This window comes from Phragmites australis, chromosome 6 (genome assembly GCF_958298935.1).
Source record: "Phragmites australis chromosome 6, lpPhrAust1.1, whole genome shotgun sequence".
Taxonomy (NCBI): Eukaryota; Viridiplantae; Streptophyta; class Magnoliopsida; order Poales; family Poaceae; genus Phragmites; species Phragmites australis.
This window is the reverse complement of record NC_084926.1, coordinates 42,255,781-42,312,117: the sequence shown is the minus strand read 5'-3', so window position 1 is coordinate 42,312,117 and position 56,337 is coordinate 42,255,781. Positions and strand designations below refer to the sequence as shown.

Here is a 56,337-nt window from a genome sequence, read left to right as displayed (position 1 = left end):
CCTCCTCCTCTTCCATCGACTCTCTCGACAGCCGCCGTCGCTGCCTCCTCCTCCGCTGCCCCCTCTGCTGCCCCATTCGGTCACCACCTCTTTCGTCGCCCCTCCCGATCGCCGCCGGCGTCGCCTCCTCCATCACCCTTCTCGGCTGCCACTGCCTCCTCCTCTTCTGCCACCCCTCCCAGTGGCTTCCGCCGCTGTTGCCTCCTCCTCCGTCACCCCTCACTGCCGCCGCCGCCACCTCACCCTCTGTTGCCCCTCCCGATCGTTGAGGGTGAGTTTTCGGGTGTGAGTAACCCGTCGGGTACCCGTTACCCGCATGGGTACGGGTACGGGTAAATATCGTACCCGTGTGTGGTTATGGGTATTGTAGCGGGCGTAATTTTTTCACACGGGTACAGGTACGGGGTGGTACAACCCGACGGGTCTAGACCCATTGCCATCCCTAGTGGTGGGCGATGCGTGCGCAAGGTGTCGGTCGTCGCTCCTTGGGCAGTTTGCGACGGGTCTTCGGTGAAGGTACTTAGGGGTGGAGAGTCATGAGCGAAAGCTCAGTCCAACTTTCAGCTGGTGTCAACGTCGATGATGCCTGCAAGCGCCATTTCCTCCCTGGAGGCGATATTCTAGCGACTCTCCTGCCCTAAGGGCATATTTGGGTTAAAACCTTGCCCTGGTTTCTGGTTGGGCGTCGACGGCATTGGCATCGCTACCTTCCTGAAGACATCGTCTTCGGAAAGCCTCCTGCACTCATTGGCGGCTCCCGGTTCTTCTATTTGGGATGTACCGAGCCGTTGGGGCCTCCGGCTTCTTTTGTAGGTTGGCAACTATGTCTCCGTCTGACGTGACAGCATTTCCAATATCAGTTGTTTCCTGAGGCGCACTCCTGCGAAGCAACGCGCTCACTGACTGTCTAAGGGTTTGGTTCAGTGTAGGAGCAGGGCTCCGCCAAATAAGGTATTACTGGCGTGATAGCAGGGCTCTACTAGCTTGTTGCTCAGGTTGTTGGTTTGGTGCGCGAGTTGAGTTAGGTTGGGTCAACTATTCGTTTGCGCCGTGTGTTGTGGGCATCGTTGTGTTATTCGGGGTCGTTCTTTGCCAGCTTCTTCTATAGGTTTCACCTCTACGTCGTCGCTTCGCGGTGGCTCTTCATTCAGTTTGGCGCTTCACGATAGAGTTTTGGTCACATACGCGCTCCTCCAAAACAGCATGCTGTCGATTTGTGTGACAACGAGGTGCGACGTGGGAACAGTGCTCCGTCGACCGAGTAGTGAGGGCGACAGTTGTTTGGTTAGTTGCACGCGAGTTGAGTTGGATTGTTCCTGTTTGTTGTCGGATTTGTTCTTTTGGTGTAAGTGTCGTATATGAAGTTATGATCGAATTGTTGTCCCGAGTTACGAGGTTTTCAGACTAGTTTTTCTTATAAACTAGATAATTCTCTTCTTCTATTAAAAAAATTGGCAATACGCTTTACCGTCCTCTTGAGTTCAGGGTGGCAGCCATCGGGAATACGGATTCGGCGTGTGGTACGATGCAGCAGCTGCTCCCCCGCCATGGTCCACCAGGTGGGCGCACGGTGTCTCCTCCATCTCACCAAGCGGCTTGGCCAGCTTGGCAGCCACCAGCCGCGGCGGCAGTTCTTCTCCTCTGCCGGTGTCCACCGCCATGACGGCGTCGGTGGTGGCGCCGTAGAAGCGGCCGGCGAAAGACATCGTGGGCATGAGGCGAGGTCCTTCCTCAGCAGTGTCGGTCTTGACCAGCTCCCAGCGCTCGTCGCCGGGCTTGGCGAAGACTAGCATCCCAAATTTGTTGCGGGAGAAGTAGAGCAAGACCGTGCGGTCGTCCGCAAGGCCAGGGCTGCACGGTGTGTGAGGTCTTGGGCTTGGATGGTGTCTCGTGATTTATTCCAGGGAGAGATCGGTAGCTTCTACCTGCAGGCCTGTCTGGAATTATTTTACCTGGGCCGGACTATTGCCTCTCGGCTGTTCGCGCTCGCTTTGTTGGCCCTGAACAATACAACTTCTCTGCACACCCTCTTAAACTAAAGACTATTTTTTTTCGCGAGAAGGGAGTGGGATTACATTAAAATTTAGCACCATACATCCCTTTTGCAGACAACCCTTACAAACAAAGAAATTACAAAAAAGGACAATGAGGTCCTCCTTGCAAACTTCTTTGTCTTCCTTCTCTGCCTCCCGCCATTGCCTGCCCCGCAAGAGAACCCAAGACAGCAACCAACGTCGAAGCCTCTCCCTCCACCCGAAGCCGATGAAGCAGCCCAAACTTTGGATCGCCGCAAGAGCCAACATCCTAGACCCTCTTGGACGTATCTTTCACTATGAACGAGCATCAGCAACCACCTCACTAACGTCAGATGAGGAAACATATCACTAGCATCCCCGCCACCGGACTCGCCGAAGACGGAGACCCAGAACACAAAACCAGCACCGTCGAACCAAAATCCGACGACCCAGAAGCATACAGAAGCAAAGGGGATCTTAAGAATCTCACCCATCTGCAACAACCAAACAATAGCATACCTCCCAACACCACCGCCAGAGATGTCAACGAGGGCGACGACCACGCCGGAGACAGGTTGGAGAAAGAAAATTGGTGAAAAACCTCCACTGCCGACATCAAAACCCTAACGTACACCTAGCAGACCTAAAACTACAGCTAAACAACACCTAAACTATCCTACCAGGAGCTCCGAGCGTCGATCCGCCGATTCCCCTCCAACTCTGGTGCTGGAGGCCAGCGGGGAGGGGAAACGGCGAGATCAACATCAGAATGCACTGATCACCTTTTAGTCGCCTGAGAGCATTGTAGGAGGGGAACGAAGAGTCGTTCATTTAAACTAAAGACTATTTAGTATGATGGTGTTGTTTGTTTGGTTGAAATATCGCTTTGTCCTCCTCCTCTCATTATGTTTCTCTTGTATTTCCATGTGGATGTGCTTGAGTGAACTTTCGGTCAAGTTCAGAGTTGAATTGAACGGCCAGTAAGTGGAGAGAGATCACTGACTCGGTTTTTTTGAGCGAACGGCACAAGACAGTGCCAATTTCCTTAAATAAAGCAGGAGTGATTTATGATTGATTTTGATTCGAAAAGGAACAGAATCGAGAATCTATGTACATGCATTTTTGCCATGTCACAGGTGAGCAGCGCGCGCCTGCCACCTGCACTCTCGCACATGGAAGCCACCACCACCATGGTGCACACTGCACGCAGACTATTTCTCTTTGGATCAGTCCCACCTCCACACACTGGCGAGAGATGCGATGCACCGCACCGGTCAATCACGCATGGGGCTCTCGGCGGGAAAAAAATAATCTGGGAGACCTGGCCTCATGTTGTTTTTTTATGGCTGGGCCTCTCATTCATTCTATGACGCACGCTATTTTCTTTCCTTACTTGATTTTTCATCCATGATTTTCTCTAACCCATACATGAGTTATATGATAACTTACATTACGTAAAAAAAACAGGTAAAGAAGACATAATTTAGTGATAGATATGTCTACAACTTATCACTTATATAGCCTCGGGTTAAGATCAGATCATCAATGACCAGTCATAAATAAGTTATATGATAACTTAAGCCACATGTCACACTGTCAGTTGGGGCTAATCCTCAAATAAGAGCCGGTTTGTTTGAGCTTCTGCTTTTTAGTTTTTCTGAAAAGCTGTATTTTTGGTTTGTCTGAAAAACTATTTTTGAAATAGACTGTTGGCTTCTACAATAAATTTTTGATTTCTCAACACATAGCTTCTCAGAAAAGCGTCTTTCAGCAAGCTTCTCAGCTTTAGTTTATTTTTCTCAGAAACAGACTTCTGACTTATTCATAAACCACTTCTCTAAAATTCCGTTTATCCTGACTTCTAACTTCTGTCAGCAGCAAAATTAAAAACAGAAACAGAAAACAAACAGGAGCTAAATGGGACCAGACCTTAGGCCATGCACAACACAATGAGCTGGCTAGGCGCCAGACGTTTGGAGTAGAGAGCAACATAATCTTACTACACAATCACTATTTCAATTAGCAAATCAACTGTTTATGCATCTACAAAATAATTATTTCTATTGTAGAATGTGGCTCTTGTATAGATGCTCGATGATGTAGCAATTATTCTCTCCGCTGTAAGCATTCATTCACTTATAGGATTTATCTTCCGCTCCGAGGCGCCACTTGCATGCATGCATGCATGATGCTGGGTAGCGAGACAGAAGCGAAGAGGCTGCCCCCCAACCGATGTCTGTCACTGTGGATGTCTCCCATGGAAGCGGCACCACCAAAAAGATCATGGAGCATGCATCTACAGTCACAGGAAATGTGTTCTTGCATCTCAAGCTGTTTGGTTCCTAAAATTAAGGTGTAGTAGCTACGGACAAACTGACAATGTTCTGTCTGCCTTACACAGGAAAAAATTTTTCGAGTAGCTTTTATATAAGCTTCGGAATGCAAATCAATGATCATTGTCTAGGAATGACGAAGCCCTTGAAAAAAAAATAACTAGGAATGCAAGCATCTGTGCATATATAAGGCTCACCGAATCGAGACTAACTCAGTCGATATGTACAGCCCAACTAGACGAATTCGTATCATATTTTTCTTGAAAATGCACGGCCATACTGAAGCTTGACGATGAAGCACGCCGTGGATGGAGCATAGCGCCACATGGTCCGGAAGCGATGAAGGTCTGGCAACACCCTAAACCAGAACCGATCAGTCACAACTCACAAGCCCTTGAATGTGGGTCTCTTTGTCTTCGTAGCCAGACACTAATCAGTTGCTGTGGTACTGCAGAATCTCTGAAAGCCTTAGACTATCTTAACCATATTTTCTTTATTTTACTTTCTTCCCTTCTCCATTCTTTTTTCCGTTCTCATTCCTTTTATTTTTTTTCATCTCCAACAACTTCACTTCGAAGGGATTCGTGAAGGAAAAGAAGAGAGAATACCGTCCTGAAGAGAATAAACTTGAGAATCTCTTCGTAACGAGAACTGTGAAGGAAAACCGTTGTAACACTGAAGTGAACGAAAATCCCTTCGTAAAATAATTTTAGACCATGACGGGAATTAATTGAGGATGATCTTACTCACTACGTACCCTCTAATCACGCATATCTCTCTCTATGTATCTATCTATAAACACATACATATTTTTTAATAGAGAAATAAAATTTATTTCAATCTCTGCACAAAGTTATACACGTAGCCTTCGATAATCCCAAAAAATTATAAATGATCTCAACGTTAGCTGATAGAAATCAAACATATAGTCTATTATTAAACCACTAACCATATCTGACAAAAATATCTATCACTGTTATTTCTAATCTTCGGCATGCGTCCTTTATAAGAGATCGCTCGCCCTACTTCTGCATTAACGACCAGCATCGAAAACTGCGTGAAAGTCTTGGCATCGAAAACTTAGCTTTGATCTTTCTTGTACAATCTCAAACCTAGTACGTGAAGGTCTTGGCATGGGATACTGTGGTTGTGAAAGAACACAAAACCATACTGAATAATATATTCAGGTTTCACGCCCGTTCAGATCTGAATTTCAAGTGTTTATGGATTCGAGATTAATGTCCACAGACACGAGGTACTAGTAGATGCTAAGGTGTGTGCAGTGCATGCATTATTGGTGTCTTTTATTTCCCTAACGAGATTTTATACAGCCGTACCATATAAGTATATGAAAGGGAAGTAAAATGAGCGAAATTATATTTATTGAAAAAAATTATTTGATTAATTGTATCTGTTTGGATAGATTGAACTGATTTTTTATTTTGTTGATTGAATCTGAGTATGTATAAACGGATGTAAAAGTTAAAACTGTGATCGGTTACTTATATAAAGATAATTTTATAACATTGGCGAGTAGATTTGTCTGTATGAGCGGATGAAGTCAGAGTGCAGGAATTGGATTTTACTCTCGAGTTAGAATAGGACTATATATTTATATCCATCAGACTAGATTAAAAGAGTAAATATAGTACCTAGATCCGTTTTCTCCTAATATTTTACTGTTTGTGTATGGATCCAAGATTTGCGCACCTTGCAGAGCCCAATGTACCTGGACGGCGATCATTTCTGAGATGCCTGTACACAGCGTGCGTGACACACAGGCCAGAGCGCCGGAGCCCAGAAGGCGCCACCGCCCAGTCGTACGGCGGCGAGGGGCTCCAGGAAGACCAAATAACATAGCAGCCCTCGACATGACGAGACAGGAAGGCACTCATACAGATGCCCTCCAGTGCCACCACTATAAATACTGTTCGTATCAGCATCTTCCTAGCTGTTCTCGTCGATCCGTCTCTTGAGTGCTGTGATGCTGTCTCGTCTGAAAGCTTTTAAAAGCTTGCATGGTTCAGGAATCTGGAAAGGTCAGCACTACCAAAAGGTTCCTTGATTTGTACTTAGTTCTTGCATAATATAGGGCATCGAAAGAGGATCAATTGGATGCAAGGAATTCTTTTGCGATACAGAAAATGCTACTACTACATTGGTTGCACAGAGATGGAGGCAGGGTATATCGTATACTATCATGCATTGCTTCGGGGTTCAGATGCAGAACTGCATTTACACATTGATGTTGCAGTCGGCCTAGGCATATATACATCAATCCTGTTGAACTGCTCTTGGATGTACCATGTATGCAGCCATTGCCCATTGGCGCCTGCTGCACATCGACTTGCAGTCGCCATTGGCGCCTGCTGCATTCTGGTTCTCTGGCCGGCTGCTGCCGGCGGTGCTGCTGCCTGGAGAAGGAAGACCATGGTCAAAGGCCATCCATGCACGCACTATGGCCGGGCAGAGCAGCTGGCATGCGGCGTCCATCCAGTTGCCGCCCGCAGCTTTCTTTCAGGCCGAAAGTTTCAGAGCTTCAGTTTCCTAGGGACACAACACATCATGTCGAAACGTACGGATGCATCATGCATGCCACCGATGGATGCGAGAGCTCAACAGCTCGCGTTATGGAGCGAACTCTGTACAACTGCCAGTCTCTGCCACTGATCAGCTCGCGTAGGTTAACAAACTCGTTATTACCATTACGTAGTACTACATCAGTTTTAGTTTATGTATTATCAATAAATATGAAAAATTTAGATATCTATAAAGTTTTCGTAGAAAAATGCAAAAGTAAAATTATTTTAGGTATAACTTATACCAGCTGTACTGCTGTGCGATAGACTTTTGAAGGGACAGTTCGAGACCTGGTCGTGAGACCGAAGACGATGACGATGGTATGTGAGAAATCGTGGAGATGGAGGAGAACACCAGATCGATCCATACCTATCATTTACATCAGGAAGAAAATTAAGCATGCATCTATGCAGCTTTAATTAGTTCGTGCATCTGAATGTATGCATGCTTTTTACAAGTTTTAGTGCGCTGATCAGATGATCTGATCGACATGCATGCCGCTCCATCTGGTTCAGTTGTTCTTGACGCTGGGCCATGGGCTCACAGATAACTCATTAAGGACATGTTTGGTTGTTCAAATTTCCATCATCTTAGATTGATTGATACATATAATTTTATAAAAAAATGTTTAGTTGTCTGTATTCACTATTTCAAGTTAGTTCGGTGGATACAAATATATGGTATCGTGCTAGCCCGAAATCTAGCTTCGTGGCTCGGATGAAAAGGCTCTGTATCCACTAATGCAAACAAATTTACTTGTCAGTATCATAAAATCATTTTTATACGAGTAACTAATTATAATCTAAACTCTTGCATCTGTTTATATGATCTCAAATTCAGTCAATTAAACAGAAATTTAGCTCAATCTATATAGACAAATACAATCCATTAAACATCTTATTATTTAACACCATTTAAACTAACTCCCCTTAACTTATTTGTACGATATGACTCTGCGAAATGTCATATGGAGAACTATCATGCACGCTTGCCGTTCGTAGGCCCACTCACAGAAGACCACGTGAGCACACACAGGTGCAGTGCATGTCGTCGTATCCGACGGCTCGGATCCACCGGGGCAGATTTCTTGCATAAAATATATTTTTTATCTCTTTAGAGTTTAGAGAGAGAAATATATATTTTTATCGTTTTAGATGACAAAACATGTTTTTAGAGAAAGACCCCTGACTTATATTAATAATAATGCAAGCAAGCACATAAGTATCTAACTATTACATTGAAAATCCTGGATGAACAATTTGCTACCATAAGTCCTTTAGACAATGAATGTGTTGAACTTCTTGATCTTCCTCACCGAAGATCTGAGATCTTGCAACAACAATATGATCGTCAACAATCACGGATGCAGGAAAGTGGACTTCCAATTATCTTCACGGTAGCAATGTCGTTCATTGAAAGAAAACCATGATAAATTTATTTAGAACCATCTCAACTAAAAATCAATCTTCAGCATAGCCGTCATTATTGTTATCCAGTGAGTTGGTCTGATATAACCCATTACGGAAAAACAAATTCCAACAAAAAAGAATAACGAAGAAACTAAAAAAATCTAAAATTACTCCAAAAAAAGTTAGATCCTCTACCCACCAAATGGTAGCTAGAACTCCGGAGAAGAGTGAGGAGGGACCGACGGTGAACCTTTGAACGGGCCTACTCTTTTGTTGTTTTCACGTCTCCCTCCATGTGGCAGCTAGAGTTTGCATAACCTTTTTTTTTCCTCGGCTCTCAGATGACAAAAATATGTAGTTTCATTGGGACGAGTTTGTGTCCACTGTTATTCTCGCAGCCCAAGCAATGCCCAATGGGCCTTAATGGGCTTCCACTCAACGAAAGAACTCCTCTACACAGCCGATGGGAGCAAGTACGCTAGAATTTCAATGGAATTCGTCTGTTCAAATCTTTTGCTGGGGGTTAGAAGAAGATTTAAACGATGAATCCTGTAGCAATTCTAGTGTAGCTGTGCATATTCAAGTAAAAATTCACGGAACCCTTGCACGTTCCAAACAAGCCCCGCGTGGTGTCACTAAAATTATTACTCTCGAGAGGCAAACAGTTTGGATGGACTGTGGTAAGTAGGCACGCAGATACTTAGCCAAGATGCAGGAGTTGTTTGGTTTTTGTTCTAACATGCCAAGTAAAATTTGGTTAAAGATTAAATCAGGATAATATCAAATTTTGATTGTCAAAATGATATTTGGTTTGACGTGAAGCTAAAATTTGTCTGGCTAAAAAATTTGGCGAATAATTTGGCCGCTCGAGATTTGCAAAAAAACGCTATAGATAAATTTTGTGTGGCCAAATTTGTAAACTTGTAAGGAACTAATAGAGGGAAACTAGAATAAGATGAGCACAATAATATGAAAAAAAAATTTATTGGAGCAGAGATTTGCACTATTTTATACGGATTACAAAGATTTTTACTAACAAAACTCTTACCTAATACATAGACTAAGCACTCATCTTACTCTCTATTAAAACCCTAACACAAGACTCTCATATAGGTGGCACAAAGGGTTTAAATGGCTATTCAAACTCTTCCATAGTCTTACCCCTCTATTTATAGACTAGAAAATTTGATCCCTAAGTTTTTTAGTTTTTCTCCAAAATATCATTATCTTGTAGTACACTCCTACCTACTATCGATGGTATTTTGATCTATTTTTTTCTTGATTAATCGGACGGCCGTGACGCCTTCACAACTTAGCTTCGCCTCGATGCAAGTTTCGTGATGGTGCCACGTACTTCTCCAGTCCTCTAACAGTTTTGATGTCAAACCGCGAAACCGTTTGCACGCTTCTCAAAGCATGACTCACCGCCTTACTTACATCTTAAGCAAGCGTTTCAATGTTGATGCGTGTACTCCGTCATGCGATCCTGACCGCTGGCAAGTCTCTCCCACTCCCGATCATTCGGGCTGCCTTGTCACTTACACCGGCATCCCCTTCGCTTGACTTTATCAACACGCCGTCTCCATTCGTCTTCAATGCTTTGCTCCAGTCCTCCATGTGTTCAGCTAGGATCAACCTTTACTCCGTCCGATCTTCTTAATCGTCTGTTACCAAACACTCCGTTTGACCCCGATCATCCCGTCGTCAACCGCCAAGTTGTATACATCACTTGTACAACACGAGACAAGCAAACACATATCTTTAACTCCATTCCAATTAGTCAATAATAAATACGCTCAAATGGAATCCTAAATCAATTCAAATCACATCAAAGCACATACAAAACCAAAGATCATCAAAACCAAATAAATGACAATATCAATTACTCATCACAAATAAAATAAATAACATTTCAACTTAGTTTCTCGTTAACCTTCAGTTAACTTTTTACCGTCACCGGTTTAACTGAAATTAACTCAGTAAGAAGTTTCAAAATATCAACTCGTTTTTCTTTGTTGCTCTCTCTCTCTCTCATTAATGCACCCTAACTGATCAAGTAATCAAGCACGACAGCTAATCAGTACCGCCTTCTCTCTCTAGCTAGAAACGAGATGAACAACAGGAGACGATTGATGAGCAAACTCATAGTACAGGTGCCTAAAGCCATTTGTCAGTGCTGTTTATCAGTTATGGCTATAAATACAAACATATTTCCATGTCCAATCCTAGGATCATTTTCATTGGTTTCAACTGCCTCATCGTTTCCATAAGCATGGGTAATTTGAGCTCTGGTATATGTGTAAGAGCGGGCTACACTACCCTTGTGTGAATTTTCTCAAACACATGTGAATAATTCAGAAGCCATCATTCAGCTGACTGGTGTTCATGAAGTGGTAGTACTTTGCAGAACTCAGAAACCTTTTGTATCTGCCACCTTTTGGTTGATTTTCAGTACTGCAGGGAAATTAACCAGCAGAGAATCGGGCTTCCATTTTTAATTGGCACATATCTGAATTTGGGTAGGAGTGAGAGGTAAAGATTATTAGATGAGTATGTTGAAATGTATGCCATCACTCTAGGCAGTAGGCAAATTCCAAAGACAAGCAGCTAGACATCACTTGTACTGCTCTATTTGGCTAGATCGCTCCTCTATCTACCTGCTTGGCCATCTTATTTTTCCCATCACATGGACTAGGATTAGCAAGGCAGTTCTGTATCTGATCATCCTTGCCACCTACTCTCGAGCCCCCAAGCCTATCGAAATTCAGAACTTCAGTTCCTCTGTAAATAGCACGTACAGTACAGGCCAGGGATTTCAATTTTTTTCGTTTTATATTTTTTCGTTCACCAGTGAAAAGACTGAAATTCACAAAATTTCACCAATTTTTTTTGTCATTTTTTATTCTCTGCTCTGTGAGTCTTATATATCAGTGATTTTTTTTAGAATTAGATATATTTCATTCCCTCTGAAATTCTGAAAATTCGTAAAATTTCAACAAATTTTTAATCCCTAATACATGCTTATGTTCCTGCTTACTGGTTACTCAGAGCTTCTTTTTCTGGCAAGTCCACGATGCTAAGGTCATGTTTGAAAAAGTAGGATTTCACAAGCATTCTGCAGAGAGTGATTTTACAGGAAACGGTTCCATTTACGTAGAGATTCAAAAAGAATTATCGCGTTACAAACATTTAGTATCTTATCTGGAATGTAGAAATCCATACAAATCCTGAACGAATTATATATGGCGTTGCCCGTGAAACACGTACGAAATTACCGGCGATCCAAACAGTCAAAAGTTTTGCGAGCACGAGCTCGATCATCATCGACATGGGACTCTGCTTCTTCCTGTTCCAAACCAAGCCATTCCCGTTCTTCTAATTCACTCACCTGCACTGTTCCATGCATGCATGCTTTTGCTTTTTTCTCTGCAACTCTCTGTTCGCCCAACAACCAATCTGGGAGCTCAAATTTGCAAATGGCAGGCAGCGTCACACCGGCTTCGCAATGCGTAACACGCTACAGTCCAAGAAGAGGGGAGGGAGAGAGAAGAGAGATTGGATGGCAAACGGCCATGTAAAACAAGAAGTGAAAAGCAGAGAAGGATGATATCCTGGGAGAAAGCAGGTTCCTCCCTCCTTTTCCAGAGACGAAACAATTTTGAAACCACAACTTAGAGATTAAAATGGACTGAATAGTCATCAACAAATTTTCTTGAAAAAGAAAACGGAGGTAAATAAAGATATTTTCAAGGAGATGTTGCTGAACTTGCTGAGTAGTAACTTTTGGACGTTCATACAACCTCAGAGCCTGTAACGTTTGTCCATAGTTATTCTGTGGCATTTCACTTTAAATCAGTCGCTGAAAGTGCAAAAATCATCCGAGAACATTTCGAAATAAGATCGTAAATGTGGCTCCAAAATTTATCAATCTACAGGAATGTTCCAAGTTCACTTGAATCCAGTTAGGAGATTGCATGGAGTGATGGAGCCCCTTGCCATGATGAAACAAGAACACGACACAGCCAACGAGCCCCAAGGCCCCCAACACTTTACCTGTACCAGTACTATCCCGTTCGCACCACCATGACATCCAAAGGCTAAGTATATCATCAATGAAACCATCTCTCTCTCTCTCTCCTATAAATATTCTCCAATGGAGTCGTTGCCCCTAGCTAGCCCTCTACACACAACTAGAAGACAACCCACATCTACATGTACGCCGGCCCTTGCACAACACCGCCACAACGAGAGAGAGAGAGAGAGAGGGAGAGAGAGGAGGGGTAGGGAGACAGAGAGACAAACAGACAATTGCCTGCCAAGAAACAAAAGAGTGATCAAACCGAGAAGCGAATTCCTTCCCTCCCAACAAAGGAGAGAGAGAGAGGGGGGAGAAGCAAGCAGCTCCTTCAAGAAGGGTGAGGAGAGATCCAGAGAGAGATGGGGATGAGGCCCGGGTGGATTGGCGGCCTGGTGGCGGAGACCTTCTTCGTGGCCTGCCCCGCGCACGAGAGCCGCAAGAAGAACGAGAAGAACATCTTCTGCCTCGGCTGCTGCGCCAGCATCTGCCCCCACTGCGCGCCCGCGCACCGCCACCATCCTCTCCTCCAGGTTCCCAACCTCAAGCTCCTCCCAATCCTTGGGTTCCTTCCTTGCCTTGTTTCTCGGTTTCTTGCGTGGCAGATGTGCAATTCTTGCTCTTGCGCTCTATCTGCCATGGAGATAGATGATCAGATGATCCCTTCTCTCCTCTGCTTCCTTAATTCTTGCATCGTGTGGTGTATCCTCCTCCTCCTCCTTCTTCTTCTTGCACCTTTGATTTCTAGTAATTCTGCTTGGTTTAACGCTGGGACGAAAAGCAGCGGCTTTTGCGGGCCTCGGTTCTTGTGCATGGATGAATCTGATAAAAACTAATAATTATCAACAACACGGCGTAGTAGAGTAGAGGCTAGAGTGATGGTGTATCTCGCTTTTGTTTTGTCCTGTGCCGTCTTTGCAAGCGCTGTTCCTTTCCTGCTCGCTTAGATTTGGTCCGGTTTAGTTTAATGAATTCACTTTGATTTGATGCGTGGCCTCAAATCACAATCGCTCCTCAAATTTGGAATTCCATTGTAATCTCCCTTGTACTTGCTCCGGTCCTCACCCTTTGTCGCCTTGCGAGTTTTGGGCCATGCATGCCACTCTACTAATCAGGCTTCCTTCGAATTAACGGATGATTGTGTAGCCTGATTTTGCACAAAACAACAACTCCATGCTTTGCAGTACATAGCTCTACCTACTTTTTTTTTTATTGAAAGTTAGTTCTATCATTCGGGAGGTAAGTGTAAGTGTAAATTCTGTAGGTAAATTCTGTGGATGGAAGGTAGAAATTCTCTTGCATGCAAATCCTTTCCTCCCTTTTTTTGGGCTCCGAATTTGGGGGTGATTGCTGTCCTGCAAGGCTGTAACTATCTCCTAATCTGCACAACACAACAGTTCCATACTTAACTTTATGTTGGGATTACTTGGGAGGTAAATGTAAGTAACTGTATGGGTAAGTTACTCTGGGTGGAAGGTAGAAATTCTCTTGCTTGCAATTTGCAAATCCTTTCATCATCTTCTTCTTTTTTTTTTTCCCTTTTCAATTTCTTGTCTTCTTCCTGCCACTTCTCCTTTCTTGCAACTAATCTGGTCAGTACATGTTGGTGGTGTGAGTAACTCTGCTGTGAGTGTGTAGGGGCAAAAGCTGCGGAGTTACAGTTACTGCCTCTTGGCCTTTCACTACAAATGGCCATGGTGAAAAATTCGACCACAGTATTCATGCTTCCCCAAATGCTATACATGCATGCATGTCTCCCTGTGTTCTTATTTTTTTTAAAAGTCATGTCACGATAGTATTGATTTCATAGGTAACTAAGCGATTGATATGTGATGCTGATTGTAAGTTTAATTTATCGTTTGCACGATGATCTTGTCCTTGCATGGAATTATGCCGACCATTTCCGAGGTTGCTCAAAAAGTTCGCTTAGATTTCGCATAATGGCCTCCTGCTTTGTGAGGATTTCCAATAATAGGCCTGGTTATCCAAACTGTTTTGCCATGTATAGCAACATATCCTGCTCGTACGGTACTCCTGCAGCGCCGGTGGTAAAAAATGGGGGCATCTTAGGAAATGTTACAGCCAGGGGGCAAGGAGATTTACCACATGCGTGTGCATGGTAAATGGGCGCATTGCCGTTTTTACCAAACAGAGCCTCTATACTGTTCCTCTCTTTGGGGGGCTTCGTTTTACCGTTTCTGCCCCCAATCTTGGGTTGGATTTTGCCATGGAGGATGCCTTCCAGAAGGGCACTTTGGTCACTTCACGTGGTTTGGGGGTCACCCATGACTCCAGAGTAGTACGAGTACAACTGCCCGGCCGGTCAAAGCATGGGCCATTGCTACCCAACCGAGTTGTACTGCTCCAATCTTAGTTTAGCCCGAATCTTAAGGCACTAATCCAATCTGATTTTGTTAATTTTTTCTACTTCCAATTAGGTGCGACGCTACGTGTACCATGACGTCGTCCGCCTCGGTGACCTCGAGAAGCTCATTGACTGCTCCTATGTTCAGGTGATTGAAGTATTCCTGGTCTGTGGTTTCACTTGCTACTCTTCTGTTATAAATACATATTATTTTAAAAAAATAGTTAAAATTTTAAACTTTGACTATCAATATTTTTAAAATATTTAGCTTGAAAACTTTAAATAATGTGTATAGATTTGTTTTGAAAATTTCTCTTATAATATCATAAATTCAATGTATTTTATAAATATATTCTAACAAAAAATAAGTGATCAAATTTATGCATTAGAGATGGTATCTTATCTAAAACGGAATGTATGTATGACTGGAGGGAGTACTTATTTACTGTGGTAATGCTTGAACATTTGTAGTGCTACTTGCTTGCTAACTCCTTCTGTGACTGCAGTCCTACACGATCAACAGCGCCAAGGTGATCTTCCTGAAGCCGAGGCCTCAGTCCAGGCCCTTCAAGGGCTCCGGCAACGTCTGCTTGACATGCGACAGGATCCTCCAAGAGCCCTTCCATTTCTGCTCCCTCTCTTGCAAGGTACTCCCTGGAACACGTTCTAATCTGGACACCCCAAGAACTTGTCACGAGTGTTGCATTACATCATCACCCAGAATGTACGTACATGGTGGAGCATCATGAGGTGACCACGACATTCTTGCTGAATTCCGTGTGGTTTGCATGCAGGTGGATCATGTGATGATGCAGGGAGGGGACCTGTCCAACATCCTGCAGTACTACGGCGAGCCGGACCACCTCACCTTCCCGCGCTTCGAGAACCTCCGCGTCGGCGGCTCCGACGCCGACGACGACACCGACGGCGGGCAGGTCACCCCGAACTCGATCCTCGAGGACCCGACGCACCACTACGGCGCCGGTGGCGGGTCGAGCGACAATGGCGATGACGCTAGGGTCGGCAACGGCGTGCTGCGCGGCGAGGCGGCGGCGGTGAAGAGGAAGAAAGGGGGAGGGTTCTTTCCTCAGATTGTGATGTCACTCGGCAACAGGAGGAAGGGTGCCCCCCACAGGTCCCCTCTGGCCTAAGCACTCGCTGTCGATCGTGCCATATGCATGCTGCTGTTAGTTATCGCTAGATATAGCTAGTAGCAACAGCTGCAGTGATGGTGGTAGCTACCAGGAGTGTGTTATGATAGTCCTATGATTAGCCTTGTAGAGCCTAAGAGAGTTTGGTTTGTTGGTTGCTGCTTTGAGAGGAGAGGGAGGGGCCTTGTGATCCGGAAGAGATCCTTTGACGTAACTGAATCGTGAGGTGGCTGCTCATATGTGAGTCAACTGTTAGTAGACCATGTGTGTCAGCGACGAAGTCACCGTGCAGTTAGGTCGTCGAAGGAACCGCTTCCCTTGTGATCCATGTAGCTAGGGCCATCTCAAGTCAAGGCAGTAAGTTGTTTGATGAGAATCAGAGAAAGGGTAGTAAAGCAAAGCAGTTCCCCCCTGTTACAGGACTAGGTAGGCGCTTGTAAGTGGGGCCCACATTGCAAGCAGGGTCCACGCGAGGTGGCTACCAATTTTGTATTTGATGTAACAAGGGTCACCTGCATACACTTCCACAGCTATATATAAATAACCCCCAGACTATATATATGTTGTTAGCAATATAATGTACATTGTGTTGCTCAGTGGTTACTATTTAGTATTCATGAGGTTAAGTGTCATCTGCCTGTTTGGTGATTACTGGTTAGCAACTGTTGAGACCTCTCCTGGTTTATTACATGCATGCAACTGTGTATCTCTGTCCTGGTTTGACCAGGTAGCAAAGCATGTGAAGCGCGCGCGCACGTCCAGCTCCAGTCCAAACTCTTCAATCGTGTTGCTGGAGCTGTGTTGTTTGATGCAGTGGTCTCTCACTTTGCAATGATCCATGAGATTGGAGTGGTTAAAAAGAGGGATCGAAAGGTCTGATAAAGCTTACCCTGCCTACTCAGGGAGATGACAGACATCCAGGTGATATGGCAACCTCTCTCTCTCAGGGGAAAGTGCCTATACAAACATGGTACTACTGTCAAGAATTAATGGCTCATGGATGCCATGTATGCTTCAGCTTAATGATCTATTCGAACGCTTCCAACGCCCAGCTTAACAAGTATGGAATATCTAGTTCTCAGGTGAATGAAAACTGATGGAATGTCAGTCGACGCCGGTTTGAACCGCCGGGCGGCGAGGTTAGGCCATCGGATTGGGCTCGGGGGTTTGATAAGGTTCGGGGTGCCGAGTGCCCCGGGGTCTAGAGGGAAGGTCTTGGCCAGTGGCTGTGGCCGGACCGGCGGGGCCGGCAGACGGTGGGCGGGACGCCGCCTTCGCCGGGGCAATTGCCGATAAGTACGTTGATGCAAGGCAATTGTTGTTGCGTTCGAGCAAGATGGTTGGTCAGTGATCGGTGCGCGTCCTCCCCACATTTTCTGAGAGGACAAGATCAGCTTGGTGCGAATCTCCATGCGAGGCGCCTCAGCCTCGCGGCTTCTCTGACAAAGGGAAGTCAGAAGAGTGGAGAGGATAGGAGGGTAGGTGGGCGGGTGCTTTCACTCACCACAAAATTACTATCATATCACCTTCTCTTTTACTTTACTAAGATCTTAGAGACACATATTTTAGCAAGATACAAATCATCATAATGATATGAGGATAATTTTCTCTTCATTTACTGCCCCTATTCAAATATTTTTCAAAATAAATCTACAAATATGATTTTTTATATTTTCAAACTAAATATTTGAAAATATATTGGCGGTTAAAATTTTAAAAATTTAACAGACTCTTAATCAAAATGTTAAGTATTTATAGCCAAAGGGAGTACAATTTTAGGTACATGGTTATTCATGCCTGGTCAATCGGATTCGAACCAAATTCAGATTAGTTGAATGAGTTTTTGTTGTGCAGTGTACACGTACGTGCATGGAAGAAATGGCGCGGTCACTAGCATGCATGTGTGTCCCTTTTAGCTTAGCAGCCAATTGTAGTTTAAGTGAGAATTCCGAGGCGATCCATGGCGACAATCACTTGGAAGTGCGGGCCCTGTCGCAAAGCCGTGCAAGCAGCATCAGGTCAACATCCAATATACTTGACAGCAATTTGCAAGCAAATCCCTCCGGTTGCGCATGATAGGGACACATAGGCGCCCCTAACCAATACTGCACGGTGAGTAGTATAATAACCCTTCAGCGCATAGCATGCCGTACCTAGACTGTGGCATGGTCCATTGTTTTTAGAAACATCCGTACCAATCATAGATGTATGTATAAACTTATATCATTACACGAACATACTTATATAACAGGTGCCGAAGAATGGAGATACGAAAATTAAAGATTAATGAAGTTTTCACATGCGTCTAAAGAAGTTATTATAAGCGTCTAGTTGTCGATAGATATGTAAGAAAATTTCACCTCAGCGAGATACACAAAGAGTAAATATGATATTTGATCTCTTGTGACAGAGATATAGTCACTTCCACTGATCATTTAAGGGCATGTTGGTTGGATGTATATGCCTTGATCAGGCCCACAAGATGCAAAATACCGATGTTTGATTACATGTACCATCTTTGGCGTCTGGCTTGATTGATGCAAAATAATTATGCGAGTCTAGCTCCCCAAAAAGGGATTTCGTTTGTGTTTCTCCAGAGCCAGGCTCGCGAGATGTAGGCCTATCCTGCGAGCCTAGCTTAGCTAATAATAGTATTAACGTATAATTAATGAGTACTACCTTATATTAGTATATTTTAAATTAAATTAATGTTTAATATGATAAATTAAGTACTATATAGTGTATTTATGTAAAATAAATATTATGTTAACACTTATTTTTTATTTTAATCTTATACAACATATATTTATACGGGTAACCAAACACAACATCTTCTCAGCCAGCTAAACATATATAACCAAATAAATAAATAGCACTGCATATACACATCTAACTTACTAATAGGAGACAAACTAGAACTATGCGGGCAACAACCGGACCTAAGGCACGGCTTGGCTCTGCTTGCATGATGTTGTACAACAACACACTATCACACTTAATTGTATGTCATGCTTTTCTTCGTTTCCAGAAGATAATTTCTCAGCAATAGTATTCCGTAATACTCTATTTGTTTTAAAATAGATGAAATTTTAGTCTTTTCTACAATGTTCAAAATATACGATGTTATACGATTTTGATATAATTTTAGCTCAAGTTCTTCAATCTTACTCATTTATTAAGTAATTTACTTCTCAATACAAGTCATATTTCCTACACAATAAATAATATTAAAAAAAGGTAAGATGATCATTTTATCTTTCATCTTAATACTTATATTCAACTTAAAACATCATCTATTTTAAGATAGAGAGAGTATTAATTACAACCCCGTTTAGATTTCGCCAAGATTACACTATACCCGATGGATTTTTTAAATATATGTCAGAACGTACACAAATCACTCACATCTTACACATACCCAACATACATGTATGCACACCTTAAACACACTCCTGACTGATTCTCGCCAACGTACACATATGTGCGTACCCCTAACAACTAGAAAAGCCCCGATAAAACGAACTCATATGGGCATCGAGTGAGGCACACGCTCTTGCCATCGCCCTACACGCACGTCCTCATACCCGGTGGAATTCTTGCGGTCCGAACTAAGCCTGTCGATTTCCGCACTTACCGAACGGGTGATATGAAACATGGGTGACTGGAATTGAAAGACTGTCTTGGATTCCACTGCTCCAAATCGAGTGGAGCATTTATAATTCCTTAAAAAAAAAACCCAGGATTGATTGTCTTCTTGTCTTGGATTACTAAAGTCGCTGCTACATGCAAACAGGCAATCAAGCCTGGGTCTTGGTTAACAAGCGGCTATATCTATAACTATATTCTTTTCATTTAGTTCATTTTTCGATTCTATTTTTTATTCTTATTTCTTTTAGTTTCTTTTATCTATAACAGTTTTCTTTCGAAAAGAACCATGAAGTGAAACAAAAGAGAATTTCATCTGAAAGAAATGACTTTAAAAATTCTATTATAAAAAAAACTATAAAAAAAATTATTAGAGCATTAAAAAAACAAAAATTCGATCACGACAAGAATTTCGCAAGTGGTTTAACAATCTGTAACGTCAAGTGGTGCAAGGTGGCCGGACCCACCGGCTGCGTGCGTCCGTACGGAACACTTTAATAAACAGTACCGTACGGTCGCCCTCGAGCATGGCGTTGAACATGCATGTTGAATCCTAGCATGGGCGCATGGCAATCTGGCATTGTCCCTTCCTTTCATCCCATGCGCCAGCCGTACGTGTCACGGGCATGCACTCTGTTGAGGAAAACAAATAGTGTAGTACTCTGTGTGCGTATTTTTTGTTTGATCTTGAAGTTAAATTTTGACTAAATTTTTTTCACAAAATATATTATTATAACTATAAAACCTATATAATATGAATCATTTTAAATTATGAATCTAGTTATATAATTTTTATATACAAGATATTCTTATAATTTAATTAAATATTAATCAAAATATATAAAGTTTAATTTTTTCAAAAAAAAATGTGTATATTATTTCTGAACGGATTGAGTAATAGATGAGAAATTAAGCTACTGCTGCTACTCAGAGTCCTACGCTAGTACTGTAGGAGTGATCGATGCTCCATGTCGCACGGAGCTTCATCCGGTCATCCCTCTCTCACACACACTCTGAGAGAGAGAGAGAAGAACTGAGAGAGAGAGAGAGAGAGAGAGTGGAAGCAGGGACGGAGGGGTAGAATTGAGCAATTTGTTATTTGTTCGTACCGCAACTAATGAATGAATGGACGCGCGCCTCGAGTCTGGTTGACCCAACTCCGGCACAAACCCAACACACTGTACCTTAGGTGTAGGTGTTCTTTTAACCTTTTGGGGCCTCTTTGGTTCATGGATTTCCGTAGGATAAGTGTAGGATTCCAATTCCTTTAGAAATGGTTACTGTAGAGTCATTTGGTTTGTAAGAATGAGATGTAGGAAGAGTGGAGGGAGTTTTCCTTTGATGATGATTTTGGAGAAAATCCACAGGCAAGAAACAAGAAAATCACAAGAAATTGGTAATCGTACAAAATGAAGAAGAGAATGATGCACATCGGAATCGCACATGCTCGCCGCGCCGCTTGAGCTCACCGCCGCACGAGCTTGCCGCGCCGTTCAAGCGGCCGCCGCCCGCCCGCCCACGGACTGAGCGTGAGCGTGAGCGCGAGCTCAAGTTCCTCGCCGGCCGGCTGCTTACCGCGCAGCGCGAGCTCGATCTCGACCTCCTCTTCGGCCGCTCGCCCCGCCGCACAGCTCTCCTCGCTCCAGTCTCACACTCGCCGCTTGTGAATGGCTAGCATAGCCGGAAAAATGAATGGATAGGAATGAATGTCCCTGTAGCTTGGTTGTTTCCTATCATCATTTTTAGAAAAAATGGTATACAAGTAATTGACCTACAAAATAATGGTTAACCACAAAGATTTACCATTCACTCCCTATTTCTCTTGTAACCATTCCTGTGTTTTCCCTACAACTCATCCAAACGAGAATTACTATAGAATTTCTCTATTTTCCAATCCTTTGTTTTGCACAAGCATTCATATCATATACCTGTGTTTTTTCTATTCATGCGGTTTTACAATCCCGCGTTCCAAAGGAGGCCTTAATCCTTTTTTACCATGTGACATAGCAATCAATTTGTTCTTGTCCTTCTATCAGGTTTATACATCTTTGCTACTTTGTAACACACTCAAATATATGAATCAAACATATCCAACTTGGAAACACATGCAATGTAACAACACATAACACTACTTAATTCATACAACATGAGTTCCTGTCCCTAGGCTAGTTCAAGCTTCAAAATAGTATGCACATTAGGTTCTGGGAAGATATTTAGCTTAGTCGCACTACGTTAAAAAAAATAATCAATATCCCATGCTTTAGAATACGGTGTATAATAAGCATGCTACTGTTGCACAAGTTATGAACTCAAACCCACTAAATGATTCCTTTCGTAGAGCTTTAGTTGGTAACAGTTTTTGTTGCTTGGTATGAGTTGACAATAATTGCATCTATTCAACTAAGTGATCAGCACGGTACATTTCCTTGCAGCAGGATACATTTCGTTAGCCTTTACATCAGAATGGCATTTTTTTCTGTGCAATCGATGTATAGGGCTTTGATTAATAGTGGGGTTAGACCTAACAATAGTAGCATATGGGACCTTAAAACATGGCGTGGTATTAACCAAAGATAATCTTGCTAGAAAACAGTAAAAAGTTAGTCCTAAATGTTATTTTTGTAACTTGAATAAAACAGTACATCATCTATTTTTTTACTTTCCTTTTGCAAGATTTATTTGGCATGTGGTTCAAGTTTCTATTGGTCTTCATCCTCCATCTAGTGTCGACAATATGTTGGGCACATGGCTAAACGGGGTAGATGTCAAACTTAAGAAATAGATCCTCCTTGGAGCAAGTTCTATGTGTTGGGTACTTTGGTTAAGTCGCAATGATGTGGTCTTTCATAAAACAATAAACTTTTATGCAAGTAATTTTCAGAGCACCCACTGAATTTGCTTCTGGACTGTATTGCAAAAGGAGAACGAACGTTACCATACGATGGTTGCTTGCCACCTCATATAATCCACGGTCATGAAGATTTTCGCCAAGCATAGGTGGAAGTTTAGTAATAGAATATATGCTTCATAAGTTTTCTTCCATAACGTGCATTTTAGTAGGCGTATTGCAACTTGTTAGTGTGTTCGCTATTTGTTCAGATTTTGTAATAATAGACAGCTACATACACCTCTTTGTGCAGAGATTGGGATAATTTTTATTCCATTATCTTATAAAAAAGATTATGAAACCGGTTGGAGTTCAGTTTGCTCACAGTGATCTGATCAGTGGCTTTAAAGTGAGCCGGGGCCAAACAAACAGGTCCCTGCAGGCTTTTCCACGAGCATTGTTAACAAAGTGGCAGGAGAGCAGAGAGCGTGTGTGTGACCACACCACAATCCACAGGTGAGGTAAGAAATAATTGGCCTGGGTTGGACCATCTCAAGCTGGTGCTGGTTTTTTGGAGCAGTGCACAGCCATGTCTCCCCTGCCCCCGTGCACTTGGTCACGTTCAGCCATTGACACCACCACCTACATAAGTCCTCAAAACTAATTCATTGCCTAGGATGCATCAAACAAAACATGCAGTACAGATGTAGACATGCAGTGCTGTGTGATTGAAAACTCAGTACTCAAGTTGAAGAATGATTTCTCTGTCTCTCTCTCTCACACACACTGGAACTGTGGTTGATAACAAATACTCGTATATGATTTGTAAATTTTGGATTGATGTGTTGCTAACTGTGATGCAGAGAAAGGCCCAATGATGGGGAGGAGAAGAGCTTTTTTTATTTTTTCGATTACAAATTTAAATAAATAGATTTCTCATGAAAAAAATTGCAAAACTAGACGCCTACCGCCCTCGCAGGAGCAGTAAGAGCCTAACCGTCCCTGAAAGGGCAGTAAGCAGTTCCACAGACTCTTACCGCCCTTTTATAAGGCGGGTAGCTCACAACTCACTGAAGGGACGGTAAACTACAAAACATGAACATGATGAACAGTGCTTTAAAGTTCAATTTCACTACTATCTTTTTTATTTAAAATAGTGATATTCTGTTGCTCCAAAAATTCTAAAACTTTTTGTATATGTTCCATAATTCATGTGCAAGCCATTTTAATTGAATTCACCTAAAAATCCTGTGTAGAATTTGAACTAAAATTCTCCAAAAAAAAGACTACTTTTATAACTTCTAACAATTGTTAGAGCCTCAAATAAATTTCTAAAAATCTGGTAAAATTCACTAATATTCTTCTTATGTGATGTGATAATTTCTAAAATTATTTTCAGCCTTAGATTATATAGTAAAAAAGTGGATTCCTTTGTAATGCACCATTTATATGTATTTTTATAATTTCATGTGATATTCTTCTGTTAACTTAATTTGAATCCAAACATACATAAAACTAGTGCTAAAAAAAATTTTAGAAATTATCACATCACATAAGAAGAATATTAGTGAATTTTACCAGTTTTTTAGAAATTTATTTGAAGCCCTAACAATTGCTAGAAGTTATAAAAGTAGCCTTTTTTTTGAAAAATTTTAGTTTAAATTCTACACAGGATTTTTGGGTGAATTCAATTAAAATGGGTTGCACATGAATTATGGAATACGTACAAAAAGTTTTAGAATTTTTGGAGCAACAGAGAGGGTTGTAAACCTACCCGTCCCCATGAAAGAACGGTAAGAGTAGGTGGGACTGCTTATCGCTCTCTCAGGGGACGGTTAGGCCCTTACCGCCTCCTGAGAGGGCGGTAGGTGTCTAGTTTTGTAATTTTTTCACGAGAAATCTATTTATTTAAATTTTTAATAAAAAAAATATAAAAATAAAAAAAAACTCGGGAGGAGAAAGCTATGGGGAACAAAAAGGTAGGGGTCCAACTGCAATGGGCCTCTGCTCTTTCCCGCGCTGCTGTTCTTGAGGCTGCAAGAGAAAGCGAGGCAGTCCCCATCGTTCTCATCTGAGCACTCCAGTGCCTCTTCAGATTTCAGGACCCCCCACATCTCCATTGTTGTACGTCACTTTTGACCATTGGTCTCCTCTAACCCCCTCACCCCATCTAAGCATTAATGTCTCGTGTGGCGCCTACGTGGCATCCACATCGGCGCCTACATGTACTGTCATAGTGCGGTTCTACTTGAAAATTCGGAATTCTGACAAACTACTCATTCTGTAATATCCCCGTGAAAGTTTCAACGTTTTCAAGCTGGTATTGAGGTTATGATAGATGAGAAGTACCACGGACGCATCAGCGCGACAACCTTCTGATTTACAACGTATATCAGGTTCAGCTAACATAATTTCACCCAACGAATTCTGACATTTCAGACTAGCCCACTGAAATCAGAAACATTGACCAGAGAACTCTCTGATCAAAATTACCATCTTCCATCTCCATGGCTGCGAGATGAAGACTACAACATCGAGAGGCATATCGAACAATTTGCAGCGTCATTCTTCATGTAAAGTGAAGGTCAACGATCTGTTGAACATAAGCAGCCTCAGCCTGTCAGCTTCAGGATGCAGAATAAGGGGAAGCACCAAGGAACGCTTCCAGTGCTGCCAGATGATGTCTCAAGAAGCTGTATACAGATTCTGTGCTCACCGCGGCTACCCGAGCAACCATGCCGGTACCCTGCGCCAAGAAGAGATAGATGTTGGTGTCTCGTAAAAACCAAAACACACAAAATAGCTATGATTGTAACATAACAAGAAGATGGAGCAGCTGCAAACCGTGTGACCAAAAGGGCTGCAAGAGGCGATGAGTGGAGGCCTTTGGGGATGTAGGGATGATTGTGATCTCATTGCGTAGCGGCTTCCACCAGATGTGGGAGGGCGCAGTTGCACAGACATCAGCTTTCTTACTTCGTCTTGCATCTGATCTTGTATGTGCTTCAGCTTTGGCCTTCAAAGGAAAGTATGCCGTGAATAATGATATACAACATAGTCCGAACACAGGTAGTCAGGCTTTTCCACTAGGCACGCGCGGTAATCTAATATGGCCCTGATTTCCAGCAATTTAATTTGTTCTTGTCATGGGTTAGGGCCCAATGGGCCCTTTCGGCTGGCCTAACCTAGAGGCGGCGGCAGCCAGGGCTACACGGCGCTTGCTGCAATCTTTCACTCATTATTTAGAATGGGATCTTGTCCCGATGGCTACACGACTCTCATCGACAATGACATCAGCATCATTTTGGTGGCGCCCTGGTTTTGCAAGCTTGGTCCTATCATACGAGACTTTACTCGCCTAGCGATGAGTTTCCAGTGAGGCAACTATAGTGTCTTCTTCTACGGTATCGACACTGCACATCCGCCTGCTCCGCGGGCGCCTACACTGCCGCCAGTGCCACAGGAAGGCGCCCTCCGCTCCTCCCTCTCTATGGTAGGCGGTTTGTGCAAGGTCGACAGCGCCCTCCACATCTTCGCCCAACACATGGAGATTTTCAACGACATTCGTTGAGTTGTTTGCAGGGATCTTGAACTTGTGCATATTACGGCGCATATTCAGGAAGGTACTTGCGCTCGTGCTTGGATGTTTGTTGATGGTGCTATTTTATTTGATCATCGCTTCTATCTTTCGGCATCATCACCACTTCTGCACCGTTTGATTCAAGCTGTCATTGCAACTGTTGAGGAGTTCATGTGACATCTTACAGTTGGCATGCATATGCCATCATCAGTTAGCAAGCCTCTTTCTTTTTCGAAGTTCGTCCTTATGCTTTAGGAGATGCCCCGTGCTTCGGTGCCCAAGGGTGACTTGCTCTTTACGGATAACACCGGCTGTGAATTTCTTACTATTGCCCTTGTTTTCTTTGGTGTTTACCATACTCCTGGTTCTCCTACTCTCTCTCCCGTCAGCGATGCATATTCCAGGTTGTTGTTCGGTTACTTCTTGATCTAACCATCAACAAGCGGGTTGCGGTGGACACATTCATCTTCAACACCGACATTTGCCTACTTCGTCACAAGGATCTTCGTCACCAGTATTTTGATGCATCAAAGCCTAACGCCTCCCTCCAGCACAATGTGGGCATTTGACGCCACTTGGCGGCGGTGCTAGGAACCAAGAGTGCAGCGTGACGTTACACAACCCATGTCCCACCGTTTCATCATGAAGGGACATAATGGCGATGTGCGCTATGAGTTGACATTGTGCTTGGACAAGACAATTCGTAACTTGACATCTAATCTTGTTTTGGGTCAACTCCGCACTCACATATGGCGCAGGGAGGCTTCTCATCCACCACGGCAAGAGGAGGCAGTGGGTTGGAGTTTCAACATGGCAGCACAGGGCAAGGACGCATTGGATTTGAATGGAGATGTCATGGGTGGGGCCCAATGGGCCCCTTCAGCCAACCCAACCTAGAGGTGGCGGGGCCGTCACCGCCATGATGCCACCAGAGAGGGCACACACGCCCTAGGGCTGGCCGCTACCTTCCTTTTATCGTCAACATGAAGTCGCCGACAAGTTATCTTATTAAAGTAATTAGAGATAGGTCGGTTAGGAAAGTTTGTATTGTTTAGGTAGGATGGATCATATCTATAAGATTCCATCCTTAGGGGTTTCTTGGGTTTCAAATAACTTGCCTCTCTATATCTATATCGCGTGCGTTGCCCCCTACCCTTGCCCCAGCCACTGCTGCCCTGCCACCTGCACACGCCACCACCTTCCTCCTTGCCAGCAACCACGGGTCGCCGGCGACAGCTCCCTTTGCCTCGTCCTCTCAACCAATTTAGCTACAACCTACGCAATCCCCCTCCCACAAACCGTTGACTAGCACAGTTCCTGAAAGATCTGACAGATCCTAGACTAGCCCCTTCATATACTAATTACTACTCCCTCCGATCTCAAATATAAGTCCATTAGGACATCAACATGGTCTTCAATATGACACTTCAACTAATAATATCTATAAAAATATATTATTTCAACTAGAAAGAGTTATATTATGAATGCATTTTTCATGATGAATCTAGTAATATTAACCTTATGTTGTTAATCTATATGATTTTTTAGTTTTTAATGGTCAAAGCTAAAAATGTTTCACTTAGGACAAATCTAAATGGACTTATATTTGGGATTGGAGGGAGCAACGCTTATTCTGAATACAACAGTGAATTAGTAGGTGCAATACTACACGGCAACAATGCAAATATGTCTGTACAAGACAGGCAACTATAGACCGCTATACTGTTAAATTTGCATAAGACCATAATGATAAATGGAAACAAATAATGACATCTACACTGAACTGACTCATGCACATTCATCAGTGCAGTGCTGTCTTAAACTTATTCGTGTGATAACTTTTTAGTTTTCATATTTGTTTAGACAGGGCACAAGGGGAAATGTGTATGAGACGATGACCTTACCCCAGTAATACAACCATTGCGATCACATTGTATTCCTGCATCCGCTCAGCAATAGTAGAATTTGAGCCTTGTTCCAATAGAACCTGCTCATGCATAAAAAGGTTTAAGATGACGATATGTCAATAATTATCAACAATCTACAGAGGTGGATTGAAGCAATATCAAACATGCTAGGAGGAGAAGGTCGAGTCTTTACCGAGTCAATAAAGAGAGGCTGATCACCCAAGAAAATATGGTTGACACTCTTGTAGAATCTAAAATCCCATTTTTCTCCACTCTCATAACGACCACTTGTAAACCAATCTACAAGTACCAAGTTCGAATTGGCAAAGACTTGAAATACTTGCTTTTGGTAGTACTGAGCGGTCCGGAAACAGGTTACAGGGTCTGGAATAACAACAAGCAGAGCATCTTCTCCAACTCTGGCCTGCTGCATGTAATAAATGCTCGATCATGGTTTTTTCCTGTTTTGAGATTGAAGCACGCACTTAAGAAATTATTGTCCTTTTGTATATCAGTCTCATTCAATAAAGCATTACCTCTAGCAACTGCTCAGAACATTTTGAACCCACGGCCTTGTACACCTACAAAAGTACTTGCCAATCAGGAAATAAACAACAGTTTTGAAGGAAACTAGCCTTTCTGTTGACATTTTCGGTAATGGACTTGTTACACAAGTACTTGCTGATAAGGAAATAAACAACACATTTGAAGGAAACTAGTCTGATTGCCGCGTCTACGCGCGCCTGTTATTATTTTGCTGTGTAGAGCACGATAAAAGAAGACTAAAAAAATTAGGTTCACAAATTTTGTACATTTCAATATTTATTTATGAAATTATTAATGTTAAACACATTCAATTAATTATGGAGAAAACAATAGTACTTTTATGCATGCACATAGTTTTAACAAGTAGGTGGAAGTAATACTAACCTAAAAAAATTTGTTTCATATTTTTTTGAGTTTTAGATATTTTCCTTTGCATTTTAGTTTTTTAAGCCGATTTATTAATGTACTAATATTCATTTCGACATTTTTCTAGAATTTTCGAAAAAGAAAATTACATATATATGTATATACGTATACATGTATACCTATACGTATATATATGTATAATACATATATACGTATATGTACATGTGCATACATAGGGCCCACTGCTACAGTATCTACAGTACAGGGCCCTGAGAATTCAGGGATTCCAAATAGTTGACTAGCTTTTCAGTTGACACTTTCGTCAATGAACTTGTTACACAAGTACTTGTTGATCAGGAAATAGACAACAGATTTGAAGGAAGGAAACCAGCTTTTCAGTTGACATTTTCGACAACAGAACTTGTTAATGAATGACTACCAAAGCATGATAATGATTCAGCTAAAGGATTTCATAAAGTGCGAAAGGCTGGAGAAGGCTCCAAAATTAGCTAAGATCAGAGGTTCAGAGCTAAACAATCGTAGCAATAGAATGCTATCAAGTACTCCCTCCGTTCAAGAATGTAGGGTGTATTTTGTTTTGAAAAATTCATCAAACATAAACTTTGACCGTTAATTTTTTTCTTATAATATGTTGTCAGTTGCTATAAAATCAACATCATACTAAAAGTACTTTGAAATACAAATCTATTGAAACAAAGTTTATATACTAAACATGCATATAATCAAATTTTGTACACTAAACATGCATATAATTTAACTAATTGCTGGTCAAAACTTATAAAGTTTGGCTTTTTCAAAACAAAATACGCCTTACGTTATTAAATGGAGGGAGTAGAGAATTTCTATGTTGAAGTAAAAAAAAAACAAGGTTCACAGTAGAAGGACCCCTTTTGAGTTTTGTCCAACCTAGAGCAGAGCCCCAAAATCTGGAGAGTTCATGTCCTAGTTTGTAGTGTTGAACATTGTGATGAACAGATTCTACAATCAGCAGAGGAAGATTTGTCGAAGCAGTGCAATTTGTTATATTCCACTCCCAATGCAGATGCAGGTTGTAGTGAGCACTGGAGGACTTGTTTAGTTTGCCTTATCGTACACTCCACGCAGCACATACTACGAGCGTAGCAACAAGTACCCAACAATTGACAACTGGAAAGGGTTAAACAGAGTAGAATAGCAGAAGGCAGGCAAACATACCTTGGTGGAGGACTGCGTGGTGATCGCCACCGTGCAGCCGTCGCCGACGCTGACCGTGCACGAGATCGTGTCCCCCTGCAAGGGCGCGCACAAAACCCAGGACTGAGGATAATACTTGCCTGTTCTGTAGTGATAAAGAGTCTATGCATCACCTGTGTTTTGATTGTGTGGTTGCTAGAGCTATGTGGCATGAGATATCAGAAATAGTAGATTTACATATAGGGAGTGACTATGAGTCTGTAGCTAACCTCTGGTTAGATAATAAGAAATTTGTAGTGATTAATATGCTGAGTGCAGCTGCCATGTGGGGGCTGTGGAAACTAAGGAACAGCTTACGTTTTCAGAATGTGCCATGGAAAAGTATGCTGATGATCTGGCGCAAGGTCGTCCCCATGTTCAAGAGCTGGAAGGTATTGTGCCATACGAGATACCTTTCATCTTTCGAGCAAGTGCGGTGCAAACCGGAGGAACTTCTGTCAAAACCGGAAAGGATTCAACGAAGATGGGGCAAGATGTGAAGTTTCAGAGCACGGGACCGATGCTTAAGCCTTGCCGGAATGGTGAAAGCGGTGATATGTAATAGGGATTCCATAGTTGATGAGCTTTCAAGTAGTTTGGGAGTGTTTTTCATCGGAAGTCTCTTGCCGTTTTGATACATTTCCTAATGCAATGGTGACTGGGGCTTGCTCCCTAGAACCCTAGAAAAGAAATCAGGTACAGCAACCACCTCACTCACAAGTACGTGCAGTTTCGCAAGGGCGCCAGGGGGAGAGAAGAGAGATAAAGGAGGAGAGGGCTCACGGAGACGATGCCGCCGCCGTAGGTGAGGGCGTAGAGCCAGACGGCGTCGCAGGAGGCGGGCCCCACCTTGGAGGGGGCGATGAGCTTGAGCGGGTACCTGGCGAAGCACTGGGTCAGCGCCGACCTCCCCCGCACCTTCTCCACCCGCACCGCCCCCGTCGCCGCCGCATCCATCGCCCGGCTGACTTCCGAGTCCCCGCCCGGTGGTTGACTTTGTTTCGCCCGCCGCAGATGGGGTCAACTCGCTCGCTCAGCCGCCGCAATCATTCGGAATCAGCAAAGCAAACCCAGTCCAGGCAGCTGCGGCCCGTCCGGTCCAACAGGCTAACGGGCCACGACAGGCAGGCCGGACGCGAGTTGCACTCGGTTCTATGGAAAGGCTCGGAGACAGGCCGTTACGGGCCATTTGGGCCCATAACCGGTTGTATAAGCAAATTGATTAAAATCATATTTATTCAAAAGAAAAATATTTGATTTATTATATCTATCTGAATAGATTAAATTAAGTTTCTATTTAATTGAGTAAATAGAAGGTCGTATAAACGAATACTAGATTTACGATTGTGATGAGTTACTTGGATTTTATGATTCTAACAAATAGATCCGTCTACATAAACGAATGCAGAACTCATATCTATCGAATTAGACTACGGACTAAAATATTGTAGTATATTTATATTCATCAAGACATGTTATATTAGTGAATACAGATAGCTAAATTTTTTTTTTTTTAGATTGCACGCATCCACTCGGCCAGCACCGAGAGAACCAAACCCACCTTGGTTCACCGCCCAGGCCAGTTCCGTGGTCGGCGTGCAACCGGCTCCTTTCCGACCGCCCACCACCTCGCCGCGATCCCATCACAATTCAATTCAGAGCAGCCACCTTATCCGTCTCGCTCTCCCCCCACTGTGACTCTGCCACTGTCCAGTCACCACACTCCACTCCACCTGCTGTGCCACTGCCACCGCTCGCGACTCCCCGCGCCATGGCCTCGACCGCGTCCTCCACCTCCGCCACGCTGCTCCCGAGGCCAGTCGCTGGCTCGCCGCGTCACGGCCCCGCCTCCTCCTCCGCGTCTCACAGCCACAGGAGGCGCCTCCTCGCCGTCAGGTACGCGCGGCCACGGAACTAGCCTCGCCTCCTCGCTCCCCCGGCACTCGCGTGGGTGGGTGGATGGATGGATTGGATGCCCAGTTGAGGTGCCCACCAGGTGTTCGTCCTGTTGCCTCTGCACCGTGCGACAGAATCGTGCGAACGGAGTGCATCTCAGGACTGCAGTGGGCGTGATGTGCAGTTCAATTCGCGAGTTAGTCTGGTGTAATCACTATTCACTAGGCTGATTCTGTGGCTGCCTCGGTTGTGCGCGGCGGTGCAGGTGCCAGTCGACCAGCGTCGACAAGCAGGATCCCAAGCCGAAGCAGCGGAGCTTGCTCGACAGCGCCAGCAACCTGCTCACCAACCTGCTCAGCGGCGGCAGCCTCGGGGCCATGCCCGTCGCCGAGGGCGCCGTCACCGATCTCTTCGGCAAGCCCCTCTTCTTCTCGCTCTATAGTTGGTTCCTCGAGGTGTGCGCGTCCCTTCCATCCCACTCCCACGCATTATCATCAGTGCATTTTTAATGCCACATATACTCTGTTCTCCACTTACCTGGAACCATACAGGAAACCCAAGAGAAAACAATGTGGAAAAGCTTGGGCAGCACTGACGTTTTATGGTTTCTTTGCAGCATGGCTCTGTCTACAAGCTTGCTTTTGGACCAAAATCATTCGTTGTTGTCTCTGATCCCATTGTTGCTAGACACATCCTCCGGGAAAATGCTTTCTGTTATGATAAGGTATGTCATGTAGCATATACTATTTGGCTCTATAGATTATTATAAACTCTAGATCAATTGCGACCATAGTTTCCTGACGCCCATGATGGCTGCCAGCTTATTTATAGCATTGGTTGCTTCCCCACAACTGAATTTTGCATATATCATTACATATCGTGGACGATGCTTCTGAATAACTGGTTTTGGGTTCCTTTCTTACATAGTATTTCTGTACTTGAAATCAGGGAGTTCTTGCTGAAATTTTAAAACCAATTATGGGGAAGGGTCTTATACCTGCTGACCTTGATACTTGGAAGCAAAGGAGAAAAGGTTGGATCTTAAATCATAAATTATATGCCTGGAAGTTTTTCTTGCTAAACTGCATATGCCCGGAAGTTTTTCTTGCTAAACTGCATATGCCTAAGATGGGAGCTTCAGGCATGCAAATTGGTCCTAGAGTTTCTTTGAAATGTGAATCAACTAGCATGTTTTTGCTATATTTTGAAACTCTTTGTACTAATTGCCTTTTTATGTGGCAATCGACCAATATAATCAGACTGTTTCAGAGCTATGTTGAACTTTATGTTTGCATTCCTGATGCTAAACCTTACCCAGACCCTGTGTTGTGCAGTCATAACACCTGGGTTCCATGCCTTATTCATAGAAGCTATGGTGAGAATATTTACCAAATGTTCAGAGAGAACAATATTAAAGCTTGAAGAGCTTACTGAAAGTGAAGACCGTGTACAAAAATCAGCCATAGTGGACCTTGAAGCTGAGTTCTCCAATTTGGCACTCGATATAATTGGCTTGGGCGTCTTCAATTATGATTTTGACTCAGTTACTAAGGAATCTCCTGTAATAAAGGTTGGTTCAATATCGTATCTCATGTCTAATATCTGATGGTTATTTTGTGCATAGGATGTGCTGTAGATGCTAGTATAGAGAGATAACAGAAGGATATCCATATTGCATTTCTACCATGATTAGATATGAATCATGCTTGTCTGCTATTTCTCTCTTCCCTTCTTTGAAGATTTTGTATTCTTTTGTGCAGGCAGTATATGGAACTCTTTTCGAAGCTGAGCACCGATCCACATTTTACATCCCCTACTGGAATCTTCCCTTGGCTAAATGGATAGTTCCAAGGCAGCGCAAGTTCCATAGTGACCTCAAGGTCATCAATGACTGCCTTGATAATCTTATAAAAAATGCAAAAGAGACAAGACAGGTTTGTGCCAACAGAATGTCTATTCATACACCATGGTAGCATTTTAAGGATCTTGAAGTAGTTTTGATGCCATTGCGACACAGGAAGCTGATGTGGAAAAGCTACAGCAAAGGGACTACTCATCTTTGAAGGTTGGCTGCTAATCCTCCTTTTATTGGTTCATTCTGGTACCACCAGTTTGTGTTTGTGAACCTCGGGGGAGTTTCTGTGACAATGGCCCACATTTGTGCCATTATGCTTGTAGGATGTCAGCTTGCTGAGGTTCCTTGTTGACATGCGAGGAGCTGATGTTGACGATTGCCAGGTAAATTGCCAAGTATTTTCTTGCAAGAACAGATATTTTGAAAGTTGTATATTATGCTGTTTATTTCTTCCTGTACACAGCAAATCAAGTTGATAAACTTCATGGTTTGTGACAGCTTCGGGATGATCTTATGACAATGCTTATAGCTGGACATGAAACAACTGCTGCTGTTCTGACCTGGTCTATTTTTCTACTAGCCCAGGTACACAATGTTGTCATAGAATGCACATATTAACGATATAGATGTAACTTTTCTAGTTGGTTTGAATGTCATATGATCATACCAAACTGTGATGCAGAACCCTACCAAGATGAGAAAAGCTCAGGCAGAGGTTGATTCTGTACTCAGCAATGGGGCCATTACCGTGGAACGTCTCAAGAAAATGGAGTATGTTACTAATGCTATCAGTCTTTTGAATTGAACAATGATTTTATTCTTCTTTATGCTATTTCTTGAGAGATAAGTTTTTCTCTCTCTCTCGAACACGCAGGATAACTGCGCGTTATTGTATTAAGAAGAAAGATTGACCCAGTTTATAAGGGAAACCGGATCCGAAAACCTTAACAAGCATAACATTACAACCCGCGAAGCCTAGCTCGCACGTAAGTCACAGAAAGAAAGAAGGAAACCCCCCAAGCCCCTAAGCAGTCGGACAACAAAGGTCTGGCAAAGCATAATACAACTCGTCACACATACAATAGCATGACGCCATACAACCGGACCAAGCAGTATATCTGAACAACCCGCGGCACCCACACCAAGCAACAACATCCCGCAAGCAACCGTGCCCAGCTAGCACCTCAACCAGAACCCCAACAGGCGGAGCCCTGCTTCAACGCCTGACTACCAACTCGGATGACGACTCCACGCCAAACCACAAGCACAACAGACGGGGCCCTAGGACGTCGAAGTACAACCACTGACATGAAGAGATGAAAGATGGTGGGAAGACCAGGCGAACAGGAGAATGAACAACAACAAAGTGTGTCAAGCAAAGGGGTGTTGCTAGATGTAACGCCAAGGAACAGAGGGACTCTCCGAAATGACGCCTTCAGGAAGGAAGCAACAGGAATCGCCGTCGCTCGTCCGGAAAGCCGGACAGGGTTTTCACCCGGAGAGAACCCGTGGGGAAGCTTCGACACGACGCCTCCAGGAGGTAATGAAGCCTACGAGCGCCATCGTCGTCGGCAATGATGCCTATCAGAGCTTTCACTCGAACCCCCTTCCCTACCACGGCGCGATGCAGTGAACCCCGGGCTCAAAGGATTGGCCGGACCAAGCACCAACAAGAAAACTAGCAGCACACAGTAGAGGAGCACAAAGGCCCTAGCGACACACCCACAAGCCGAGGAGACCGAATGGCGCATTAGGGCAAAGCAGAGCAACAATCGGCCAAAAGACAGGACCGACCGAAGGCCACCAGGTGCAGACCCATGGCTGGCCGGCCGAAGGCCACCAGGACGGCCTCCCCATGGTCGGCCAAAGCAGACCCATGGAGGCAATGGAGCAGACCCACGGCCGGCCAAAGGCCACCAAGAGAAGCAAATCCATGGCCGATCAGCAACTAGTTTGAACCTTATATGTCATATTCATGCAAGATCAGCAACTAGTTTGAACCTTATATGTCATCTCAATGTAGCAGTTTGTTCCCACTCCACACTCTACAATTAGATCTAAGCCTATGATCCAGCTTTATTAGAAAGCCAAACTAATTACTGCCACTCTATTTAGCATGGTTAGTAGTTACTACCCTGGCATCAAACTTCTCTGGAATTACTAACATTATTTATGTATCACAAAATGTTTTTCCCTTTCACATGCAACATTTACATCATCCTCTAGGTACATAAAGTCGATCATTGTTGAGTCTCTTCGCTTGTATCCTCAGCCACCATTATTAATCAGGCGTTCTCTCCGACCAGACAAATTACCAGGTACTATTTTCTGTAATGTCTATAGTTCTCTCCCCAACAATCCAACAACAACAACAACAAAGTCTTTTAGTCCCAAGCAAGTTGGGGTAGGCTAGGGATGAAACCCACTAGATCCAAATAAAAAGATGATGAGAAAAAGAAAAAGGTACTAATAATAGTAAATGTAGTAACAGTGATGGTTAATGGTTACTGGGCAATCAGGCAGCCACATGGCAGATATTGTGAAGGGCATGTCATCAGCACAGGAATACAGATAATGATATTTATATCTTCTTTCATAAAGGAAGCTAACAATGTAACATTCAACTTATGAAAAGTGTAGACCTGAAACTGTCCACTTATTGTGAAACTTGTCGCTGTTGTCACTCATCTTTCAAAAATGCATGGACATAAGTTTTTGGGCTTGAGGTTCTAATCGAAATTTCTCTGTGTGGAAGTTGTTTAGATTCATTGCACGCTTGGATAGCACCACCTAGGTAGGCGGAAGTGATCACATTTTTTTAACTGCGCTCTTATCCTATATATAGCATGCTTTGTAGTTAGTTCTCAACCTCTGTTCAGATCATTTGCATCTCCCATTTCACTAGATACATCCCACTAGTGTGATGCTTTTTGCAACTTCCCATATTTTGCAGTGAATTAGTTCACTGACAGGAAGGGTACCTTGTCTTCATTGATGCATGCCTTGCAATTCCCTGCTGACCATCACAAGTCTATTTTTCCAGGTGGGTACAATGGAGCAAAAGAGGGATATGAAATACCAGCTGGGACTGACATATTTGTTTCGGTGAGTTGGAATTCTTACTAATATCTGTAGCATGGATACTAGCATAAATGCTAAGTAGCAGAAAACTGTTAAGGTTTGTGTAGCATAGATGACTATAAATATTATTCCGTTAATTATGGTTAAATCCATTTCATTGCTCTGCTTATGGTAAATTATGGCACTGCAGATATACAACCTCCACAGATCCCCGTATTTTTGGGATCGGCCAAATGAGTTTGAACCAGAGAGATTTAGCGTTCCAAAGAAAGACGAGAGCATAGAAGGGTGGTCTGGTTTTGATCCTGACCGGAGTCCTGGTGCAATGTACCCCAATGAGGTCTGCTTGAACAATACTCTCGTCATTCTATCCATTACTCCATAAATTTGTTTCCAATAAGAATTAGTGACATATGAAGTTGCTCTTTTACCAGATTATAGCAGACTTTGCTTTCCTTCCGTTTGGTGGAGGACCCCGCAAATGCGTGGGAGACCAATTCGCACTCCTGGAGTCGACAGTAGCTTTGGCCCTGCTGCTGCGGAAGTTTGATGTGGAGCTGAGAGGGTCGCCCGATGAAGTCGAGATGGTGACAGGTGCCACAATTCACACGAAGAACGGGTTGTGGTGCAGAGTGAGGAGGAGGACTTGATCAAACATAGCTTTGCACCAAAAAAGTAGCTCTCATTCTTGACTTCTGATACTCTTTAGCAGCTACAACAAACAGCTCCATGAACAGCGAATGAGAATCATGTACATGGTAACAGCTCTTGTAGCATTAGGGGCACCAAATCCACCCTGATATCTATCTTTGACATCTAGGTGCATGCATGCTCCTAACCAAACTTGTACATTTCATGCCAACCAAATTGATGAGACAATACTGATAGCGTAAGTTGCTGTATGTCTCGCTGAGGTGTCCGGTTTCTTCTAAACTCAGATAACCTGATCTGTGCTGTGGCAGCATTCCATTGGACACCTCTGATCATGGAAGCAAGTTAGGTTCCAGTCATGTGTTTGCTTGGCAGGTAGTGGTTCCATCATCACCCTGTGCATCAAAGTTAGGGTGTGCAAGATCTGGACCTTGCTTGGTTCTCAATCTCACATGAGTTGTTGTGTGTAGCTGTGCCGTGTTGCAGCGGGATGCATGCAGTGCAGGGAACAAAAAGCCCACAGGAATAAACAACCAGATCTGACGAATGCGATGGGTAAGCAGGTTATTAACCCTGAGTTCTTTCCACGGATGTCGTAATGTCGTATGTACGTGCTTTAATTACTATTATTCTAGCATACTATGTGTGTGCTTTTGACGGAGAAAAATCTTTGGGGTTGAACTGGAATTTTTGCTTGGTTATAGGCGCTTGATTTCAACCAAAACCGCACGTTTCTGCGACCTTTTGCGGTCAGCAAATTCGCTGTCGTACGAGCTGTATATATTGGGTAACGACGATCGAGTCCATTTAAACAAATCGGCAAGGACAACGAAAGCCCAGCCACATCTCTACTCATTCAGGTACGTCGTAAAAAAGAGATGCTCTCCGGGGAAAAAAAGTCATCTTTGCTCTCGTCTCATCAGATGCTTAAACCCAGTAACTCTCGAATTAACCTAGCTGTGGCAAGCAACAGCCAAGTTTTGTTCATGTAACCGGCCTCGAATGTTTGTGTTCGTAAAGCTCTCTTTCCGGCTTAATTGAACGGCAGAGCTCCTGTTTTAATTTTCAAAAAAAAAGGGCCAAGATTTGTTCCTTTGACCTTGGTTACTTCTTTTCCTCCCTTTTTGCGAGGATTGAGTTTGACCTGTATATGCATGGTGCTCGTTGTCACCTAATTGAGGATCCTTTGACATTGGAGAGAAACTTCTAGAAAGAGTTAATATTAGATGTATGATCGAATCGTGGAAATTAGTGCTGCCGCCCTAGAATGACTAGAATTTTCAACAGCATATGCTACTTTGAATTTCCTTTTGGACTCGTCGGATATGCTAAATATGAAGGAAAAATATTTCTTTGAGGGTTAATATAGATTATATGCATTTGTTTTATAAATTCGATTTGACACTAGTTATCTGAAGGATGAGGCGAGCAAAATATCGATTTGCATGCGACCTTTTTTTAGGGTTGAAGGATTTGTAATCCTCAGATATCTATTAAATTTTACCAAATTAAAAGGGCGAGGTGGGGTGTAGAAATGGCAAAGCGACATGGTAAGGATGTGATCTTGACTTGCCGCGGTGACTAAAGGTATCATACACAGAGATGAAAGCTGGTAACATGGCGCTAGGAAAGGCGAAAACACTAGGAAAGTTCTCGTGTATGATGTAGACAGCACAGAAGTAAAACTTTAAGCTTTAGCAGATCATAATGTAGTTCCTTACAGTTTTACTTGATGGCACATATTTGGTCACAAGCAGCATAATGTTCTTGTGAATCTGTTAGGGATGATTTCTCGTCCTCCTTCATATGGCAAGTCAAATTCTACCGGTCGCTGAACACTGATGGGTGTTGCAGTGGTGTTTCAGAAAATGCAGACGAAGGCTATGGCGGACCTTCGGTCGGAGCCCGAAGGTTGGCCTGCAACCTCCATCCGCGCAGGCGAAGGCCACGGCGGACCTTCTGTTGGAGCCCGAAGGTAGGTCTGCGACCCCTGCCGCCCACGTAGGCGAAGGCTGCAGCAGGCCTTTGGTCGGAAGCCGATGGTTGACTGGCAATTTCGCTCACCGGAGGGGGCGAGGGTACTGTCGTGTCCTTGGCCAGAGACCGAAGGTCGAACCACGGCGCCGGAGTCATGAGACTGGCTGAAGATCATAAATGTACGTCGAGACCCACTTAACTGTCCAGGACACACTTGTAATTATGCAGATGTACTTGATTGTACCATAATACTCTCGAATATACCGGGAATGTGAAAGTTGAAAGAGTTAAACTGTAAATTCTAGCGTTAGGTAGTTGGATACGGACTATAAATAGTGCTATACTGTACCTGAAGTGACGAGAGAAATCAAGATTATTTACGCATAACACGTGTCATACCCTGAAGTCTTCGGTTTTTCTCTAAAACGAATGCCTTCTCTAGTTGGGGTTAGCGGTTCCAACAGAATCTTTACTGACTAATTCTACCATTTAAAGATTATGAGTTGCTAGGGCAAGTTTAAATAAAGAGTGACTTGTGACTAATTCTCCTGTAGAGTTGAAGTGTTCAAATTCTCGCGAGTGAAGCAATGGTTCCATTAGACGCGATTGCATGAGGTATACACTGCTATCTTGTGAAAGAACACAAGAACGCTTGGGAGGAACTAGGTAATTTTTCGAAGAAAAAATACACTCAAATTTGAGCGAAGGGAACCTCCCACCATATGAGCCAGACTTTGTTCCTACGCAACTTTCCTGAATAAATCCTCTCTTTCTAACTTTGGATGTTAATCAGGCGTGTTGGTACAATAACAATTCATACTTACCTAACATGATTCCGTACCAGCAATATGTGGAGATGAAAAACTTTTTTAAACACAAGGCTCTCAAAATTTTTTTGTGTTACCAAATCCTCACCAATTAGAATTGTAAGCGGATTTATCTATCTTTGGCAACCACCTCACTTCTGCTTGAACCAAAATCATGAATGCACCCATATAGATGTGTGTGAATGTAAGTGTGATGAGCATTGTATGCATCCGACTTATACTAAAATGGATCATTGATGTTATAAGAACTACAGAGAAGTTGGGTGGTTAGGTATCATCTCATCTGGATTCTAAATAGAGTCCACAGGCCAATCAACCGTTGAAAGGTCAACGTCCTGGTGGAGCCCGGTCCACACCAAATCCTAACCAAACCCTATCCTTTCCTCATCCTCTCTTTATTATCCTAAAACTCACATGTGGTAAAACAGTCATCATGACAGGTAATACTCTATTGCCAATGGTTAACAGGTCATTTTCTTAGTCTGAACACCAGTACATGAAACTTGTACTTCCTCTTTAGTATTTGAAAGCACCAAAATGTACTATTTTCAAGTACATCATGTGAAGCCATTAGTCATTTAGTTGTGCCTTGGAGGTGGCTTCCTAACTTTCAGTAAGTTTCAGGTCAGTAAAAAGAATTACCACCCAAGTTTCCAATTGTGTGCAGTGAACAGTTCCTTACGTTATAGATGTAAAGATGATCATGAATGCAAGACAAAGCTGACATTTACAATGTTTTATGATGATTCTCATGTGAAATCATGGGAGCAAAGTTCCTTGCCGAGGAAACATACCTTTCCAGACCTTCACGTGAGAACATGCGTGTGCCGCTATTGTCGTCGACAAAGATACAGAGGAAACAAAAGTCCCCAAACGTACCTGTCGCTACAGGGAAGCCAAACCCTACCTGAGACGATATAATCTAGTAGGGAATTTTATTTGGTGATTAAACTTTCTTAACTAAATAGATCTATAAAGAGGTGATGCCCACTTTGTCACTGCGAGAGCGCTGGTGAGGGAGAAAGAGGTGGACCACGGATGGTGGCAGCGGGAAGAGCCCTAGTAAGTTGTTATGTGAGATCACGGGTACCACCTAAGTTTCCATCGCGTATAATGAATAATTTGCTATCTTCTAAATGTAAAAGATAATCATGATAACTCACAGGTGAAATTTTGTAGACATGCTGATGCTCCCTCATCCTTAGAGATTAATTGATCCATTAAATAAATAAAATACATGTTCATTTCTTAACTTGACACTTGTAATGTATAAATTAAAGTTGCATGCATATTAAACAAGAACCACATATATGTAGCATAACAGGTGTCAAATAGAAAAAGAGGTAGTATAGGTGGTCCACTGACGAGATGTTGATTTGCGGGGAGCATGCGAGGGGCAGCGCGGGGGGGGGAAGAAGACGTCAGCTCACACGTCACCGCTCCGTCCGCATCTGCAGCTGGGTCCCACCGCGGCAGCCAATTGAGCTGCACGCCTGCACCTGTGCCGCGAGCCGAGCAGCACCTAACACCATACTAACCATTTTTTTTATTTCGTTCCTTTTAATTTTTTTTCTCTTTTTATTCTTTTTATTTTTTCTACCTTTAACAGCTCTCTTTCAAAGAAAATTGTAAAAAAAAGAGAAAGAATTTCGTTCTAAAGAGAATAATCTTTAAAATCCATTCGTGAAAAAAATCGTTAAAAAAATTATTAGAACACTAAAGAAAAAAAATCTCTTTATAAAAAAATTCTAGATCACAAATAAAATCCGTTGAGCATGCTCTAACGGCCCGATAGATCGATCGCTCTAGCCATGCAAACGCTGATAGCTAATTAGCTTGGCCTCATAGATTGCAAAATTGCACCCCGTTTCAAAAAAAAAAAAAACAGAGTGCAAATTTGCATTCGATGGTTTCTCTGTCTAGCTTCCATAATCAGTTATTTTATATTAAAAAAGGCAAAATGGCACGTTCTCTGCCTCCATTGCACCAAAGTCTAGTTTCCCTTTGTTATTAATAACATCTTAATCTAATTCTTTGTGACAAAACAAAGAGAAATTAAAAGGAAATCATGGCCCCCTCCTCCCTCCCTCCGCCTCCCCAAGTTTTAGATCTATTTTTCCCCTCTTCAAGCTACTGCATGTGGAGATGTTTCTTTTTTTTTTTTTTTTTTTATATTTGTAAAAATACATGATCATTTAAAATATTGCACATCTAGACTATCGTCGTCTGTTAAATAGGTAACACCAAAATATCGCTATTCCAACAGGCGACAACTTTTTAAAAAATAAAGGTGTTATCTGTTGATAAAAAAAACACTATGTACTATTGCTCGCGAAATTCAAAATAGTACCAAAACTATCAAGAATTTTTTTAAAAAAAATATGTTGTAAAGAATTTTATAATCTATTTTTTTAAAAATTAAATAAAACTATGATTTGTACAATGAGATAGATTGGAGCCTCTCACCACCGTCAGCGTCGCCGCCACCATCACCGAGTTCACATGCTGAGAAGAGGAGTGGGCTGTCATCTCCGACAAAGAGAAGGCGGAGTTCGATATGATCGAACGGTGTATCGAGATGTTGATGATGAAGGCCGGGCGAGCCGACTCGGAGTCGGAGGACGCGCTCATGCCTGCTTCACCGACGCCCACCGCTGCAACGACCACCACCGCAAGGACAGAGAGTAGTCTCGTCTCACACGCCCACCACCGGTTCGACGTCGACATCGGTGCTGGCCACGCTACAACCGCGTCCCTGCTCGTGACGGACGCATCCAAGGATGTTCTAGCGCATGTGGAGTCCTCGTAGGCTTCTTCGCCAAGGTTGGACGCTGACGTCGACCTCAACACCGATGCGCCCGCCGGGTGTTCGACGGTTTGTCTCAGCCACGACACCGACATGACGACGTCCGCGAACACCCTCTCCGATGTTCCAACTCCAGCAGCCATCGTCTATACCGCGTTGATGCTCACAAGGTGCTCGATGGCGTGCTCCGTCCGTGACGCCACCACCGTCAACACCACTGCGACGCCCGCAAGGTGCTCGACAGCGTTCCCCGACCCCTCCAGAAAGTCCAGGCTTCGGCGTCGCTGCTCGGCTCACCGTCGTCGACAACGTCACCGGCAATGTCCATGCTAGGGGCGTGTCCCTGCTGAGAGCTTGTTGGTGTCTTCAGTGAAGTCAGCAGACGATTTCATGCTTGGCACCAATGTGATGGCAAGGCGTTCGATGAAATGCCTGGGCAAGGCTATCACCGATGTTCGCATCAGGACCATGTTGCAGTCTCTCGCTGTACAGGTGGCCCGACCTCCATCCACCATGGCCACCCTGAGCGACGTTAACCTACTGGTGTGCGACATGGCTACATTCAGATCATAAGAATCATAAAGTGGTGTCCAGGGATGCAAATGCGATGTTGCTGAGGATTACAAATGCTGATACCATCAACAGGGTCACTACCTACTTTGAGGCCATGCTAGATATTGGCAGAAAAGACATGTTGATACTGGGCTCTCAAGATGATGCATTCTCTTATCCTTGTTCATTGCTTGCTCAAACATATCAGCTGAAATTCATAGTTGGAGAGTGCAGGAATTCTAAAGGAGATGCATCTCTTTGCAATGACAAACAATCAGAACTTACAGGGTTGGACATAAGTGACTGGCTTGACTGCAAATTGATTCGTATGAACATCATGACCAAGCAGCTGGCAACCGAGGGTGTTGTGCTCCTTTCTTCTTCACTGTTAGCATTGTTTGCTTCTCCAAAATTCTGATGGGGCTCAACAGCATAGTGTTTCCAATGATTTCAAGCTCTCAATGATGACACAAGTATTGATTGCTGAGAATAGTTGCTGCACTCTCCAAGAAGTATTTTGGTTTATTTCTTCTTATGCCATTTCAATGCACAATGAAGAAGTTTCTTACAAGTTCAACAGGGAAATTGACACGATATCAGTGCCGATTTTCAAGATGGTATTCTTGGCAATGAGCAGGGCAATGGAAACGATGCTACCTTGTTTTGGTTCACTGTTGACAAAGAAATGGTTATGGATTTTCTATCATTCAGCCCCTTTGCAAGCATTCCTGGGAGCATAATTCATGACCATGCTAGTAATGTGGTTTGCAAACAAGTAGTACGATCTAAGTCAAGAATATTAACTGTTATGGCAGCCGACATAGAAGTGCAAGAATCCGTTGGCATTGGATTTCTGCAGCTGGTTACTAGAGAAGGAGAGTTGATTGTCCAAAACAATGAAGAGGTTGTTCTTCCTACTGCTTCATCTCCTGAGAACATAAAGAGCTCGCGTTTTAGTGTGTATAGCACTCAAGTCAGGGCACAAGAAGAAGCAAGTTGTCATCGGGTTGTCAGATGTGCACAAGGTTTAGTGAAGCATGGAGCCAAAACAACTTTAGCTCTCAAGCATCTTCCTGTGCAATGGGATTCAGGTGATCTCAAGAGTATTCTAGTAGATTTCGCTTCATCGGCTTGGAGGCAAACCGATTTTTAAGAGGTGGGGAATATCATGTGCTGGGCTGGGTGGCCAGTTGGGGCGGAAGACTCTACATACACATGGGCAAGGTGAGCAGCCTCTGGGCCCCAGCAACGGGGATGGCAAGACTACAAAGGTAGCAGCAGTAGCATCGGAAGAGTTATATCCCAGATCGAGTTCTCTCCATTTGTTAAGTCAATTGTATCCGGAGTTGAGTTGCGAGTGAATAGAGATGGAGGTTTGTAACATTTCCTCCCTTGGATGTGGAGTTCTCCTAGTTGAGAACGGCATTTGTATTTTTTTATTTTTCCCGGTTTACTCCTACTTTATTAATATAGTAATGGGCAGTTCTCCTGTTGGTTTGTTAAAAAAACTATTTCGTCAAGTCAAAAATATAAACATAGGGTGTGCTTAGTTGCTCGTATGAGGTTTTGTAGAGCTGCATCGTATAAACAGGCTGAGGAAAAACAAGTTGAGCGGAGTTATATTTGTTGAAAAGAAGAGTGTTTAGTTGATTGTATATATTTATATAAACTTAGGTGAGTTTTTGTTTGGTTGATTAAATCTGATGTTGTATAAATAGATGTAAGAGTTGATATTGTAATTGGTTACTCGTATAAATATGATTTTATAACACTGACAAGCGCATCAGTCTGTATAAACGAATATAAAATATCAAGACTACAGAACCTAGATCAAAATAAGATTGTATAATTACATCTATTAGATCAGACTGTAATTGTGAATGCAAATCAAACAGTTTTTGCTCTCTAAAATTCTACTTATCTACTAGGTCAAAATAAAGATGTGCCAGAAACCAAACACTCCTACATTGACACATGAGTTAATCGTCGTATGTGTGGTCACGATCACGTTGAATCCACCAACCAACCAGGTGTATAATCCAGTCCCATTTGAGCTCCGGCTAGTCAGAGCCGTGCAAGCTCGAGCAAATAAATAAAGTTGGCAGATGGACGGCGACTACATTGCTTAGTTGGATCGAGATCAAATCCTTTGACCAGAACAAACCAACAAAAATTATTTCTCCCAAAGTAGCCCTCGATGTGTTTTCTCACACGGACATACAGAGCTGGGGGTTACTTATCTCTAGTACGTGTTTCTTTGATAGCCTAGCTCTTATTTCTTTTGAAAAGTAGTACGGCATCTGATATTTTCATCGAAATTAAGAGATCATATATAGCCAAAAAGAAACTAATTTTTCTGAAAATTTTAGAGCAGTAGTACACGGTTAATCGGCAGTCACTACTACATAATAACCCTTCATTGTCGATTCTAAACTGAAATTCACTAACGGTTTTAGAATCGGCAGGACGCAACAGGTAGTAATAGTCGGATTGCTATCACTGTCGGCTGTTGTCCACCGATAATATTGGTATTTTCAGGAAACAAAAAAAATGAGCCGGCTCGGTTGCCTCCGGCGTGCTCCGCTACCGCTGCCGTGTCAGCTCGGCCTTGCTCCGCCCTGCACAAGGAACACAGCGACATGAAGGCCGCCACCACAGAACATGCACTCTCGATGGGGCGAGCCTTGCCCTCTCCTCTTCTTCTCCCTGAGGCTGCCGCCATCGTCCTAGCATGAAGACCGCCGTTCGGAGGCCGAGGCTTGTCCCTGCTGGGCTCCGGCTCCGCTACACGCCGTTGGAGAGAGAGAGAGGAGCCGCCACCACCAGCATCACCTTACCCCTGTGAAGAACGGTGACGTCCTAAGAGGGGTGAAGTAGGACACTTAGAAACCTAAAATAAATTGGTGTCAAAAACCTCACAAGATAAACCTATATCAATTTCTATCTAAATATGCTCTAGGTTTATCTAGTATGTCTACTCTACCGCTCAAGAGGATTACAACCTACTGTAGCAAAATAAATTGCAAGTATGTAAATGCGAAAACGTAAATAAGGTAGATAGATAAACTCAGCACAAGAGATTTTTATCCTGTGGTATTGATGACATTAATGCTACCCTTAATCCACGTTGGAGCTTCATAAAGGATATGCTCCTGGTCGCTAAGTCTCTTCCGGTCACGGCTTTTGAGCTACCAAGTTACGAAAGCAAGGTCTCAAGCACAACGAGCCACCAAGGCAAGGTCTCACCACTAGTCTCTTCCGATCACTTGCCGGTGTGATCACTTCGGATCTTGAGCCACCAAGGCAAGGGTCTCTACGTCCCCGTACACGTATTTTACCGTCACTACACACCAAATCAGAGGGTCAACAAGCTTAAGCCACCAAGGCTCAAGATACTGGTGAGTCACCAAGACTCCGAGGTGCTGATGTGCCACTCGGTACAAGTTAGGATCACTCCTTGATCCCTTCGTCAAGCTGCAGCACCCAGCTACAACTCACGCTAGACCTATAAACACCAAACACTCTCTAATATTGTGTTTAATTGCCTTAGGTGATCACTTTAAGTACTTTGGTAGTTTGAATATCTTCTCAAGTGTATATGAGCTTTCTCTAGACTTCAGCAACATGCCACACCTTCAAATGACTGAGTGGAGGGATATTTTATAGACTCAAACCTACCAACTAGCCATTTTTCTAACGGCTTAGAAAAGCTGTTAACACCGGATGATCCGATGAGAACAGTAGAATTAACACCGGATCATCCGGTGAGTACAAATTCAGAAACTAGCCGTTTGACTTCCACTCAAAGTCTCTGTGAACACCAAACACTCTGGTGTGCCTTCAAATTCATCACCGGACCTTCTGGTAAGTTATCTTGAGCCATCCGAGTCTTTGCAAACTCTCTGTGTAAAATACCCTGGTGCATTCATTCGGTGTTCATTCCATTCACACCGGACCATTCGGTGAGTTGAATCTTCTCTTTTTTTTTTTCTGAAAATACACTGATGCAACTATCTCTATGATCACCGGGCTATCCAGTGAGTTGATCTTTATTCTTCAGCACTTGCATTCTTCTCTACAAGAAATACTCAGGTGTTACCCTATGTAGATCACCGGACTATCCGGTGAGGTCCTTAGTCCTCTCTCCCTTTTTCAGAAATACTCTAGTGAGTTCAATACACAGAGCACTAGACTATCTGGTGAGGCTAACTGTCTCTGAACACGAATCTCCGGTGAGTGCAAACTTCTCTGAACCGGACTATCCAGCGAGGCAAATATTCTTGGAACTTCTTCAATTCAACCAAACTTTGTCTCGACTGTGGTGGCTTCTTGATGTATTGCATCCATGAGATCTACTAACATATATTATTGACAAACATGTTATTCCCAATAATTATATTGTCATTAATCACTAAAATCATAATCATGGCTTAATATGGTCATTTTCGCTACAACCCTCTCACCGCATCAACACTGAGGAACCGCCACCGCCTGCCTCACCTCACCCCCTCACCGCATCCACACCGAGAAGCTGTCACCGCCACCTCACCTCACCCTCTCACCACATCAACACCAAGGAGTCGCCACCACCAGCCTTGGTCCTGTGGCTGCCACCGCACCGAGGAGCTATCGTCCATCACCGTCACTAGTGAGAACCAGCCGTGGATCTCCTCCCACTACGCAAAAAACTAACAAAGGAGACATGTCATTAGTGACGGGTCTGAGACGGGTCCCAACCTAAGGTCACATTAGTGACAGGTTTGAGACAGGTCCCAACCCGAGGTCAACACACGCCACTAATGACAGCTCATTAATGATGGGTCTAAACATCACCCATTATTAATGATAACAATGATGGATCACTTCACAATATGTCACTAATGATATAGTCATCAGTGACGGGTTATAGAGAGATCACTCATTAGTAACGGGTGATAACAACACCTGTCACCAATGTGAAAGTCATTAGTGACGTGTGTTGAAAACACCCATCACTAATGTGAATATGGAAGGACCCAGGCGGCCTTTCCAGCCCAAGCTGGCCCATGCAGGCGTGGATGGGCAACCTTAGGACTCGCCTCATGCCTACCACCGCTGCTGCCAGCTCACTCACGCACACATCCCTCCACGCCTCGCCTAGCCTCATATCCTATCTTGCCCTCCCTCGCCCCTGCCCTCATTACCATCATTGCCCAAGATCTTTAAGGATTTCCGTGTTCGCCGCTTTGCCGTCCTCCATGCCCTCACCCACGGTACGCGCACACTGGTCCTACTTCCCACCGTCACCCCCCTAAGCATGGAACCCTAACCCTAACCACTACTCTCGCTTCGAAAATGTTGAGGAGTTCTACATGCAGTGCGATCCAGGTGAGCCCCCTCTTTGTTTCCCACACGATCTCTCCTTGTCGTGGCCATCAATTCTATTTGGGTTGGGTGCGAGTTGATGCGGTTTGGTTGGGGTTTGGGTAGAAAAGGAGAACATGTGCCTGGGTACTCAAACGAGGCATGGGAGGTGGCGCTGCCGGCGGAGGAGGTGCTCATGGAACTGCCGGAGCCGACGCTCAGGATCAATTTCGCGCATAAAGGGATGAACTGCCATGACTGGCTCGCTCTTGTCGCCGTCCACTGACTCATGGCTCGTCTCTGTCGCATTCTACTATGATGCGCGGCTCAACCGCAATGACCAGTATGATCTCCCCCATTTCACCTTTGTTCCTCTAGGTTTCATGCTTATGACGCGCTTACTTGTTCCCTGTTATTGTGCTATATATGCTGAATTGCTGATTGAGACATAAATGCGACAAGGCTCTCTCTTCAGGAGCATTCTATGAGTTGAAGTGGATGTTTGAAGATAGGCATGATGTGTTGTGTCCTTTGTATGCATGTGGTGGTGTGCATTTGTTTGGATTCAACATTTGCTTTGATAAGTACTGGTTTAGTTTTGGCCTTTTGGGCTTTCGGCAGTGTTTTTGTGGAATATGAGTAATTTGCTGGTTTTCGATAAAGATTAGAAAGAGCAATTGAGTTTGTTCACATAACTGTAGTTTAAGTTATAATGGTTGTTTTCATTAGAATTGTGTTGCTTACTTTCGAAGGTTCATATTTTTGGACTCCAGTAGTGAAAAAATGTTTTTGTTCTTTGGGGTAGGTGAATTGATCAAGAGATAAGTATAGAACTCTTTGGTAATACCTTGATTGAAAAGTGGGAACTTTGATTTTCTTCAATGTAATTGTGGCATAGAATTGCAAACCATGGCTAGTATTTATAGGAATTTCATTTTTTTTCTCCTGTCAAAAGTGGCGATCTAAGGAGTTATACTTGCTTACCTACGTTGTTCAATTGTTTATATCTCCTACCAACTAGATTCTCACGGGATTTGCTGCTATAGACTCTTACTAAATTTTTCCCTATGTTCAGGTGCTTCGAATGTGGTAGCAAAGAAGAGTGAGTGTGCACTAAATGGATAGGTAAAGAATTTGCAGAAACTATAAAATGCTTCTCCAGTTTCCTTATTCATGAAAGAGCAGCTATATGATTGTCCTTATTCATGCACTAAAGAGAAGGTGAATCTTACTTAGGTGGATTCAAAGGAGGAAGAAATGAGTGCATGAAAAGTTTAGTGATTGATCAAAGGAAGTTAAGCTGTTCTTTAAACATGTTAGCGCCATATGTCATGATTCTTTCTCTATAATGAGTTTTTTTTTTCATGTCTTCGGTGCTTGTATTTCTATTTCCTGGAAATACTATTTTATAGTTGTTGGTATCTTGAATTGGCTTTCTGTTGTATATTGTAACAATTTGAAGAACCTAATGATGTACTATATTTGTTCATGAGTGGCTTTCAGGCTTTTGTATATTGTGGTCATTTCCTCTCTTTTTTGGCTTTCAAGTGCTCATTAGTGATAGGTATGTATCTAGACTCGTCACTGATGTATAATCATTAGTGATGGGTCTACACCTAGAGCTGGGACTTCGAGCCATGCTTTTTGGGACGGCCCAAGCACGGCACGACCCGGTCCAGCCAAGCACGGCCCGGCATGAACATAGATGGGCTAGACTGGCCCTGCACGATTCATTGGCCGTGCCATGCCTTGATATGAGGCCCGATGGGCGGTCCAACTTGGCACAAAAATGGGCCTTTCCTGGGCTGAGCCGGCACGAAAAAGGCCCGAGGCACGGTGGCCTAGTTCACCCATAGAGGGCACGTGGGCCCAGTCCTTCCCTGGCACGTGTGTTCGCCTCTTGCAGCTCCTCGTACGAGCGTCGTGTGCCACCCTGAGGCCCTGAGTGATGGTCGAGGTGCTGAGCTCGTTGGCCCGAGCACCGACACCACCCACGAGCGACGGCTGACCCCGAGCGGTGTTCGAGCGCACCAACCTTGAGCGGCGACCGAGCTCACCGGTCCAAGCATCACTCGCCACCCCCGAGCAGCGGCCGATCTCACCTGCCGCCTAGATCCGAATCTCACCAGCACCCCAATCGAGCTCGCCAATCGCTGCACGCGGAGCTCACCGACCATGGCCCCTTGTAGCCAAGCAATGCTGCTGTTGCCTGCGCCCTGGACTCGTCACCGCTTTCTTCAACCTCCCATCAAGCACCCAGCCGAATCGGCAACCTCGTCGCCAAGAGCAAGCTCATCCTCACCAGCAAGGCCACCGTGAGTTCTCCAATGCCAGCCTCCTCCCTCGTGCCTGAGGTCGGCTCGGGCGGTAGCAACAGTGGCGCGGTGTCGCAAGTGGCACCATCCGTCGGGAAGTCCGCGTTCGCGACAGCCACAGCCAGCGTGTCAGCATCATGCACATGTACAGGATGCCCCTGCACTTGCTTCTGGTCGCCGAAGCGCAGAGGCCGGAGGTGGGAAAGCGGACACCGAAGAGCGTGCCAGCTAGGAAGGCGAGAAGCGCGTCCAGGTGGTGTGTGGAGGGGGTGGCATGGAAGGGTGGTGCGCTATCATGTGTGCCACTACGCAGCGCGAGTTGGCGGCGAAGGTCAGGGATGCGGGGCCCAGGGAGAGGATGCTAGTCGCCAGAGCTTGAGACCCATGGCGAGCGCGTACTGGATGGTAGTTCACACCATCTTGACCTGGTTCACGGGGTTGGCTCTGAGCCTCTGATGACCACACAAACATGAGCCTATGCACCTTAGATTTGTGATGACTCTGGCGGCTCCAACCAGTGCTTGTTGTTGCTTGGAATTCCCTTTGTTTTTCTTTTAGTTTTTGCAAGCAGAGTCGCTAGATCAACGGAGCGAAAAAAAACTAGGTATTGTTTGTCAAATCTATAGAATAGCTTGATTAATTCTAGCATGACAACTTGAGCCTCTATTCAAGTTTGGAGAAAAAAATCCTTCTGTTTTCTCTCAGGAAGCTAAAGATAAATTAATTTTTGCTTTTCTTTCGCCTGCATGAATGCTCAAATATTCAGATATTGGGAAACTCCACCGCCACATTGTGGGAGAGAGAGCGAGGTAGTGAGGCAGAGGATTGGCTGCTGAGAAAGGTCAAATGGATGGGACGAGGAAGACAGTGTAGAGGAGGAGGTGACACTGTGCTGAATAGGGGTGAGCATGGCTCGATGTGGCGCTCATCTTCGATAGTGGCCATCGCGTCAAGTGAAGAATTTATGAACTTTAGATTTATGTCATGATCTCATGACTCATAAAGTGTACTGCGACTCATCGAGCGACAATCGAGGGACACAATTGAGTGACTCATCGACTTTAGCTTTATGTTGTGACTCGTCGAGTGACACAAAGTGGAAAAAAGCAACGGGCAAGAGTCAAGAGTAAACGCCTACTTCTCTGATTCTATTTAATCTTCCAATCTGATTTATATTTTTCTACCACACCAAGTCACCAAACACAGCAAATAGCTATGTTGCCTCGTTCAAAGTCATGTGCTATTTGGAGCAAGCACGCCAGAGCCGCCCAACGCCCCATTATCCCCCCTGCAGCTCTCGATCCTCGCAGTTATCCCCGAGCATGGGAGATTATAGTATGGATGACCGTCACATGGACGATCTCAAGGGCTACGAGGATGACCATACAGATGCAAATCCGATAGAGCGTAAGGATGCGAATCGTACCTCTGTTGGTAATACATCAACCTCGACTGGACGATGGTCAAAAGCGTGGAAGCACATGAAGTTGGTTGAGGAAATACGGGGTGGTGAGAAGGTATGTCTCGTAATTTGTAATTATTGTAATCGCTGGCCTGCGTAAGGCACTTTCAAAAACTTGATCCCAGACCAGATGTTCCCTATTGTTATCGGGAACGAGAATTATATGGGCCTACAGCAATAGGTGTTGAACATTTGAATCGACATTGGAAACAGTGTCAAGAGAAGGTTGCTACAGCTGCGTGGATGGCTGGGGAACCTATACAGACACAACTTACCTTAACACCTGATAGTTTGGTAAGCACATGGATATTTGATCTTTCGGCAGCTCGTCAAGAAATTGCTAAATATATAGTTTCTGATAATCTACCAATTAGAATGGGGAAAGCCTTGGTTTTGAGAGCACGATCCAACATGGTTTTTGTCCACATATCTACACATCTCTAGAAAAACTACTAAGAATGATATTTTAAAATTGTTTCATAGTCAATTAGACACTTTGAAGCAAAACTTCCATAATGTGACCTACCCATTTGCTTTAACATCTGATATTTGGACTTCATCACATCCAAGAACATCATATCTTAGCTTTATCACACATTACGTAGACAACAACTATAACCTAAATAAAAGAGTAATAGGGTTTAGAACCATCGATGAGTCACATACTGGAGAAGCCATTACCACACGTGTGCTACAGGTTGTTAAGGAATTCAAAATAGAAAATAGAATTATTTCTATAACTTTAGACAATGCATCAACCAACTCAAAAGCAATGGAGGACCTAGAACCTCACATACAGAGCTACATTGGTGGATATGTTCTTCACTAAAGATGTATGTGTCATTTCATCAATATCATGATGCAGGAATGTATGACAATGATAAGTAGATATTTGAACAATATTTGTGGTGTCACCCGTCTCATCTCTAGTTCGCCTACAATGTTTAGTAGTTTCAAGGACTATTGCAAAGATCAAGGTAAGAGGCCAAGGAATTCAACATATACTATGTTGAAGCAAGTGAAAGGTTACGAGGGAATTCTTACTATTTTTGTAAATGCTCAGAATGCTGGTTTACTACTTACATAAACTGATTGGTACATTGCTACATGTTTACGACTTCTTCTAAAGCCCTTTTACAAGGCAACAGTACAGTTGTCTGGTGTTTGTTATCCTACATCTTACTTAGTGATAGAGTGGCTCTAGAGAATTGCATCCACACTTAACAAAAATAAGGATGACAATGTTTTAGCTCCAATTGTTCAAAAAAATGAAAGATAAATATCTAAAATATTTCTCTGTTATCCCACATCTCTATTGTTTTGCTGTTATATTTGATCCGCGCAAAAAGTTAGGTGGTTTGCAAGAAATAGGTGACTTGCTCAACCTTGATTTCTCGGATGCTTACAATCATGTCAAAGAAGTATTTTGGGTTTTCCAGTTATACCAGGGCAAATTTGGATGTAACCCCCCTAGTTTTGAAGTCTACACAACAACACAAAGCAAGCAAGTCGAGTGCGACCAATTTGTGGAACAAGATGAAAGGCAAGGGATCCACATCATCATCTCAGCAGACAGCTAGGTTATCTTGGGATCCCATAGCAGAGCTTAACTACTACCTTGAGCAAGATCTTTACACACATGATCCAATACTTGCAGACAACAACACTGTCAACCTTCATGCATGGTGGAAAGATAAAGAGCGATTCTTCCCCGTGTTGTCACACTTTGCACGGGATGTTCTCCTACTTCCAGTGTCCACCATCTCGTTGGAAGCGACATTCAGCATGGTGGAGAGAATTATTGAAGAGCAAAGATCATCGCTCACTCTTGAAATGGTAGAGGCAATCACCTACCTCAAAGACTAGGAGAGGGCGAACGCTGGCACACAACATCAACTTGAGGATCTGGAGATTGCGGGGGTATTAGCGGACCTCGATAACCTTGATCTAGATGATAATGAGTAAATCATGTGTGTAACGGTGTACTGTACTATTTTTCTTATTGGGGGAACCCTATACAAGGGAGTAATATTTTTAACGAGGCAGTCACATTGTAACACATTATTTTATAAGAAAATTTCTCTTTTTTCCTCCAAAAATATTTGATGCATCTATTTTATGTATTATATTCTTTTTTAATCTTTTATTGTGGCTATTGCAGTGACGTGTTCGCTTAGGGTACATGTTAATAATTATACCCTGTGAAACACACGTGGTACGCATCGATCTGAAACGTATTACCTAATATGATAAAGTAATAAAATTCAGTGGATCAAATGGCACTGCCCTATATCATATCGATTTGACTATAATTATGTTGCATGCTGTTTCACCTTTCTAGAGTCAAAAAGTCATCATGAGTCATCCGGCTGGTGGCACATTTACCATGAATCGTGCTACAACTTCTTCTGAAAGTATGAATTCTACTGCAAGGAGAGAGAGGAGAATGAAAAGTTGTTGTGGCAAAGTGAGCTGCACGGTACTGGCTGGTCTCTCAAAAAAAAATTGGGGAAAAGACCAATAGACCCCTTCCTAGAGCTCTAATCCTACCCTATACTGCTCCTTGATTCCGATAGTCATCCACTCATCCTATTGCTAGTTTTGGGCTCCCCCCCCCCCTCCATGAGTCGCAGTATCCCCACTTAACAGTCGCATAGGCTACAGACACATCACCACGCTCGTGGGCCACAACACTCTCCCGTTGTCCTGCACATGGGAAAAGTATCTCGAAAACACCAACAATGGAAAAGTACTCCTAGTCTTAGAAGTCTAGAACACATATTTTTACAAGCCACATGCTCGGATAGCCATATTCTACCTACCTAGTTTGCTAGGACAAGCGTGCTCACTTATCCATTTCTCCTTTCTCATCAACACCCCTTACAAAAAGTGTAACAAGAAATTTGGTTCCATAAATCTACCCAACAGCTGCAGGTGTTGCTCCTTTACGACACAGAGGAGGAACCAAACCTAGGAGAGCTCAAACTAGCTAAAGCGTAGGCCAAAGCCCAGAGATGACTTGTTCTCACTAAGACTTCTCCGGCGTGGCGAGACCGCGAGAACATCCGCCTTCTCCAGCGACACGTCAAGGCCAAAGCCGGATAGCAGGCAGGCGAGCACGCGCATGACACCGACCTGCGCCTTAAGCGCAGCGATGTAGTCGATCGTCTCCTCCAACAGCCCCTCCACCGGTATCTACTTGCCGCTTGGCACCAACTGCCACTCTGCTTCTTGGTGGTCGGCAAGAAGACGAGCATCTCCGGCTTCATGCCCACTGACACGCCGGAGCTGACCATTTGCATGTGCGCCCTGTACATCGTGGATGCATCGGCGTTGACGTTGGACACCATATGGATCACCATCCCAGCTCTATGTGGACCTGATACGTCGCTGATGTATGGTCATTAGTGACACATCTAGACCCGACCCGTTATTAATGTGTGTCATTAGTGACATGTTCCGAGTGACGGATATAAAACCCATCACTAATGACATTTATCACCTGTCAGGAATGTACTATTTTGAGATAGTGACCTCTAG

General features: G+C 43.6%; 3 protein-coding genes across 7 annotated transcripts; 2 read left to right on the top strand and 1 right to left on the bottom strand.

Moving 5' to 3' along the window:
• Positions 1-12,515: 12,515 nt before the first annotated feature.
• On the top strand, positions 12,516-16,524 carry LOC133922592 (protein RGF1 INDUCIBLE TRANSCRIPTION FACTOR 1-like). Its single transcript, XM_062367979.1, has 4 exons — positions 12,516-12,945; positions 14,851-14,925; positions 15,284-15,424; positions 15,572-16,524. The coding sequence occupies exons 1-4, from the start codon at positions 12,775-12,777 to the stop codon at positions 15,926-15,928; spliced, it is 744 nt and encodes a 247-aa protein (XP_062223963.1). The 5' UTR covers positions 12,516-12,774; the 3' UTR covers positions 15,929-16,524.
• Positions 16,525-24,695: 8,171 nt separating this feature from the next.
• Positions 24,696-31,062, bottom strand: LOC133922591 (urease accessory protein D-like). Of its 5 annotated transcripts, none has more exons than XM_062367974.1 (7): positions 30,816-31,061; positions 30,015-30,089; positions 28,424-28,468; positions 28,081-28,314; positions 27,885-27,967; positions 25,245-25,416; positions 24,696-25,146 (listed from the first exon to the last, which is right to left on the bottom strand). In XM_062367974.1, exons 1-7 carry the CDS (start codon positions 30,987-30,989, stop codon positions 25,027-25,029), a joined length of 903 nt encoding a protein of 300 aa, XP_062223958.1. In that variant the 5' UTR covers positions 30,990-31,061; the 3' UTR covers positions 24,696-25,026. The 5 variants fall into 5 exon arrangements, with proteins under 5 accessions (XP_062223958.1, XP_062223959.1, XP_062223962.1 ...); XM_062367975.1 differs by having other exon boundaries at positions 28,081-28,311; XM_062367978.1 differs by lacking the exon at positions 25,245-25,416 and having other exon boundaries at positions 30,816-31,062.
• A 536-nt stretch (positions 31,063-31,598) lies between these two features.
• LOC133922590 (cytochrome P450 97B2, chloroplastic-like) lies at positions 31,599-37,771 on the top strand. Its single transcript, XM_062367973.1, has 14 exons — positions 31,599-31,928; positions 32,194-32,383; positions 32,545-32,652; positions 32,877-32,961; positions 33,263-33,498; positions 33,689-33,862; positions 33,946-33,993; positions 34,107-34,166; positions 34,282-34,368; positions 34,466-34,554; positions 36,010-36,101; positions 36,827-36,888; positions 37,055-37,204; positions 37,299-37,771. The coding sequence occupies exons 1-14, from the start codon at positions 31,804-31,806 to the stop codon at positions 37,512-37,514; spliced, it is 1,722 nt and encodes a 573-aa protein (XP_062223957.1). The 5' UTR covers positions 31,599-31,803; the 3' UTR covers positions 37,515-37,771.
• Positions 37,772-56,337: the final 18,566 nt, after the last annotated feature.

What these genes read in the sequence shown, in the direction of transcription:
- LOC133922592 (XM_062367979.1), top strand. Translation starts at nt 12,775, where the DNA reads ATGGGGATGAGGCCCGGGTGGATTGGCGGCCTGGTGGCGGAGACCTTC. An exon ending in TTGACTGCTCCTATGTTCAG is followed by an intron (nt 14,926 to 15,283) that starts GTGATTGAAGTA and finishes CTGTGACTGCAG; the next exon opens with TCCTACACGATCAACAGCGC. An exon ending in TCTGCTCCCTCTCTTGCAAG is followed by an intron (nt 15,425 to 15,571) that starts GTACTCCCTGGA and finishes GTTTGCATGCAG; the next exon opens with GTGGATCATGTGATGATGCA.
- LOC133922591 (XM_062367974.1), bottom strand. Translation starts at nt 30,989, where the DNA reads ATGGATGCGGCGGCGACGGGGGCGGTGCGGGTGGAGAAGGTGCGGGGG. An exon ending in ACGGCGGCGGCATCGTCTCC is followed by an intron (nt 30,090 to 30,815) that starts GTGAGCCCTCTC and finishes GCGCCCTTGCAG; the next exon opens with GGGGACACGATCTCGTGCAC. An exon ending in GCAGCCCTTTTGGTCACACG is followed by an intron (nt 25,147 to 25,244) that starts GTTTGCAGCTGC and finishes TTCTTGGCGCAG; the next exon opens with GGTACCGGCATGGTTGCTCG.
- LOC133922590 (XM_062367973.1), top strand. Translation starts at nt 31,804, where the DNA reads ATGGCCTCGACCGCGTCCTCCACCTCCGCCACGCTGCTCCCGAGGCCA. An exon ending in TCTATAGTTGGTTCCTCGAG is followed by an intron (nt 32,384 to 32,544) that starts GTGTGCGCGTCC and finishes GTTTCTTTGCAG; the next exon opens with CATGGCTCTGTCTACAAGCT. An exon ending in CTATTTTTCTACTAGCCCAG is followed by an intron (nt 34,369 to 34,465) that starts GTACACAATGTT and finishes ACTGTGATGCAG; the next exon opens with AACCCTACCAAGATGAGAAA.